The following is a 72,089-nucleotide window of genomic DNA, read 5'->3' as shown; positions in this document are numbered from 1 at the left end:
TATTTACAATATATATATATATATATATATATATATATATATATATATATATATATATGTCCTTTTTTTTTTTGTAATGTGCTATTTATACAACATTTCTGTGGTCTGAGTGTTTCTTTGGTTGCAATAATCAAATACAAAGATATCAGAGTCTCCTTAAGGGAAACCTGTCATGAGAAAAATATACATGCTGCCACTGCTGACTTCTACTAAAAAATGCTAGTTGTCTGCCTATCTTGATGATGATTTGACCTCAATACTTTGAGTCACCGACCTAGAATAAATATAGTGGTAAGCAATGCTGACTTTTCTCTGACTTTCATTTATAGTAGACATGTGCAATTCGTTTCGGTCTGAATAAAAATTCAGACAAATCTTTGGTTATTCAGATGTATCCAAATCTCAGAATGAAATAGTAACAAATTTAGTTGAAATTCAAATTTGTTTCTTTTATTCGCTTTCTAATGAATTCCAAATATTCAGACCGATTAGAATTTGGATCGGTTGAAAAATGATCGACCAATTTGTATTTTGTATGAAGAATAGCTGGTCGGGAAGCCAGCTGCCGCGTCCTTAACAACCGATGACTCATCGGCTGTCAGCTGGCTTCCCCAATGACAGCTGAAATGTAAACAAAACAATGCCAACAATAGAAAATTCCCGAAAATAAAACAGCATGGCCCCTCCCCCAATCTATCTATCTATCTGGGGGACCCCTATACCAAGGGGCCCCCCAGATCCTGCTTCCCCCACATGAATGAGTATGGCCTACCCATTCACCAAAAATGTGAAAAAAGTGACTAAAGACAGTAAATGAGTTTTTGACAATTCCTTTATTAAAAAATAAAAAATAATGCCCCTCGATGTAGATCCATCTCACGCTGACCACTACACCGCCGAACCCAAAAAAAGAAAAACCTACAGGCTTGCTAAGGGGTGGAGTCATCCCATGACGTCAGCAGGTGACCCCACCCCCTTGTGATGTCACTGACCAGGGCATGCTGGGTCGATTATGTCACAAGGGGCGGGGTCACCAGGTGACCCCGCCCCTTACCTATATAAGAAATCAGACATCGGAACAGGCAGTCCGCAGGGCGTGTTTGACAAGACAAGAAGTCGAGTTCAGTAAAAAGTTCCTAAAGTAAAGATGTCTGTGCAAAGTGTCCCAGTGGAACCATGATAAAGTATTTGTAAAGATTGGGCAATTGCCCTCTCACCAACAACCAGGCCGATATGATGTCTTCAGGACAGTAACTTGTATTTCAACACTTGTGCAGCGGATCTGCGGATCTGCCATTGCGATCTCCCTGTGTGAAGCTTGGTACACCGACTGGCAGGCGACTGGAGTGGTGCTCGATGGACGGCCGATGACAAATGGCAGAGCTAGGCCCCTCTGGTATGGGTTGATAGGCCGCGACCCATCTCTCCATGCACGGAGAGGTCCGTCTTGCGTCAGTCCCAGGAGAAAGAGAGCTCCACGCAGGCTTTTGCTTCTTTTATAGCTACTCCCAGCAATCTTCCTGATGGTAGCAAAGATCCCTGGGATATGTAGTTCAGGCACATAATCATGTGAAGCAATTATCAGTCGGGAGAACTACTCTACCCACAATCCCTTTTGTTTGGCACACAAATATGATGTCACCTGTTATACCGAGTGGCATGCGATGCATGGAAGTAACGGAAGGTACTGTACTTTGCGATTGTAGTCCATATAGCTACACTGCATTCCTCTTGAAGATGTACTTAAAAAGGACCAAAAAATGAAAATTGGCATGTAAATCCACGCATTCTGTAGAAGAGTGCCCCTTTAATCACCATTTCAGGCATTAGCTCCTTTAACTTACTTTTTCACAAGCCCTGGGTTCCCAAAATTCCATGGTTCTCCACAATCCCAAAATGCCTGCGCATGCTCAGGGAGTATATGTTTTCTTGCTTCCCACCCTCTGCAGCTCTGAGAGATCGCATCTGATGGGGCAGAGGTGGCTGGGCATGTGATCTGCAGTAAGGTGGATGGTCCTTTGTGGTTAGGCCTAGCATGCGGGCATTTGGGCAGGAGAGCAAAAGCATGCAGCTTCTTTAGAAGATCCAGCCACTGCAGGGAAGACTGCTCCAATTGCTATCAAAATACTGTACTTTACCAGCCCTGAGACTCTTCCAGCCGCCTGCTTGTAGTACCAGCCCTAGGACTCCTACAGCCACTCACCTTTGGTGAGATCTCTCCAGCTGTTTACCTATTACTAGACCTGAGGCACTTCCAGTCAATCTCCTGTATTACCAGCCCTGAGATCCTTCCAGCTGTTCACCTCTGCTATCAGACCTACATGGGACTTCACCATGTGGGATGTTGTCTGTGAGGATAAGCACAAGTAGCTGTTTGCATACTGTACTATTTAATGGAAGAGTAATTTTTCTCTTGTCTCTGTTAGAATAGAGCCTTATAGAGTCTATGAGGTTGATTTAATAAAGCTGGAGGGTGCAAAATCTGGTGCAGCTCTGCATAAAAACCAATCAGCTTCCAGGTTTTATTGTCAAAGCCTAATTAAACAAGCTGAATTTAGAAGCTGACTGGCTGCCATGCACAGCTGCACCAGATTTTGCACTCTCAAGTTTTAGTAAATCAACCCCTGTGTTGTGCTGCTTGAACTGCAGAGGCACTGCTTTGAGGAGGTGCTGTTTGCACAGTTTCATAATCTGTTTAGCATTGTTTTGTACTATATGCATACTCTTTCCATTTTGGCCCTGTTTGTTAATTCTGCTCTGCACTTATTTAGTAAACTGTAGGTTATACTTTCCCTCTAGCTGATCATTTCATGTTAGGAAAACTTGAAAGTGTTTTCAGGTAAACGTTTGGGATGGGTAATATTGGACCAGTCAGAGGTCCTTACCTTTAATACGGAGTACAGGATTGATTACTTATACCCCTCCTGCCTATGTGAAATTTCAAGTTAATATTTTTTCAATTATTACTTAATTTATTATATTTATTTATTTAGTCAGTGCAAAAAACAACAATTGTGTGCAGGGTACAATAACCTATAGCAACCAGTCATTAAATATCTTTCATTCTCTGACCACTGTTAAACTGTAATCTGGTTAGCTGCTGCTTTGTACTGTATCAGCATACTTTGCGATAACTTACTGTATAACCCTAACTGTGTGAAAAGCTGCTTTAGACAGTTTATCTAACTGCTAAAAAAAATTCTTCACTTTGAAGAATCTGACAGTGTCTTTCTTGGTGCTGAGCAAAAATCTATACATTTTATTATTGGGCTCAAAAATTATACATAAATTAAAATGTTAGCTCCACGAAAATCAGCCAAGAAACACCCAAAAAATGTTGTGAATATACATATCTATCAACACCAATAAAGTGTCCATGCAACAAGAAAGTTTGTGATCCACCACCTCCACACCAGAAAACTCATCAACTAAATATGACCATCCACTACAGGTAAGTCATATAGCGCCTGTTTTAAACAGAGGATCCACATCTGCAGCAAGCCTGGGACATCAGCCTTTCCTCTCATCAAAGTTGGAATGCAATCACAGGTAAACACATTGAAGACAAAGGAGATTGACTTTATTAAAAATATGTAAAAACCTAGGTAGTCCTTATTCACATTTAACCACTTGGCATCCAGGCCATTTCTGACACTTCGCTCCTACAAAAATCATCATTTCTTTGCTATAAAATTACATAGAACCCCCAAACATTATATATAGGTTTTTTTTAGCAGAGACCCTAGAGAATACAATGGCGGTCATTGCAACTTTTTATCTTGCACGGTATTCGCGCAGCAATTTTTCAAACACGTTTTTTTAAAAAAAAAAAAACAGTTTTATGCTTTAAAAAAAAAACAAAACAGCAAAGTTAGCCAAATTTTTTTGCATTGTGTGAAAGATGAAGTTACGCTGAGTAAATAGTTACCTAACATGTCACGCTTCAAAATTTCACACACTCGTGGAATGGCGCCAAACTTTGGTACTTAAAAATCCCCATAGGTGACACTTTAAAATTTTTTACTGGTTACATGTTTTGAGTTACAGAGGACGTCTAGGGCCAAAATTATTGCTCTCGCTCTAACGTTCGCGGCGATACCTCACATGTGTGGTTTGAACACCGTTTTCATATGTGGGCGGGACTTACGTATGCGTTCGCTTCTGCGTGTGAGCTCACGGGGACAGGGGCGCTTTTAAATTTTTTTTTTTTTTTTATTGTTAATTTTACTTAAAATTTTTTATTTTGACACTTTTAAAAAAAAATTTTTTTTTTGATCACTTTTATTCCTATTACAAGGAATGTAAACATCCCTTGTAATAGGAATATGACATGACAGGTCCTCTTTACAGTGAGATCTGGGGGGTCAATAAGACCCCACATCTCACCTCTAGGCTGAGAAGCCTAAAATAAAAAAAAAAAAAAAACGATCACCGCTTCACAGCCGAAGCGGCGCCGTTTTTTTGAAGGCAGAGGCCGGGCGTGACGTCATAACATCGCGCCCGGCCTCTGAACGATCATAGAGACTCCGGCGACCATCTGGTCGGCCGGAAATCTCTATGATGCACATCCAGCGCCAGCAGATCCGCTATCCGACTCACCGATCGCTGAGGTGAGTCGGTAGAAGCACCGGAGGGCGGCGGGAGGGGGGGGGGGACGTCCCCTCTCGCCGCCCGTAAGAACGATCAAGCGGTGGAACAGCCGCTATGATCGTTCTTATGGTGTACGGAATCGCCGGCTGAAAATGCCGGTATCTGAATGATGTCTGTAGCCTCGGGCATCATTCAGATATAACCTCCGAAAGTCGAGGCCGTCATATGACGGCCTCCGGATGTCAAGAGGTTAAAAGTGCTATGCCTTGCACCAAGGGTATATCACATGCCTAAATCACTTAGGCCCCTTTCACACTGGGGCAGGAGGTGCGTCGGTGGTAAAGCGCCGCTATTTTTAGCTGCACTTTACCGTTGTTTTAGCGGCGGTATTAGGCCGCTAGCAGGGACGGTTATACTCCCCGCTAGCGGCCGAGAAAGGGTTAAAAACTGCCAGCGGTATAGCCGCGGTGCCCCATTGATTTCAATGGCCAGGAGCGGTGAAGGAGCGGTATACACACCGCTCCAAAGATGTTGCTAGCAGGACTTTTTTTCCCATCCTGCTAGCGCACCGCTCCAATGTGAAAGCCCCGAGGGCTTTCACATTGGAGACAAAGCAGCGGCACTTTCAGGGCGCTTTGCAGGTGCTATTTTTAGCTCTGTAGCACCTGCAAAGCGTCCCAGTGTGAAAGGGGCCTAAATAACACATTGGGGTTGATTTACTCAAGGCACATAGACTGTGCAGTTGCACTCTGCAAGATCGATTTCTCCATAGCTTAGTAAGTGAGCAGAAGCTTTGCTGACTTCTATCATCCAATCACGTGCAAGAAAAAATGCTGTTTTTTTTAATTTTCCTTGCACGTGATTGGGTATTCTTTGCAAAGCTTTATCTCATTTACTAAGCTCAGAGTGCAACTGCACTTTGCAAAGTGCACAGTCTATTTGCCTTTAGTAAATTAACCCCATTGTGTTTATCGAAACACCTCCTTTATAAATACACTGGTGAGTATTCAATTCCTGCTTGTTCCTGGGTGTTCAAAAGTGTTACTTCGTGCCTGATGACGCCACTCTTGGTTTTCTTCTTGAAAATGCTAGTGTGACAAGACACGTCAGGCATAACTGAAATGGAGGTCATCATGCACAGTACACTCAGAAGTGACGCCATTGCACACCCTCAAGCAGGAAGTGAATACTCGCTAGTGTATGTATGAAGGAAGTGTTGGATATACACAATGGGGTTGATTTACTAAAGGCAAATCCACTTTGCACTACAAGTGCACTTGGAAGTACAGTCGCTGTAGATCCGAGGGGAAGATCTGAAATGAGGGGAAGCTCTGCTGATTTTATCATCCAATCATGTACAAGCAAAAATGCTGTTTTTTATTTTCCTTGTATGTCCCCCTCAGATCTACAGCGACTGCACTTCCAAGGGCACTTGTAGTACAAAGTGGATTTGTCTTTAGTAAATAAACCCCAATGTGTTTTTAAGTGATTTAAACATGGGATATACACAAGGCATAGCACTTTTAAATGTACAGTAACTAAGGACTACTTAAGTTTTTCACATATTTTTAATAAAGTCAAATGGTTTTACACTATGGCAGATCTCCCTTGTCTTCTATACTATAAGTTTACCCGTGATTGCATTCCAACTTTGGTGAGAAAAGAGGTAGATGTCCCAGGCTTGCTGCAGATGTGAATCCTCTGTTTCAAACAGGCGCTATATGACTTACCTGTAGTGGGTGGTCATATTTCATTGGCGAGTTTTTGGTGTGGCAGGGGTGGATCAGAACAGCACCTTTGAAAATGTTAATGGTTACACAGCACAATAGCACTTTATGGCACAGCGGAGAATATTTTGAAAGCATAAGAGACTTTCTTGTTGCATGGACACTTTATTGGTGTCCATAGATATGTATGCGCACAACATTTTTTTGGGTGTTTCTGGAGCTAATATTTTGATTCATGTATACTTTTTGAGCCGAATAATACATTTATGAATTTCTGCCCAGTACTAAAAATGACACTGTTGGGTTCTTCAAATATGGAATTATTTTTTTCTAGCAGTTAGATAAACTTTCTAGAGCAACTTTCTACGCAGTTAGGGTCATACAGTAAGTTATTGCAAAGTATGGGTACATATGGGTAAAGTGTTGCATGACCATGCAATTGTCAATCAAAGTGCGACAGTTGAAAAGTGGCAGAAAGGGGGTGAAATTGCCCAGTAGGCAAGTGGTTAAAGCTCATATCCAGGGTAATTGTACATTTTAAAACGTTAAAGGGGATCTACACTGTATCTGAACACAACAAAACAAAAGCACTATTTAATTAATTTTCAGTATTCAAAGCAAACTCCCCCATCCATCCATGTCTGCATGTTTTTTATTTTGCTGAGAAATCACTTTGAAAAATACTCCCTAGCATTTCTGGTCGTAGCCATCTTGTGTATTGGCAGATGATTCATGGAGCATTTACTTCCTGGAATCCAGCTGTCCTTAGCCCAGGCAGGCAGGCAGGAGAGTGTGCCTAGCTGAGAAAACCTCCTAAAGACTCTTGGGGTGTATGACATCATTTGCCCAGGCATAGAAACCAGGAAGTAACTGAAGATTGGATTTAAGAAAAGTTCAAAACAAGTAAATATAATATACCTTCTGATCTATTTACTAATGCTAGCAGCATAATGCTGGCCATACACATCACGAAAAAATGTCAGAAAGTCTAATGTTTCGAACGTTCGGATGATTTTCTAATAGTTAGTGGATGACAAACGATAATCATTTTCAAATTTCAGACCCGAAAATTTTGAAAAGTTTGAAATATTTTTATTGAATGAACAAAATTTGTAAGGTTAGTGGCTTTCTCGCATGGTAAAAATTGTTTGTTTTTTAGTGCACATGTGCAAGAAAACTTTAACCTGGAAGTAAACAAATTTGTGATAACGTAAAATACAGAAGCAGCAATCTTTTGTCCACACAAGCTCAAATACACATTCAGCTAGCAGGACACATATTACATTTGTAAGAATTGGTTGCCATTGACTACAATCATGTAAAAAATGAGCTAACACAAAGTAAAGACAAGGGAAATTGCTTTTAATAAACTTTATGAACAAAAGTTGGCATGTACGGAAGGGACGTCGAAAGGTCCATTTTTTCTAATGTGACTAAATCGAACGATTTAATTTGACGGTTAATTTATGTCCATTTAAAGATTATGTTTCAAAATTTGGTCATTACATAATGGTAGTATCTTTAGTACTTCCAAAAATTGATTTGTTTTTCGAAAACACTATCGTCTACTTTAATGGCCAGCATCAGGATTAAAAATAGTCAAAGTTGATTGAGAGAATGAAGTTTCACTTTAAAAGCAATTTACTTACCTTACCCCTTGCTCCTCTGGAAGCTGAAGCTCTCCAGGTTGTGGGTGGGCCCTCGCCTTCCTCACTTACAATGCAGGACAGCTTGTCCTGCTTTGTATGTGATGATGTCAGAGTGTGATGGGTGAACAGAGGCACAGAGAGAAGTGGCTTTGGGGGACCAGGTGCATAAAGAGAAGGAGCTTATAGGAGCGAGGGAAAAGCTAAGTAAAATTACTTTTTAAGTTCTACTTGACAATATCAAGTATTTAGCTCTTGTAGTGCAGGGGAATCTCCACTGCAAGGGTAGTTTTTACAATTTTTTCCAGCATTCAGCTTAACCGCTTCAGCCCCGGAAGATTTTACTCCCTTCCTGACCAGAGCGTTTTTTGCGATTCGGCACTGCGTCGCTTTAACTGACAATTGCGCGGTCGTGCGACGTGGCTCCCAAACAAAATTGACGTCCTTTTTTTCCCACAAATAGAGCTTTCTTTTGGTGGTATTTGATCGCCTCTGCGATTTATATTTTTTGCACTATAAACAAAATAAGAGCGACAATTTTGAAAAAAACGCATTTATTTTTTACATTTTGCTATAATAACTATCCCCCAAAAATATATAAAAAACATTTTTTTTTCCTCAGTTTAGGCCGATCGTATTCTTCTACATATTTTTGGTAAAACAAAATCGCAATAAGCGTTTATTGATTGGTTTGCGAAAAAGTTATAGCGTTTACTAAATATGGGATAGTTTTATGGCATTTTTATTAATTATTTTTTTTTTTACTAGTAATGGCGGCGATCAGCGATTTTTATTTTGACTGCGACGTTATGACGAACATGTCGGACATTTTTGACACATTTTTAGGACCATTGTCATTTATACAGCGATCAGTGCGATTAAAAATGCACTGATTACTGTGTAAATGACACTGGCAGTTAAGGGGTTAACCACTAGGGGGCGGGGAGGGGTTAAGTATGTCCTAGGGGAGTGATTACTAACTGTAGGGGGATGGGCTGTGTGTGTGACGTCACTGATCTCTGCTCCAATGACAGGGAGCAGAGATCGAATGACACTTGTCACTAGGCAGAACGGGGAGATGCTGTTTACATCAGCATCTCCTCGTTTGTCCCCTCCGTGAGGCAATCGCAGGTATCCCCGCGGCGATCGAGTCCGTGGGACCCGCGACCCGACTTGCGGAGCTCCCGGCCGGCGCGCACGCAATAGCATGGCGGGGAATTCAGATGGACGTACCTGTAAGTCCATTTGCCCAGCTGTGCCATTCTGCCGTTCATTGGCGTGCGCCGGTCGGGAACCGGTTAAAGTGGAACTATAGGCAAAACGTTTTTTTTTTTTAATTTTTATTTTGGATAGCGTATGGGAGAGTTATAGCCCCTGTATGGTTTATTTTTGCTATCTTTGTCCCATTGGGGAGATCTACTTTCACTTCCTGTCCCATAGCCAAATAGGAAGTGTGAAGAAATCCCTGCAAATTAGGGGAATCTCTTGGGAACCTCAAGGTCACCAGAACTAGTGACCCCATTCGAAGATTTGCCCTCTATTACTTTTCTGGGGACAACCCAAAATTTAGAATTTTCTTTCAATTTCACTTTCAATGATAATGGTAAACAAGACAAATAGAGGGTGATTCTCATAACGGGGGCACAGACAGCAATAAGAACCTGACAAGTGTTCTAATCAATCTCCACTCTATCTAAAAATTAAAAGAAAAAATGTTGGCTTTAGTTATACTTTGATGTAGTTATAAATGCATGTTCTACTCTTGCCATGAAGCTCCTTGTTCAGCCACTTTCAGTTGTAAAGGGACAGAGCTCTGACCCCGTCTCCTAATTGTGCTTTGCATTGTCACCCTGTCATATGGGCTTCCAATGAAGACTACAAGTGGTTGTTTCAACATATATTACACAGACATGGTTCACTGTTTTAGCATCAGGAATCCTGCCCTGAAAACTGTGATGTAACCACTAATGGAGTTCATGCTGGTGGTTTCAAGAGACTGAAGGAGATTAGCAGTACTGAGATGCGACAAAGGATTAAAGAAAAATGGAAACAATTATTTTATTTAAATGAAACATGGTGATTGTTTATGAAACATGGTACTTTAGCAAAATGTCATTCTGTTGAAGCTTACATCCAATTTAACCTTAGGACTGTGTTTGTTGACCTGACCTGGTAGAACCACTTTATGCATAAACCGCTTACATGAAATCACTGAAGCTGAAATACGAACAATGGTGACTTTAGAAACACACAACATGGTATTTAACTGAAGAGAAGGTTCTTTTGTCCCTGAATAACATGACCATAGCAAACCCCATCCAAAACAAATGAGGTGAATTGTGTTTTCAGCAGCTAGAGAAGCTTGCACTATACTCACCCTGTCTGAGTGGTTACAAGTAATACGACATGTTGTACTTCGTGAATGCTATCGAAGTGCAGTGACAATGACAGGGAAAGCAGACAAGGACAGAGCAGACAGACACATCTATCAGCCATTAAACCCTGTGCAAAGCTTTCAGTGTCCGAAAGCACGCAGTCCAGCTCCTTATTATGGGGCTGTTTGAATGGGTTAATTAAATGCGTTAAATTTGCGACAGCTATTAATGGGAAGCTAAGTGGAATCGATATGCATGCCAGGGCATTCGGAGATGTCCAACCTTTTGAACATATCAGAGCATTCCTGATGGGCTGATAAAGAGACAGATTCATGTAGCTGAGGCTACGGATGGCAAGTGATAGATTGCAGCAAAGAGAGGACATAGCGGTAGTGAAGGAGGGGATGGATTACTGTAGGCGGTAAAGCAGGGGGTGCCAGTGATGGGGTGACTGAAGGCAAGCAAAGGGACAGAGGCCCTTGAGCACTGACCTGTACTGTGTGACATTGAGACAGAGATAAAAACAAATCAGTGAGGTGTCAGCATAATCTTTGAGAGGAGGGAGTGAGGACACAGCCAGAAAAAAATTAAAAAAAGAAACCTACTGGCTAGACTGGGTTTTTATCTGATAGTTTTGGCATTTATATCTAAAATGGGAAACAGCATTGCATATAGTGATAGTTATGAATAATAACTAATTGCAATGAGCTATATTATACTAGAATAGCAACAATTCAAGTGCCAAACACAATGGGGCATAAGAAGTTTTGGTATGGCAAAAATACTAGCTTTAACCCAAAATCCTAAACTTCACCCTTACCCCTAACCTTTAAAGCGATTGTAAACCGCTATACAATTTTTTTTGTACCTACAAGGTAAAGGTATAATGTGTTAGTATGCATCGCATACTAGCACATTATGTTAAACTTACCTAAAAACGAAGCTCTTCCAGCGCCGAGATGTCAGTGCTACAGGTGCTCTCATCTTCATCCGTCTTGCTTCTAGGTTCGCAGACTCCAGCTCTGTGACTGGCTGGAGCAGCCATGATGTCACTCCTGCATGCGTGTGGGAGCTGCCGTTCGCGGCACGGGGCTCTGAAGGAACAGTACAGGTGGCCGTCCCTTCAAAAGAACATGCATGTACACTAAATATCTCCTAAACGTTGCATGTTTAGGAGATATTTACACTACCTATAGGTAAGCCTTATTATAGGCTTACCTATATGTAGCACTACCCCCAAAGGAGCTGCTTGGTAATTTTGGGTTTCTTGATCCACGCCTCGACTCCAAGAACAATCTCAGCCCCTCAATCCCAGCCCCTCTGACACACCTTCTGCAAGCACAAGTAGCACCACAGTGCCGATCCTGATCGCCCTGGGGCCCTAAGTAAAATTCTGCTAAGGGGCCCTCTACCTGACCCATGATGCCGTGATCCCCAGAGAGCCTCCTCCTACATTAGGGTCCCCAGAGAGCCTCCCCTTACATCAGGGTCCTCAGAGAGCCTCCCCTTACATCAGGGTCCTCAGAAAGCCCCTCCTTACATCAGGGTCCCCAGAGAGCCCCTCTTACATCAGTGTCCTCAGAGAGCCCCTCCTTACATCAGGGTCCCCAGAGAGCCCCCCTTACACCAGGGTCCCCAGAGAGCCTTACACCTTACACCAGGGTCCTCAGAGAGTCCCCCATACACCAGTGTCCCCAGAGAGCCCCCCCTTACACCAGGGTCCCCAGAGAGCCCCCCCTTACACTAGGTTTACCAGAGAGCTCCCCTTACACCAGGGTCCCAAGAGAGCCCCCCTCATATTAGTGTCCCCAGAGGGTCCCCTCTTACATCAGTGTCCCCAGAGGGCCCCATCCTTACATTAGTGTCCCCAGAGAGCACCCCTCTTACATTGGTGTCCCCAGAGGCCCCCCTCTTACATCAGTGTCCCCAGAGGGACCCGTCTTTACATTAGTGTCCCCAGAGGGCTCCGTCCTTACATAAGTGTCCCCAGAGGGCCCCTTCTTTACATTACAACTGCAAGTGTAAACGGCCCAGGGCTAGGTTCACACTGTTGCGGGTGGTTGCATGTGCAGGACAGCGTGTAAATGAATGGGCTACTGTAACCACACAAATGCAAGTCACATGAAACAGATTGGTGTGAACCTGACATAATAGTCAACTAAAAGGAAATACATATAGCACAGTGCCTCCAACATAATTCACCTAATAGCATAAAGTCACTTTACAAATATTTTCACTGAGTACTCTCCTATTTAGCAAACTTATCCACAGTGCTCAGCTGAAAAGTGCAAAACATAGTTGCTTTGTACCTGTAGTTCTTCTGTGTTCTTGGGTTTAGTCTCTGCATCTTCAGTCTGCTTCTGTCCCAGTCTGTCAGCCCGCCCACCACATGCATTGCTTTAGTATTCTTAGCTCTGTCAGGGATGCAGTCCCGACATTTTCTGCATCTTCTGCCGGCTTCTATCCCCACCCACTGGCCCATCCACCACCTGTAGCACTTCCCTAGACTATATTCTACAGGTGTGATGGAAGGTGGTGGGCCAGTGGGAGGGGGCAGAAGATGCCGAAAATGCCAGGACTCAAACTAGACAGAGCTAAGTATTCTAAAGCAATGCAAACGGTGGGCGGGCTGACAGGCTGGGAGGAAAGCAGAAGATGCAGAACTCAACCTGAGCAGAGCTAAGCCTTGCTGGTGGTGGGCAGGGACAGCAACCGACAGTTTCGATCATGTCAAAGATGCAGGAGGAACTGAAGCGGCCACTATGTCCGGGGATAATTTGCGGGGCCCTACGCAGCTTGCGTAGTGTACGTATAAGGCGGATTGGCTCTGACCACAAATGTAAAATACTCTTCACCTAGCTGTGAGGTATTGCCAGTAGAAAAAAACACACACATCAGGTTAGGGATAACTAGCTTAATCTTTTAATGCAGATTAGCATAAATAGCAATTTCAACAGAATTAAACAACAGATTAGGTAAATTCAGACACAGGCAGTATTAGAGCTATGGGCTCACTGGTAAAGTAGCTCCCAGTGGCTTTACTCCCTGGTAGCGGTAGCAAGTAGTGGCTGCGAGGTCTGCTCACCAATCCTGGTAACACTGTTAGTTGCCCCTCCGATCAGGCGTCCTCTCGCTTAGGTTGCCTACTACACTGTAGTAGTTTCCAATGGCATGGCCTCCCTCCGGCTCTGTACCATGCCTCATCCTCTTACCACAATGGCTCAGATAACTCGCTGCAGACTCAGGAGATTCCCCAAATAGCTGGGGGTTTCTGCTGACTCAGGCTCTCTCTTTCTCTGACTGACAATCTTGGGCACAGTTGTTCTCACTTCACCCTGTCTCTGCACTGTCCTGTCACTGTCAAAGCCCTTTTTTTTCTCTGGGCTCCTAAACTCTCTCTCTCTTCCTCTGAAATCACCTCAGCCTCCTCAGCCCTTCCTGAAACTCTCCTTTTTCTCAGTGTCCTCTCTGTCTCTCAGTTTTCTGGAAGGACAAGTCAACATCTTCCTATCTCCATCTTGTGGCCAAAAGGAGAAATTAAATGACCAATAGTCTTTCATTGCTTCATGACAAAAGAGCTTGTTACATATAGGTAAAAGCAAGTGATGGAAGTTTTCTTCCACTTTAACCGTCTTAGCGGTATTCCTGAGTGTGGCTCAGGGTGTATTTTCCATACCAAGAGCGGTAACCCCGAGCCACACTCGCGGCTGCATCGCAGTATCCAAGGAAAGTAACTTACCTTGTCCCCAGGATCCTGCGATGTCCTCCCGCAGTGTGCGGCGGCTGTGTCTTCCGCCAGATGTACTGTATGCCGGGCTCTGTTCCCTGCGAGCGGGGACACGCACGGGGATGGATCCCGGCGTGAAATTCAACAAGTGCAAAAAACAGAACACATACAGTACACTGTAATCTTAGAGATTACTTTACTGTATCAAATTATTTCCCCTCCCTATTGTCCTTAATTTGTCCAGTGCCCTGCAAGCAGTTTTATATTATATTTACTGTTCTTTCTGCCTGGAAACTGGAGATTGTCCATAACAACCAAAAAGTGTCCCTGTATGTCAAAAGTCGTTTCAGACCAGCTAGAAAACAGCGATAGTAAATTAGAACACTTGCAGAATTGTGCGATAGTGATTTGTGGAGAAATTCGTCATCAAACACTGAAAGTGACGACAGCGACAATTCTGCAACCAGGCAAATTTCAGTGTTTTTGAGTTGATTACAGTATTGAATAAATGTTGTTATTATTATTATTATTATTATATTATTATTATTATTTTGATAATTATTTAGTTATTTATTATATTATAATTTATGATTTCATGTTCCAAACTTTATCATATCCGGGATGTCTACTAGACTCTTATTTGGACAGATTTAAGTGAGTTATTCCTAAGAATTGCAAGCCTACAATATAAAACGCCAAATTTCCATGCAAAACAATGTACCGCTTTCAGCATCAAAAATCTGACATAATAATACTGCCAGGGAGGTTAAAGTATAACTAAAAAAAACTTTTTTTTTTTAAACTTTTGGATAGGGGGGAGATGGATTAGAACACCTGTCAGTTTTTATTACTCTCTGTGTTGCAGTTAGGGAGAGTCACCCTCTCAATCTGTCCTGTTTACCATTATCATTAAAAGTGAAAGTAATAGAAAATCCCAAATGTTGGGTTGTCCCCAGAAAAGTAATAATGGGGAAATCCTCCAATTGGGACACTAGTTCTTGTGACCTGCAGGGATTTCTTCTCACTTCCTGTTGTGGCTATGGGACAGAAAATTAAGGTAAATCTCCCCAATGGGACAAAGATGGCAAAAATAAACCTTACAGGGTTTACAGCCCTCCCTTACGCTATCCAAAATGAAAAAAAAAGTTTTGCCTATAGTTCTACTTTAAACTGAAAGTCTGTATTTTCTAGATCCCAGATCCTGCTGATTTAGGGCTCTTTCACACTGACGATCCGTATGCCGTTTTTCATCCTTCCGTTTTCGGATGAAAAACGGACATACATGTATTCCTATGGAGCGTCGGATGTCAGCGGTGACATGTCCGCTGACATCCGACCCGCTCCGATCCGAAAAGTGTAATGGAGGAAAACCCTACTTTTCCATCCGTTTTCAGATCGGATCGGGTGACGACGGACTCTACGGTCCGTCATCATCCGATCCCCCATAGGGGAGAGTGGCGCTCTGACAGGTCCGTCGCTGCACAGTGTGCAGCGATGGACCTGTCATCTTTCTGCTCAGCGGGGATCGGCGGAGCGATCCTCGCTGAGCAAACGGGTGTTCACGGGGCGGATCATCACTGATCCGCCCCGTGTGAAAGAGCCCTTACTTCTTATAGCAAATGATACATTGTAGGAGGAGGGGTTGCTGCAGAGGCAACATGTGATGTCGCATGAATATGGGAAGAAATTTGTTCTGCAAATACTTAAAACATATGTAGAACCCTCAACTTAGGTAGGTGCTAGCGGTAGATTTTTAGTGAGTACAGGTAAATTTAGGAAGGCCTAGCTAGAAGCTATGAAGCTCCCCTGACATTTACTTCCTTGAATTCTGTAACTCCTATTCACTATGCCCTGTGAGTAGGCCCTGCTGTGTCACACATTTCACAGAGCCTGCCTTCTGAACTACAGAGGTTCTGAGAGGAGCAGTTTCAGAAGGCGGAGTCAGTACAGGAATCACTACTTGCAGGCAGCAAGGTACCATGGGATATGTAGTCCTTAGATATTGAATGTAAACAGCATAGGAAAAGCTGCAAAGCACACAGGTAATCCAGGAAGCTGTGGGAAAAGATGGCCAGCAGACAGGCAAAACTCACATCATGAAAGGAGATTTTTAAGCAAGCTTATACTGGATTGTCAAAATACCTATTGTTTGTATTGCTGTTGTTGATCCTGAAATTATAAAGTGAAAGCATATTCTGTGACCATACAAGCTTCCTTTTAATAAGTACTGTACGATACGGGGAGGTGTGCTGTTAGTTGAGGCACCATACATGTTACAATCTTTGTACAATAAACTTTAGAGTTACCAAAATTGTGTAATACGAGGACCTACCTAAAGTATTCAATCAATTTGTATCCAATCATGGCATTACATGGTTAATGGTAAATGTAAAAGAGATTGTACAATTAGATTGTAACACGTGGTAAATTTAGATTTTTATACCTGAATTGCTTTTTTTATAGCTGTGAGTCCATAAGAAATGTCACTGAGATTAAAACTGAGATTTAATGTAAAAGGTTATGTATATTAATTACAGATATTTAAAGGTAATAAAAAAATGTTGCCTTGACTTTCACAATAACCTTACCTCTAAACTTACAGTGGTTCTACATTCTACGCATGAGGGTAAAAAAAACCTTCTCTGTGCAGCAGACCCCCTACTTACCTGGGCCTCATCACGATCCATTTGCTCCTGCTGCTGTCAATCACAGCCAGTGAGCCAATGAGGAGAGAGAGGCGGCGGAGTGGGTAAATGAACACACTGACCAACAGCTTGTGGGCGAGCTTGGGCACTTGGCAGGAGGGAGGGGCTAGGAGTGCTGGGGAGGGACCAGAGAAGAGGACGATCAGGGCTGCTTTGTGCAAAAACCACTGCACAGAGTAGGTATTGGTAAGTATGACATGTCTGACATTTTTAAAAAAAAATGCCTTTAATATCACATTATATCTAACATTTTAGCTGACTTTTTAGCTAACCAAGTTCCTAATATTGTCGAAATACAATAGCTGTAGCAGGAGACGCATCCATCCATGTTGTTTGGCATGGATGGGGGATAAACATAAAAACAAAATCATTGTCTAAAATCTTTGGCCAGGGTGGAAAAACATCTGTTAGCCAAGTGTTGGTAATTATTTTGCACAAAAACTTTAACGTCTATAAATGCAAATCTATATATCAATGCAATGATATACTATCATCAAAAAAAATAAAGCAAAAATGCAATACAGAAAATAAATGGTATTAATGACATGCTAAACTTGAAAGCCAACTTCAGCTGATCAAATGCAAAGCTGTCCTGCAGTCTATTTCTTAAGCAATGGATTAACTGACCTGGGCTGTGTTTCTGGCACATAGTGCTGTTATCGAAATACACAAGCAGGGTTACACATAAGGTTTCCACCTTTTTTGAAAAAAAATTCATGCCTTATGATGTTTTTTTCTATCAGCAGCATTGGCAACAAGTCTGATTTTTACCAGCCAGGATGGTAAAATACCAAATGTTGGCAATACCCTGCCCTGTACACTCTGATTTTTAATGCTGATCTCTTTAGTTGCCCACATAGCGGATTTATCATATCCTATTCTTGATCAAGCACAGGAACTGGAAGACTGTTATGCCCCATACACACGATCGGACTTTCTGACAACAAAACCGTGGAATTTTGTTAGAAGGTTGTTGGCTCCAACTTGTCTTGCATACACACGGTCACACAAATGTTGGCCAACAATTCTGAACGTGGTGATGTACAATACGTTCGAGGAGCCGAGAAAAAGGAAGTTCAATAGCCAGTGTGGCTCCTTCTGCTTGATTCTGAGCATGCGTGAACTTTTGTGCATTGGACTTGTGTACACACAATCGGAAATTTCGACAACAAAGTTTTGTTGGCGGAAAATTTGAGAACCTGCTAGCCAACATTTGTTGGTGTAAATTCCGACAACAAATGTTCAGTGGAGCATACACACAGTCAGACTTTCAACCAACAAGCTCACATCCAACATTTGTTGTCGGAAAATCCAATCATGTGTACAATCATAAGGCATAAGGCTTACAAAAATGTCCCCTGTTCTCAAACTGATTTACCAGATAATGTATATGACATAGTAAAAGGCACATTAAAAAAAATAACAATATACTGTATGTTAACCTCCCTGGCGGTATTCCCGAGTGTGGCTCGGGGTTAAAATTCAGTACCATTAGCGGTAACCCCGAGCCACACTCGGGATCGCATTGCAGGATCCTGGGGCGGCTTTACTTACCTTGTCCCCGGGATCCTGCGATGTCCCCCGCAGTGTCCGAGGGCTCCGTCCTCCTTGGAAGCCTCTCCGTGCCAGGCTCCGTTCCCTGCGAGCGGCGCGACGCACGGGGGCGGAGCCTGGCGGCAAATTCAAAAAAATGTCAAAATCATAACACATGCAGTACTGTAATCTTACAGATTACAGTACTGTATGAAATGATTTCACATCCCTTTTGTCCCCAGTGCTCTGGCCCATGCCCTGCATGCAGTTTTACATGATATACACTGTTCTTTCTGCCTGGAAACTGGAGATTGTCCATAGCAACCAAAAAGTGTCCCTTTACGTCAAAAGTGGCTTTAGACCAGCTAGAAAACAGCGATAGTAAATTAGAACACTTGCAGAATTGAGCGATAGTGAATTGTGGGGAAATTTATTTTATTACTATTTTTTTAAATTTTTTTTAATTATTTATTTTTATTTATTATATTATAATTTATGTTTTTGTGTTTCAAACTTTATCATACCCGGGATATCTACTAGACTCTGGTTTGGACAGATTTAAGTGTGTTATTGTTAAGATTTACAGACCTACAATATAAAACGCCAAATTTCCATGCAAAATAATTGTACCGCTTTCAGCACCTAAAATCCGAAAGAATCATACCGCCAGGGAGGTTAAAGTAGATGCAAAGCCTAACTGGATGGCATTAAAGCAGCATTTCAGTCAAATCCTAACTATATCTAAACCTGCTCCCATCCCCATTATAAGACTATTCTAACTGCTTTGATGTCTATACTTATTTAAGCTGAGTGTGCTATGGTCCGGTCACATGATCTCTCTAGCGGCTGGCTTCAGTGAAAAGGAGAAATCTCCAACAATGGCCACAGAGTCTGGGTGATGACGTCACCCATAGACATACTATGGGACATCTGTTGTCGCCTGCCCCTCTTTTACACTGAAGCTGGCACTAGGAACCAATCATGTGACCAGACCAGAGCGCTGTCAGCATAGGTAATTAATATAGACATCTTTCCTTTTACAGGGTAGTTTGAATTGGCTTAGAATGGGGGTGGGAACAGATTTTGGTATATTTAGGATTTGACTGGAATGCTACATAAAGTGATTATAAAGGTTTTTTTTTTTTTAATAACAAATATCTAAAGCGCTAATTTTAAAGGTTAATGTGCAAGTTATTCTCATAAAAAGTGTTTGGGGACTCGGGTCCTGCCCCAGGGGACATGTATCAATGTAAAAAAAAGTTTTTAAAAACAGCCGTTTTTTTGGGAGCAGTGATTTTAATAATGCTTAAAGTGAAACAATAAAAGTGAAATATTCCTTTAAATTTCATACCTGGGGGATGTCTATAGTATGCCTATAAAGTAGCACAGGTTTCCTGTGTTTATAACAGTCCGAGAGCAAAATGACATTTCTAAAGGAAAAAAAAGTCATTAAAAAAAAAGTACTAGCGCTAGTACTGGCTATTATTGAATTGTCGGCCCTGACAATACACATAAAAGTCATTGAAAGTCATTGAAAAATTTAAAAAAAATGCATGGGTGTCCCCCAAAATTCCATTACCAGGCTTTTCAGGTCTGGTGTGGATATTAAGGGGAACTCTGAGATAAATAAAAAAAAAAATGGCATGGGGTTCCCCCTAAAAATCCATACCAGACCTGAAGGTATGGATTTTAAGGGGAACTCTGCGCCAAAATTTTAAAAAAATGGCGTGGGGTTCCCCCAAAAATCCACACCAGACCCTTATCCGAGCATGCAACCTGGCAGGCCGCAGGAAAAGAGGGCAGGACAAGAGAGTGCCCCCCCTCCTGAACCGTACCAGGCCACATGCCTTAAACACATGCCTTAAACGCAGGACACAGCGCAGGATTCCCATTGCATCAGAGGGGGACGGGGTCACCCGTTCACATCACTGGGAAACCCCGGTGTTTCCCCATGTCAAAGGGGGACGGGGTCACATGAAGGGTGGCCCCGCCCTCAGCTACATAAGAGCTGTCAAGCTGGCGCCGTGTCATTGGCTGGGTGCCACCGGTGGAGGCAGGATCCTGTGCGTGTTCCTCGCTTGAGTCTCTGGAGATCATTCATTCTTGGAGATCGAGAACTGGATTACATCACTGCAGTTAGAGCATGGATTTATTGGATTACATCACTGGAATCTCTTTTTTATTTTTAATAAAGGACTTGTCCCAAGCCGTCTCCTGTGGTTTTTTAACATTTTGACACTTCACTTTCTTTTTGTGAAATGGTAGGGGTACAATATACCCCTTACCAATTCACATGGGGGGGCGGGGTCTGGGTGTCCCCTTTGTTAAAGGGGGCTTCCAGATTCCAATAAGCCCCCTGCCCGCAGACCCCCATAACCACCGTGCAAGGGTTGTGGGGATGAGGCCCTTGTCCCCATCAACATGGGGACATCCTCCCCAAGACTTGTGCATTTGCACCTAGCAAATTACATTTGTGATTTATTACTAGGGGCCACAACACATTTTCTTTTCTAAAGCGTATTAATTTCTATCTTTACATAGCGTAGTTGTTAACATAATTATTAGCAGTGTTATATTTACAGACACTGTAAATATATATATATATATATATATATATATATATTGGACTTGTTCCATTCAAATAACATTTCTTTATCATGTTGACCTGAGCTGGCCATACACTATTCAATCTGATTGTGCAATTGTTGTACAATTTCCATTAGATTTATCAAAACTATGTAAGCCTGAAGGTCTGGTATGGATTTTTGGGGGGAACCCCACGCCATTTTTTTTAAATTTTGGCGCGGAGTTCCCCTTAATATCCATACGAGACCTGAAGGGCCTGGTAATGGAATTTTGGGGGACCCCCACGCATTTTTTTTTTTTTTTCAACGACTTTCAATGACTTTTATGTGTATTGTCGGGACCGACAATTCATTAATAGCCAGAACTAGCGCTAGTACTTTTAAATGACTTTTTTTTCCTTTAGAAATGTCATTTTGCTCTCGGACTGTTATAAACACGGGAAACATGCGCTACTTTACAGGCATACTATAGACACCCCCCAGGTATGAAATTTAAAGGAATATTTCACTTTTATTGTTTCACTTTAAGCATTATTAAAATCACTGCTCCTTAAAACTTTTTTTTGCATTGATACATGTCCCCTGGGGCAAGACCCGGGTCCCCAAACACTTTTTATGACAATAACTTGCATATTAACCTTTAAAATTAGTACTTTTGATTCTTCATGTTCGTGTCCCATAGACTTTAACGGTGTTCGCGTGTTCGAACAAATTTTTTGCCTGTTCACATGTTCTGGATGCGAACCGAACAATGGGGTGTTCGGCTTATCCCTAGTCTTCATATTACATACTGTAGTTTTTGTAAATTGAAAGCTGATTGTACAGTTTGTATCATGTATTGTGAGCCTGAGGCCACCCATTAACCACTTCCCGCCCGCCCTATAGCGGATTGACGTCCGGGAAGTGGTTCTGTTATCCTAACTGGACGTCATATGACGTCCAGCAGGATAACATGCCGCAGTGCGCCCCCGGGGGCGCGCATCGTGGCGATCGGTGGAGCGGTGTGTCACTCTGACACACCGCTACACTGATCTTGGTAAAAAGCCTCCGGCGGAGGCTCTTTACCACGTGATCAGCCGTGTCCAATCACGGCTGATCACGCTGTCAATAGGAAGAGCCGTTGATCGGCTCTTCCTCACTCGCGTCTGACAGACGCAAGTAGAGGAGAGCCGATCGGGGGCTCTCCTGGCAGGGGGGGTCTGTGCTGATTGTTTATCAGCGCAGCCCCCCCTCAGATCACCACACTGGACCACCAGGGATCGCCACTAGGACCACCAGGGAAGGGGCAACATGTGGATGGCCAGGTATGTACCCCATGGCCATCCACATGTGCCCAGTGTGCCAAATCTGTGCCAATCAGTGCCCACAAATGGGCACTGATTGGCACAATTATGTTGCAGTGATGCCCAGCAATGCCACCCTTAGGGGCATCACTGCAAACAAGTAATGCCATCAGTGCCACCCATCAGTGTCCATTCATGCTACCTGTCAGTGCCCATCCGTGCCCATCAGTACCCATCTATCAGTGCCCATCCGTGCCCATCTGTTCCAACTATCAGTGCCACCCATAAGTAACCATCAATGCCACCTACGAGTGCCCATCAATGCCACCTATGAGTGCCCATCAGTGCCGCCTATAAGTGCCCATCCGTGCCAACTATGAGTGCCCATCAGTGCCGCATACCAGTGCCACCTATCAGTGCCCATCAGTGCCACTTATCAGTGCCCATCAGTGCCGCCTATCAGTGCTCATCATCAGTGCCCGTCAGTGCCACCTCATCAGTGCCACCTCATCGGTGCCACCTCATCGGTGCCCATCAGTGCCACCGTATCAGTGCCCGTCAGTGCAGCCATATCAGTGCCCATCATTGAAGAAGAAAACGTACTTATTTACAAAAAGTTTTAACAGAAACAAAGAAAAACTTGTTTTTTTTCAAAATTTTCGGTCTTTTTTTATTTGTTGCGCAAAAAATAAAAACCGCAAAGGTGATCAAATACTACCAAAAGAAAGCTCTATTTGTGGGAACAAAATGATAAAAAATTTGTTTGGGTACAGTGTAGCATGACCGCGCAATTGTCATTCAAATTGTGACAGCGCTGAAAGCTGAAAATTGGTCTGGGCGGGAAGGTGTCTAAGTGCCTGGTATTGAAGTGGAATAGGAAAATTAACCAAGACTTGTGCATTTGCCCCTAGCAAATTACGTTTACAATTTCCATTAGATTTATCAAAACTATGTAAGCCTAAACAATGCATTCAATCAGTGGCGTCATTAGGGTGGGGGGGGGGGGGGGGCAGAGGGGGCCATGGCCCAACCAACATTATACTGTACCCCCCCAGGTCCCCTCCCAATTAAAAAGCCTTTTTTTGTGTAGCGGGCGCTGATGCCAAGTGCCCACCCCCCCTCGCACATTCCATCAGCCGCTGCTGCCACAGTGCACAGGGCAGCGGCACCAAAACTGACAGGCTCTGTGATGGGACACAGGCAGAGCCACAGCTGCGAGTGGATTTCCACCCCTCCTTCTCCTCCTCGAGCCAAGCAGGTCTCATTCACCCGGCCCGGTAATGCCCCCTCCTATTGGCCACATTCAGGGCCAATGGGAAACTAACAGCCTGAGGATTATGGGACATGTAGTCCCAGATACCAGCGGGCCCAGGATGATTCCCTGGGAGTGGACTGCAGCCCCCAGCATGCTAAGTGGGAGGTGGAAAAGGAGGAGGGGAGAGAGGACTGGGAGAGGAGAAGAGGGGCCACAAGGCTGTCGGGTGTGATACTAAGAGACCGCAGGCCACAGAGGAATCTTTCCTTTTTTCCCTGCTGTGAGGACATTGCAAAGTGGTGACCCTTCCTGGAAGCAGTGACACAGTCAGCCACGGATTACTAGCCGCAGACCCCTGATCTGTGTGTGGGGCACCTGTACAGAGATCGCTGGGCCTCCCGGTTGCCAGTCAGGCATCTCTAAAGCGTCTGTTCCAGAACATCTTCTCTATTGGGCCTCGGTGTCGCTTGGATTGGGGATCAGGCAATAGCCCATCCTGCACTTACATTTAAAAGTAAAAACACTGTATGCATGCCTCCTATTTGTATCAGAGCTTTCACAGGAGACAGTTTGTTCCAGTTATATCCCTATATCCCTATATCCTATATCCCCCACATGGCTTCTTGAAAACTGCAAACGGAACTTCTTATGACTTTCTTCTTGCCACTCTTCCATAAAGCCTAGATTTGTGGAGTGCACGACTAATAGTTGTCCTGTGGACAGATTTACCCACCTGAGCTGTGGATCTTTGCAGTTAATCCAGAATTACCATGGGCCTCTTGGCTGCTTCTGATTAATGCTCTCCTTGACCAGCCTGTCAGTTTAGGTGGACGGCCATGTCTTGGTAGGTGAACAGTTGTGCCATACTCTTTCCATTTTCGGATGATGGATTGTGAGATGTTTAAAGCTTGGGATATTTTTTTATTACCTAACTATGCTTTAAAAGTCTCCACAACTTTATCCCTGACCTGTCTGGTTTGTTCCTTGGCCTTCATGATGCTGTTTGTTCACTAAAGTTCTCTGACAAACTTCTGATGGCTTCACAGAACAGCTGTATTTATGCTGAGATTAAATTACACAAAGGTGGACTCTATTTACTAATTAGGTGACTTCTGAAGGCAATTCCACTAGATTTTTGTTAGGGGTATCAGAGTAAAGGGGACTGAATACAAATACCCCTAACACTTTTCACATATTTATTTGTAAAAATATTTGAAAACCATTTATCATTTTCCTTCCACTTCACAATTATATGCCATTTTGTGTTGCTCTATCACATAAAATCCCAATAAAAAACATTTACGTTTTTGGTTGTAACATGACAAAATGTGGAAAATTTCAAGGTGAAATAAATGCTAAAATAAATATTATCTGAGGGTGGTTACAGATTCCCTCTATTTATTCCATATATGTATTAACTTGTCTATTCCTATAGTTAGCTAGTCTATTAAAACTCTGCTAATGTTACTATTGATAGCACAATGATAAAAGGTTAGCTATTAAAACAAACACACTGCTTAGTAAAACAACATCTTATTTATTTCCCAAGAAAATAGGAAAATGCTAACATAAAAACACTAAAGGAAAATATTACAGAGCATATAACAAAAGAACATCAAAGATACTTATCGCAAGGCTGTCCTCTAGATATTGTCTCGTCAGCTGGGCTCACAATAGTAACAGAGAGCCATGCAGCACGAGAGCCATCAGGCAAGCAAGCCAAGAGCAGACGATTTCCCTTCTATGTGCATTTTTTAAATTCCATCCATACACCGTCCAGACCCAATCCCATTGCCAGCCCATCTAGGTCTCTAACAAATCAAAGTAGTTGATAGGCAGCCCTTCTTAATACATTATATTTTTGTCCATCCTGCTGTTTTGGCGCTTTAGGGGCAGCATTCGTCCATTTATCAGTGCTATATGACCTGGGTCATCTTTAGTGATAGCAGCCGTTGTTCTCTTTGAAGCCTGTAGTCATGCATTACAATCTTTATAACACCAGTTGGTCAGGAGCCAAGCTTTTGTTCCACAAAGCTTTGAAGCAACTTGCTACATTCCAGTCACCTGGTTGTATCAACCAAAAAGAAAACTCCAGAAATATGATATTAAACCATGTTGCCTTCCAACATGTTTCACTTTACGCCTAAAGGGCGCATATTTCCCTTCTTCAGACATGGCTCCTATGGAACAGTCCATAATTGTCTTAACGTGTTGTGCTTCCCAACATGTCTTCAGAAACAGTTCCTATAGAACAGTCCATAACTGTCTTAACGTGTTGTGCTTCCCAACGTGTGCTTCAGAAACAGTTCCTATGGAACAGTCTATAACTGTCTTAACGTGTTGCACTTCCCAACATGTGCTTCAGAAACAATTCCTATGGAACAGTCCATAACTGTCTTAACGTGTTGTGCTTCCCATCATGTGCTTCAGAAACAGCTCCTATGGAACAGTACATAACGGTCTTGACGTGTTGTGCTTCCCAACATGTGCCGTATTGCTACTGAGTGACACACCACCATCATTCTTCAGCGACAGCTTCCATGTCACCATTCTGTGTCTTCTCTTTTCCGGTATCTACGCAACAGGGTGCAATACAGGCAAGGGGTGTCTATTCACTCACCATTCACCAGCACACACTCAGAGCAACATGTTAACCAGCTTTCAGATACAGAGTCTCAAAAAGGGCCTTACTCACCCATATTACTAACTTAAAATACACATATGTCACACTATACCATAACATAAATGAAGCCATTACCATAATATATGCAAATATATATGTGACCCATCAAATTACGCACCCCGCTCCCAACCTCCTATAACTCTTTACTGTAGATATGGATCAGGATTAGGCTGGCTTGCTCACAATGGCCTTTTCTATTGCAACTTGGCATGTCCACGGTACTTCAGGACTCTGAATTGGCAGTAAAGCCTCTAACTTGTACGAAGAGACCTTACTGTCAATTCGTCCCTCAACTTGCATAGATAAATGGGAGACCCTTCTATATAAATATCGAGTCCAGCAACACATAACAGCTTGAAACAATGACTAAAATAACAAAATTCTATCCCTGTGCCTGGATTTCAGAGACCATGCCCAGGGTATACCACGCACCTCTACCTACTGTTAGGTTCAAGGAACACCCTAGTTCCACGACTAACATTACATTGGTATCCTTTAGGACAAAGAAACAAACTCGTCTATGTCCCAAATAATACCCAGGTGCTTCCTTCCCAGCAATAATCTCTCCATCCAGAACCCAGAGTGAAATATCTTCCCAACATTTCTCGCTCACCACCATGTAATGACCTGGCATACAAAGGACATCATGGTCATGCCTCAGACAGAGGGAAATATCAACCTGCCTCCAGCTTCCATCCTCTCTGATCACATGTGGGTAATTTAGCCTGGCCACCAAATATGCAGACTGAGTCTGCACTTCTGTATATGGGATCAATGAGGAAGCATAACACCTTTCACAATCCAAACTAGCACAGCCCATCCAGGCATTTGACCACCACTTTGGATTAGTGTAAGCGACGTGTTCTAGCAAAGTCTTACTGAGCTGTGATGCTAACTCATAAGGCCACTGCCCCTCATACAGAGACTGTACAACCAGCTTGAAGTTGGTTGATACCTCTGCCTTTCCCCTGTGTGCATGCCAGAGACCATGACAGATTTCTGTCCTGTACCACTACACTCTCTACCTGTCAGGGCTGGGCTCAGCCCTTCCTTCTCTGAGCTGGCCGCTCAGCTGTCAGCTAATTGCCAGCTCCCATCTCTCTCCACAGTTACTCAGCTGTTGATGATCCTGCTCGTCAGTCCTGCCTACTTAAGCCCTCCAGTCCAGAGGAGCTCTGCCTTCGCCTTGGTCACATCACAAGAAACTATCCCCTGCATTCCTGTTTAAAGACTGGCTTTGCTGACATCCCTTCTGGCTCCAGATCCTGCTTGCTGTTCCACTATATTGATCCCTAACTTCTGGCTTGGCTGACTATCCATTCCGGTTACTGAACTTTGGCTATGTCTTCACTACATTTGTTCTTTTTACTTTTATTATTAAACAAAGTGTGATTTAACTGTACTTCTGTCGCAGCCTGATTTCACGGTTTCTGACTCTACCAACCTCTCAACATGGCGGACAAAATCCTGTGCCACTTTAACTTGGGTATTTATGTGACTTTGTTGAATGTTATTAAGGATGCCTCCAATCTCTCTGAGTAACAAAGCCCCGCTTACTGTCTGAAGCTTTGGCTGAGAGTTTGTTCCTCAGGATACCAATGTCCACACCATTAACAACACCCATCCCAGCTCCCATTCCCCCCAATATAATGCTGAATACATCCCTCCTCTTTTGGTTACTCCTCAGAAATAAGCGTCCTGAATGAATCTCATTCTGTGTCCGCACATCTCTGGGAGTAAGCCACTGGTACATTGACCTCACTTGATTCAGTGTGTACTCAGCACACATAGGGTAATAGGTTTTTATCAATCACTGTGAGATGTTGAAGCGTCATGTGGTGAAGGCATACTGTACTCTGGTAGCCAGTGTTTGTCCCCTTTGTCTAACAGAGAATGCTTCTGTGTGTAGTCACTGGCATTACCTGTGCAAGGTTCCAACCTCTCAGGTGAGACATCAACTAGGCGTATCCCCCCATATCCAGTTCTGGTGTCCCACTTGTCCAGTAACCAAGAACTTCTCTGTAGGACTGCTAAGATTGAGACACCACCCCTACAAGGACCTGGCCAACAGACATCTTACTTATGTGTAAGTGCCAGTCTCCTGGGTACCTGCACCATATTAATTCAGTTATTTCAATACATGCCCCACATTAAAAACATGATTTCCTTCTTTCAATTCCTCCCTCCAACAAAAAAAACATGTTTTACATTTCTTGTTCTGAAGGATTGGATAGGTTATATTCCTTCCCCATACTCCAACCGATTTCACTTGTATTTACAGTACATTTGCATTCATAAATGACAGGAGAGACTCCGTCAAAATGTTTCACAAGTCTTGTTGATGGGCACAGCCTTTCCGATTCAGCATTAGCGCTAAATTATCCATAAGAAAAATAAACCTTATATTACAAGTATTAATCTGAATCTTTTTGTTTGTCCGTTCTCCCCTGACTGTTTGTCAGAACAAATTTGCGGTGTGGCATGGCACAGACAAACTGCCAACCAGATGAACATCTTTTATCTCTGTTCCAGAGACCTCTCCAATCTCGCTCCACCAGAACTCTGGAAGTGAAAAACGAGCAGAATCAAATTCTTATCCACAATATCTACTCACTTGCTATGCTTACTTAGAGTTCCTTCCTTGTAACTCAGGAACCTAGTATTCCTGGCTTCTGCAACTCTAACAAGTTATCAAAACAACCATGTTTTCTTAAGGATGAACCCACTCTAAAATGGATCCCCATGGTGCGAGCAAAAAATTTAAAAAAATGAACGTGAACGTTGCTTCTCAAAAATTCTCATTTTAAATGCTAAAAAAACGCATTGCATTTATCTGTTACTTAAGTCCTATGCACTACTCCCCCCCCCCCCTTCAGGTAGACAAAGCCTAAACCTTTTCAAATATTTTCCAGCTGAATGAAAATAAAAACAAAGAAAGAAACTACAATAACTCCAGTGGCTAAAATGGCTTTCTACCAACTCTTGTCTTACACAAAATTTATTCAGCTGCTAACTGAGGACATAGCCAACGACCATCTATTTAGCTGCTACTTGAGGGTATAGCCAATGACCCCCCTTTCAGGTGGACTAAACCTAACAATTTAGAATTTTTCCACCCAAACAAAGCAAAAATAGCATTAATGAATAAACTAATAACATTTTTTTTTTTTAAATTAACAAAAAATAAAAATGTAAATAAATAAATAAATAAATAAAAATAAAAATAAGAGAAAAAATAAAAATTAAAAAAAGAATAATCATAATAGAAAAAAAATAAAATCCAGAGGGGCAGCATTCATCCATGTATCATCTCTATATGACCTGGGTCATCTTCAATGATAGCAGCTGTTGTTCTCTTTGAAATCTGTAATCACGCATTACAATCTTTATAACACCAGTTGCTCAGGAGCCAAGCTTTTATTCCACAAAGCGTTGATGTGAAACTTGTTACATTCTAGTCACCTGGTTGTATCAGACTGCATAGTGCATGATCCTAAAAGCACACAGCACTGTCTGAGCTGGATGGATTACACTGAAAATGTAATTAGTGTGTAAACCCCCCCCCCCCCCCACTCTGCCTGAGCTGAATTATAAGAACAATGACACCTGGGTCTCCGCTCACTCCCTCCCATGTGTTTGCATAAATGAGTCAGTAGGAAAATGGGCAGAAAAAAAAGGGGCAGTACAGAAATGAGGGAGGTGTGGTCCAGAGGTCCAGAGAGATAACACACAGCCTATTATGTGATGCAGTAAGGCAGTGCATGATGGGATATGAAGTTTCCTGGATGGTCACATGATTCTACAAGAAGTCGGGCCCAGAATGCTTTTTTTGGAATTTTGAACTGAGAGGTGAAGATTCAAATCTGCTATGGACTAGGTAACCGAAAGATAAGCATGTTGAGATGGCAGAAAAGACTTTAGAAAAGGCTTCTATCTATTATGAAAAGTGAAATTTTGCCTAAAAAAGGTGAAGTTAGCCTTTAAAGTGGTTGTAAAGGCTTAGGGTTTTTTACCTTAATACATTCTGTGTGTTTCCCTAGCACCACCTTATACTTACCCAAGCCCGATCCTGTTAGAGCGATGAGCACGAGCAACAGCTTTCCCGGCTCTGTCCCGCCTCACTGCACAGATTGATAGCAGCGGGCACCATTGGCTCTCGCTGCTGTCAATCAAATTCTGTGACGAGCGAGCGCAGGGCAGGGCTGAGCTGACCTGTCTTCGTCAATGGTCACAGACAAGGTGGCTCGTAAGCCAGTCCACACGAGTGCCCCCATGGGAACTGGGAAATTATCACACACAGTGGAAGCCCAGCGGCAGGTACCGATGTCCCCCAGCACCCGACGATTGTACAGTACACAGACAGAACTATGTAATCAAGGCCGATTGCTGTTCTGTCAATAGGAAAGGTATTGATCAAGTGTTCCTGCAAAGCAGGAACATGGATCAGTGCCTTCCCAGTAAGGGGAGTAAAAACATCTCCCCCACAGTGAGAAAGCACAGACTAGACACACAGTTAACCCTTTGATCACCCCTGATGTTAAACCCTTCTTAGGTAGTGTCATTAGTACAGTTAAAGTGCATTTTTTTTAGCACACATCACTGTATTAGTGTCACTGGTCCCCAGAAAGTGCCAAAAGTGTCAGTTAGTGCCCGATTTGTCCACCACAATATCGCAATCCGGCTATAAGTGGCTGATCATCACCATTACTAGTAAAAAAAGAAATAAAAAATAAATAGATAAAAATATCCCATAGTTTGTAGATGCTATAACTTTTGCGCAAACCAATCAATATACACTTATTGGGATTTTTTTACCAAAAATATGTAGCAGAATACATATTTGGCCTAAATTTATGAATAAATTAGATTTTTTAATTTTTTTTTATTGGATGTGTTTTATAGCAGAAAGTAAAAAATATTGTTTTTTTCTTTCAAAACTGTCAGTCTTTTTTTTTTGTTCATAGCTCAAAAAATAAAAACCGCAGAGGAAATCAAATACCACCAAAATAAAGCTATATTTGTGGGAAAAAGGGACATACATTTTATTTGGGTACAGTGTCGCACGACCAGGCAATTGTCAGTTTAGGTAACGCATGCCGTATTGCAAAAAATGGCCTGGTCATGCAGGAGGGTACATCTTCCAGAGATCAGAAATCTTCCAGAGAAGTGGTTAAATGGAACAAATCTGAAGGTTCAATGTCGCTTTAAGTGCATTCTTTAGTTTTACATATACTTTAAATCTCCAAATGATCCCATGGGCCAGCATAATGCATAGTAAACCAACACAGCCAGAGTGTTTTTCCAATATGATGTACAGTAAATTACTTGCGGTACACCACAGAAAAAAAAATGACAAGTCAGAAAGCAGATATTTGGAAACATTACTCTTTTGGTAAACTGTAATTTATAACTAATTTAACACCTGCGTATCATTTGAAGGATGAGCTTCATATTTCTGTATTTTCTCTCTGTTTTACAGAGCAGAATTCAAGCACACACATCTTAGTAACATTTCCAAGCCAGCACCTAATTGATGCCTAGAGCACCACATGCCATCCAAATGCAATCCCCGATGGATGTAGTTTTCCCTTCTCCCCACCTGTACGCACCCTTGTGTGAAACAGCCTTGAAAAATGCCTGAGGGATGCTGAAGGGCTGAGAACACACAGTTCCCCAAAGACCCAGAGCTGCATTGTAAATGTAGCACTGAGAACAGGCCCCAGGAGATGTCAATATATGCAGGTACACTAATAGAACTGTGCAGATATGATGAGTACAGGAGGCCTGATAAAAAGGGAAAAACAAACAGATTTTGTGTCAGATCAAACAAGAATTATCTTACCATGTCTACAACAACTGAAGAGCTGACATATTTGGAAAAGGAAGGATCGGGATTTATTTTTGCATCCTTTCTTTTGTAGTCCATCTATGTGAAAAATGACATGAATTAAAGATCTGTAGTGTTGGCTTCAAGAGGGAGGATGAATATCAAACCTACACAGCTAAAACAGGAGACTTGCATATTTCAAAATTGTAGGGTAAGCCACAGGGCAATTACACTAATAATGTATATACACCAACGCTATCACATTTACACATACAAGTAGCTTAAAGGCATGGAGAATGATAATAAAAGTTTATAAATAAGTTGGGCTTAGAGGTTGTATGTTTGGTCACCTGATTCAGAGCAATGACCCCCAGTGTTCAAAAAGGCCCCTCTGTGGGAGCATATAACAAGCAGGCAAACAGCTACAGTTCGGGTGTCACTGCAGCTCTAGAATTCTTTTCATCTATTGTGCAGCGCTATTTGTCAGACAAATAAAATCCTAATGTCCAATAATAAACAATATGTGAACTTCAAAATGTATGCAATGTGTGATTAACACAATATATGCTAAAATAATTATTTCAGAAACAACACTTGTGAATCATACATAAGTAAAATTGGGACAAAAAGTCCAAAAAGTAAGTGATATGAACCCCATTCCACATGAATCTTCACCACCATATAATCAAAGCAAAAGGCTTACCAGAAATATGACTTTCAGATTATTGAGAAGTCATATAAACCATGGCGCAACCATAACCATAAATATAAGGCAGGATCAAGCTTCCATAACCAGATCACTGGCCAAAAGGATAAAAAGATACACCAGTATTGAGCATTCCACTCCGATCATCATCCAATAAATAAACCTTGTTTGAAAGAAAGTGAGGGAGACCAAATGCTCCACATAGTGTAAAATCCAAATAGCTTATTTTTCAAGATCAAATAAATGCACAAACTTTGAGAATCAACAGTGCTGTACATGAAATTACCCCAAGTGGTGTAAGCGCACATCAGCTTGATGATGTCACTGCGCATTTCATCAAAGTTGACATCTTTTGGGGCACAGAGCTTTAGAATCCTTGCCCCACCAGCTCTGACGGTTAATCATGTGGGTGTGCATGAGTCTTTTTTTGTGGGTGGAGTGCGGGCAAAACGATATACAACAGCAGTATTGCTCCTTAGGGTTGAGCTTCGTGTTTGAGTTGAACCCATGTTCGACTTGAACATCGTCTGTTTGATCGTTCGGCGAATTGCGAACGATATGGGCCGTTCGTGGCAAATTCGAGTGGTGCGTCACGGCCCATAATTCACTGCGGCATCGCAGTGCATTGCTGGCTGATGATTGGCCAAGCATGCACTATGACCTGCATGCTTGGCCAATCACAGCGCCATCTGTACAGAGAGCTGTAATTGGCCAAAGCCAGGGTGGCTTTGGCCAATTATGGCTCAGGGGGTTTAGTACATGCCCCACACTATATAAGGCCGCCTGCATGTCAGCCCTGTGTGTTTCGGCATTGAGAGACAGAGACAGAGAAGGCGCATGCGCGGCAGCATCCAAGATGGCCGCTTAGCCCGGGAGCTCCACGCCACTCCGACCTAACGCCTGCCACAGTTGCAGCCTAAGCCCTCGTTCCGGCCCGGCACACATACCAGTCGACTGGGGACACCGCCAGCTACCGTTAGATGTCATTTAACACCACCCGGAGGAATCTCACTGCCGCACTGAACGATTCCACAGCGCGGACTGGCCATCCCAAAATGGCGACCGTCACCTCACGAAGCCTGCCCTGCCTGTCTGACTCCATAGCAGACCAGGATCAAGAGGCTCTTCCGTCCTCTCAATCCTCTGATGCCACAGTGAGTACTCTCCCTGGGATCCCCTCACCAGCATCCACTGAATTTTTTTTAAGAAGAACATTAGGAGGGGCAGCTCTCACCCCTCAGCAGGAATTGCTATATAGCCCAGATCCATGGGACACACAGACCAGGGACTCCTCTCTCTCCCCTACTGATTTCCCCTCTATGATGGCCGCATTCTCTCAGATGCTCTCAAAAGGCCTTTCCCACACAGCAGCACAGATCACTGCCTCCATACACGCTGATATGCAGCAGATTGGTGCCAGAATTGAAGTGATCGAGCAAAAATCTGACCAGGCGATCCTGAGAATTAACCAAAATACTGCTAGAATCCAGGATCTTCAGGACCAGATGGAATCTGCTACCTCTAAAATAGATGACCTCGAGAACAGGTAGAGACGGTACAACTTCCGCATCAGGTGGCTCCCCGAAACCGTCAAAGACACCCACATAGCAGTCCAGGACTTTATCAAAAGTTTAATCCCTAACATTTCAGCCCATCGTTTGGAGCTTGACAGAGCCCACAGGGCGCTTCAACCCCCTCGCTCTGATGGTCTGCCAAGAGACATCATCGTGAAACCGCATTTCTATGCGGTTAAGGAAGAAGTGATGAAACTCTCCAGGTCGGCAGAGAAGCTGATGATCCAGGGTCACCAGATTCAAATCTTTACGGATCTATCCCCATACACAGTTCAAAAACGAAGGGCCCTGAAACCGCTATTACAAGTCCTGGCGGGCAAAGAGATCACGTATAGATGGGCCTTCCCGCTGAGACTGAACTTCTCCTTTCGCAACAAACCATACAGCTTCTCTTCGTTCTGAGACGGGGAATGACTTCTCTTACACCTTGGACTGATTACTCAGGAAATTCCACAGATTTCTTCTTCTTGAGGAGCATCGTCTGTCAAGAGATCATCACCCACCAGCCCAGTATCTCCAGTATGGCAGAAACAACTTCCCAAACGATCAAAGGAATCCTTTCCCCCATGAACAGGCCTGCAATATGTTTGGACCCTACCTATGGTCTTCCCTTTAGACAGCATCGGTGACCGGTCTGCTGCCTTACTAATGGTGACTTTCCTCATATGAGTTCTCCCCAGGATTACTTTTAAGATCCTTACGGGTTCAGCTTGCCTTTGAAAATTGTTTTTTTTTGTATTATTTTTCCTTTTCTTTCTCCAACTATTCAAAGATTTTTGAACATTCCCACTATGCGATAGCAGGGCTTAGAGTGCAATATTTATCTAGGTTTACTAAGAGTGGTCATAGTGCGCCTCCCTCTGGCTCCGATAGTTGAACTCTAGTTCTTTCATCTATCGGACCCAGACTCTCTCGACCCTCGGGTCGCAGGGCACTTATTTCGGGTACAGGCCCAGGCAGGGATGGGTCCCTCTCTGGTCCGTGGGGATTGGGGTTACCACTATATGATGCACTATCTAATGATTTGTTTTTTCACTCCTCTCTCTTTCTCTTCATTCTTGCTCCTCTTTACTCCTCTATCCCCTTCCCTCTCCCCCACCTCCCCCCTCCTCTTCAGTTACAGGAACTCGCTGGATCTCCCTCCTGCCGTAGCACAGATCGAATCCACCATGCTACTGGGGTCGCCACCTATCTGCCAGGGACAGCTACGAAGTCAGGTGAGATTCACACACACTTAGTAATACACCTACGGTTTCACCATGACTGATGCCACACTGTCGATCGGGACGCTCAAGATATTCTCCCACAATGTACAGGGCTTTAATTCCCCATGAAGAGACGCAAAATACTGCAACAGCTTCACACCCTGAAGGCTGATGTAGTACTGCCCCAGGAGACTCATTTCCCTGCTACCTATCAGCCCAAATTTCTTCACAAAAACTTCATGCATTTCCAACTAGCTAATGCTGACAACAAAACGAGAGGAGTGGCGGTCTGCTTCTCAAACAGAACTCACTTCTCACACTCGAAAACCATCACAGACCCTGAGGGACGTTACATACTAGTGACAGGAACGATTAATGGTGAGGCTTACACGTTTATCTCATACTGTACACCGAACACCCATCAAGACCTTTTTTTTGACACTACGCTAAAGATCCTAAATCCGCATTTCGTTGGCACAGTGATAGTGGGGGGAGACTCCAACACCCCATTTGACTTCTCCTCAAACAAATCTAATCCCCTGCAGCCCAAAACCAAACGGCCCCCTAAACGCAGCCTTCGGGTAGCGCAGATCGTCCAATCTTTTGGCCTGATTGATATCTGGAGGGAAATTAATCCCCAAACTAGAGACTACACGCACTATTCTGTTCCCCATCACACTTTCTCCAGGATAGACCACATATTTGTTCCACCACATGTAATCCAGAGAGTAGTTGCCTCCAAAATATATGACACGCCAATATCTGATCACTCAATAATGACACTGACGCTAAAAGGTAGGACCCTTTAAATGGCGCCTCAATGAAACTCTCTTGAGCAACCCAACCCATTGCACCATACTAGAGAAAGCCTTATCTGAGTACTTTGGTGAGAACGACACGGAGTCAGTTTCACCAGGCTGTCTGTGGGCAGCGCACAAGGCGGTGATGAGGGGCAGGCTCTTACAACTCTCCTCTCAACTTAAGAGGGAGAGCAGGGCAGAAGTTTCACGACTCAGAGCAGACTTCTGCCTGTTGAGTAAAAGACTTAAACAAAATCCCACGCCGGACAGCCTGGCCAAACTTGACTCGGCTCGAGTAAAACTCAATCTCTCTCTCACTACTTCAGCAGAGAAACATTTGAGGTGGTCAGGTGCACGCTTCTATTACCAAACAGATAAGATAGGCTCCAAGTTGGCAACCAAACTTAGCCCGAGGGTCTGCACCTCGGTATTTCCTAAAATTCGTACCTCGTCAGGCAATTTAACACAAAATCCAACAAGCATTATGGAATCATTCCATAATTACTACTCACACGCATTACAAGGCCAGAGAGCTGTTCCTCCAAGACATTAATCTGCCTCACCTACAGCAAACACACCGAGAACTTCTAGATGCACCCTTCTCCTCCACCAAAATATTAGATGTCATTAAATCCTTGAAATCGAACTCTGCCCCGGGTCCGGACGGTTTTTCGGTTTGTTATTATAAGAAGTTTGGCCCACCTTTGGCCCCTTACATGGCCCAGTTCTTCAACTCCCTTCGGGATGGAGCCCCTCTCCCAAGTGATTTAAACTCAGCTTTTATATCGGTCATACCTAAACAGGGTAAAGACCCAAGCGAGGTTGGGAGCTACCATCCTATCTCATTAATCAATAACGATCTCAAAATAATGACAAAAATCCTGGCAAACAGGTTGTCTAACTTCATAGCAAGTTACATACACAGGGACCAAGTGGGCTTCATCCCGGGGAGACAAGGTCTGGACCAGGTTCACAGAGCTATTGATTTGCTTTCCCTTCTGCGGACCCAGTGGGACGGCGGCCCTGCTCAAGAGGGTTTCTTGTTGTCACTGGATCTGCAGAAGGCCTTTGACTCCGTGTCGTGGCCCTACCTTTTTGACATTCTAGAGCACTGGCTGTTCGGCGTCGGTTTTCTTACAATGCACACATTGTACTCATCACCTTCAGCTCAGGTGCGATTAATGGGTCACTACTCGGAACCCTTTGACATTCGTAGGGGAACTAGACAGGGCTGCCCTCTTTCGCCCTTGATTTTCGATATTGCGATGGAGACACTGGCTATAGCCATTAGATCAAACGAGAACATCAAAGGAGTGAATTGCGGACACGAAATACACAAGTGTGCCCTCTTCACTGACGACATGTTATTGTTCCTGACTAGGGATGAGCTTCATGTTCAAATCGAACCCATGTTCGACTCGAACATCGGCTGTTCAATCGTTCGTCGAATTGCGAACGATATGGTGCGTCACGGCCCATAATTCACTGCGGCATCGCAGTGCATTGCTGGCTGATGATTGGCCAAGCATGTACTATGACCCGCATGCTTGGCCAATCACAGCACCGTCGGTAGAGAGAGCTGTAATTGGCCAAAGCCAGGGTGGCTTTGGCCAATTATGGCTCAGGGGGTTTAGAACACGCCCCACACTATATAAGGCCGCCAGCACGGCGGCCCTGTATAGTGTGTTCCGGCGTGCTTAGAGAGAGAGACAGTTTAATTTAATTTGAGTTAGCTAGATTAGGCAGGACAGTCAGTGAGTTAGCTGCACTTACAGTGTATTGTGTATATATATGCATCCCAGGTGTTGCATATATATATATATATATATATATATATATATATATATATATATATATATATACACACTGTATTCAGTTTAGCTAGATCCGTTCCTGTTATCTTCCTACTGACAGGCAGGCTTGTCTTGTTACAGTATTTACCTATTAGTACCACAGTCAGGCAGCTAGACTATTTACAGTTAGTGTAGTGCGTCCTCCTCACAGTGTTCAGTTAAAGCTACAAGTTAGTTTCGTGTGACCTCTGCACAGTGTTCAGCTAAAACTACAAGTTATTGTAGTGCACAGTGTTCAGCTAAAGCTACAAGTAGGGTAGTGCGTCCTCCTCACAGTGTTCAGCTAAAGCTACAAGTTAGTTTAGTGTGACCTCTGCACAGTGTTCAGCTAAAGCTACAAGTTAGGGTAGTGCGTCCTCCTCACAGTGTTCAGCTAAAACTACAAGTTAGTGTAGTGTGACCTCTGCACAATGTTCAGCTAAAGCTACAAGTTAGTGTAGTGCGTCCTGCTCACAGTGTTCAGCTAAAACTACAAGTTACTGTAGTGAGACCTCTGCACAGTGTTCGGCTAAAGCTACAAGTTAGTGTAGTGCGTCCTGCTCACAGTGTTCAGCTAAAACTACAAGTTAGTGTAGTGCAACCTCTGCACAGTGTTCAGCTAAAGCTACAAGTTAGTGTAGTGCGTCCTCCTCACAGTGTTCAGCTAAAGCTACAAGTTAGTTTAGTGTGACCTCTGCACAGTGTTCAGCTAAAGCTACAAGTTAGTGTAGTACGTCCTCCTCACAGTGTTCAGCTAAAGCTACAAGTTGGTGTAGTGTGTCCTCCTCACAGTGTTAAGCTAAAGCTACAAGTTAGTTTAGTGTGACCTCTGCACAGTGTTCAACTAAAGCTACAAGTTAGGGTAGTGCATCCTCCTCACAGTGTTCAGCTAAAGCTACAAGTTGGTGTAGTGTGTCCTCCTCACAGTATTCAGCGAAAACTACAAGTTAGTGTAGTGCGACCTCTGCACAGTGTTCAGCTAAAGCTACAAGCTAGTGTAGTGCATCCTCCTCACAGTGTTCAGCTAAAACTACAAGTTAGTGTAGTGCGACCTCTGCACAGTGTTCAGCTAAAGCTACCTGTAGAAGGTTGGTGCTGTTTTCCTGATCCTATTACTACCGCAGGCAGCTAAATAAGCTACAAGTTAGTGTAGTGCGAGCTCTGCACAGTGTTCAGCTAAAGCTACCTGTAGAAGGTTGGTGGTGTTTTCCTGATCCTATCACTACCGCAGGCAGCAAAATAAGCTACAAGTTATTTTTTGGCGAGCTCTGCACAGTGTTCACCTAAAGCTACCTGTAGAAGGTTGGTGGTGTTTTCCGGATCCTATCACTACCACAGGCAGCTAAATAAGCTACAAGTTATTTTTTGGCGAGCTCTGCACAGTGTTCACCTAAAGCTACCTGTGGAAGGTTGGTGGTGTTTTCCTGATCCTATCACTACCGCAGGCAGGTAAATAAGCTACAAGTTATTTTTTGGCGAGCTCTGCACAGTGTTCACCTAAAGCTACCTGTAGAAGGTTGGTGGTGTTTTCCTGATCCTATCACTACCGCAGGCAGCTAAATAAGCTACAAGTTAGTTTTTTGCGAGCTCTGCACAGTGTTCAGCTAAAGCTACCTGTAGAAGGTTGGTGGTGTTTTCCTGATCCTATTACTACCGCAGGCAGCTAAATAAGCTACAAGTTAGTGTAGTGCGAGCTCTGCACAGTGTTCACCTAAAGCTACCTGTAGAAGGTTGGTGGTGTTTTCCTGATCCTATCACTACCGCAGGCAGCTAAATAAGCTACAAGTTATTTTTTGGCGAGCTCTGCACAGTGTTCACCTAAAGCTACCTGTAGAAGGTTGGTGGTTTTCTCATACTACAGGCAGGCAGTTGATTTTGCTAGCTGCAGTATCAGTATATATATATATATATATATATATATATATATATATATATATATATATAGATAGATATCTATATATATATATATATATAAATATATATATATCCCAGCTTAGTGCAGCTACAGACCATTAGTATGTCTGGAAGGCCAACAAGGAGAGGCAGACAGTCACAAGGCAATAAAAGAGGCTGGCTCTGTGTCTAGAGGCAACAGTGCTGGTCATGGAGACATGCGTGCATCCTGATCAGCGCGTGGCCGTGGGACACGCTTGGCCTTTTTTCGGCAGCTGGCCGTGTTGAGCCGCAACATGCGGAAGACTTGGTCGAGTTGATGACCAAGCCGTCCTCATCCTCTCTCACCCATGCTCAGGGTACTTTGTCTGGCAAAGCAGCGACCTCTTCCCTCGGCTCAATGTCATCAGTGACTCCTGCCCTAGCCCCACCATGTTCTCCTGAGGAGTCCCTCGAACTGTTTGACCACAGTGTTGTGTACATGCTCCAGGAGGATGCCCAGCGTTTGGAAGGCTCTGATGATGATACTGAGCTAGATGAAGGCAGTAACGTGAGCACGGACAGAGGGGGTGCCCAAGAAGGATAGCAATCTGGCAGTCATGCTCCCCCTGCTGCAGCATACTGCCAGGTTTGCTCCAGTGATGAGGAGGGAGGGGATGATGAGGTCACTGACTCAACGTGGGTGCCTGATAAGTGAGAGGAGGAGGAGGAGGCACATCACCTACAAGGCAGGATGCCCTCCAGGGACCAGCCTAAGGGCAGCACACTGACTGCATCACACCCCAAAGCTCCGCATGTGCAGGGCGCTGCAGTCTTTGTGCGATATTCAAAAAGTTCTTTGGTGTGGGCCTTTTTTGAGACGAGTGCATCAGATCGCACCGCTGCTATTTGCAACATATGTCTCAAGCGTATCTCGAGTGGCCAAAACATCTCCCGCTTGGGCACTACATGCTTGACCAGACATATGTTGACCTGCCATGCAGTTCGTTGGCAAGTGTATCTAAAAGACCCACACCAAAGAACAAAGAGGATCTCTCCTTGCTCCTCATCAGCTGAGATCTCCAACCCCACTATACCTTCAGTCCTCTCTGAGACCTGCACTGAGAGGAATGAAGGTGTAGAATTAGGTGTGTCACAGCCAAGTACTTGAGGGCAATCTGCTTTCGGTACACCGACGTCAGATTGTACCAGGCGAATTTCCCTGCCCCAGCTGCTGCACCGCTGAAAGAAGTTCACTCCCAGCCATCCACATGCCCAGCGGTTGAATGCTAGCTTGGCAAAATTGCTAGCACTTCAACTGCTGCCTTTTCAGTTGGTAGACTCTGCCCCCTTCCGTGAGTTTGTGGAATGTGCGGTTCCTCAGTGGCAGGTACCCAAACACCACTTTTTCTCACGGAAGGCGATTCCGGCTCTCTACCGGCCTGTAGAATGTCTTGGCCTCGCTGGACAGGGCGGTCAACGGTAGGACGTTACCTAAGTTTCACCACGCATTGGGTAACTCTGCTGGCAGCTGGGAAGGATGCAGGACAAGGTGCAGTAGTGTTGGAGGTTGTTCCGCCACCATGCCTCCAAAATGCCACTACTAATGATTGTGACACACCTCTCTCCTCCACCCCCTCCTCTTCTTCTTCCTCCATGGCCTCTTCCTGTGATTTGTCCTCGGAACCAGCGGTGCTCCATAGGCGTTCAATAGGCTAAGCAAGTACGCAGGCCAAAAGATGCCATGCGGTGCTTGAGCTGGTGTGCTTGGGGGACAGGAGCCACACTGGGGCAGAGGTTCTGTCAGCTCTGCAGGGGCAGGTTCAGAGGTGGTTGACACCACGCCAACTTAAGGCAGGAATGGTGGTTTGTGACAATGGCACCAACCTCCTCTCTGCCCTCTGACAGGGACAAATGACCCATGTGCCCTGTTTGGCTCACGTCCTTAACTTGGTGGTGCAGCGGTTCTTGGGCAGGTACCCGGGCTTACAGGATGTCCTGAGGCAGGCCAGGAAAGTATGTGTGCATTTCCGCCAGTCATATAATGCCAGTGCTCGGCTGGTAGTCCTCCAAAAGGAGTTTAACCTGCCCAAGAGCCGCCTAATCTGTGACATGCCCACCAGGTGGAACTCAACGTTGGCCATGCTGCAGCGGCTACACATGCAGCAGAGGGCCATCAATGAGTACCTGTGCAACTATGGCACCAGGACTGGGTCAGGGGAGCTTGTTTTTTTTTCCCCACGCCAGTGGGCCATGATCAGGGATGCATGCACTGTCCTGTCACCATTTGAGGAGGCCACGAGGATGGTGAGCAGTGACAGTGCATGCATCAGTGACACTGTCCCCCTTGTCCACCTGTTGGAGCACACGCTGCGTGGAATAATGGACAGGGCACATGAGGCAGAACAGAGGCAGGAAGAGGAGGACTTCCTTAGCTCTCAAGGCCCCCTTTATCCAGACAGTGTTCCTGCGTGCCTGGCGATCACACAGCAAGAGGAGGAGGAGGAGGAGGAGGATTGTGTCAGCATGGAGGTGGAGCCTGGCACTCAGCATCAGCAGCAGTCTTTAAGGGATCAGTCCCAAGAAACACATGGACTTGTACGTGGCTGGGAGGAGGTGGCTGCAGACCATGTCATCCTTAGTGACCCAGAGGACTCCGGACCAAATGCCTCAGCAAACCTACGCTGCATGGCCTCCCTGATCCTGCAAAGCCTGCGTAAGGATCCTGGTATCAAGGAGAAGGACCAATACTGGCTGGCAACCCTCCTTGATCCACGTTACAAGGGTAAGGTTGCGGACCTTATCTTACTGTCGCAGAGGGAGCAGAGGATTAAACATCTTCAGGAGGCCTTGCAGAAAGGTCTGTGCAACGCGTTCCCAGAGACTGGGAGGTTACAATCTCCTGTTTCTGGACAACGTGTTGCTGAGGCTTCGGTCAGTCAAAGAAGGAGCTGTGGAGAAGGTGGCCGCCTGACCGATGCGTTCAGACAATTTTTTAGTCCGCAGCCCCAAGGTATGATCGGTTCCAGCAACCATCGCCAGCGTCTGTTTTACATGGTGCAGGAATACCTAGGGGCAAGATCTGACTTGGACACCTTTCCCACCGAAAATCCTCTGGGTTACTGGGTCTTGAGGATGGATCACTGGCCAGAGCTTGCACAGTATGCAATTGAGCTACTGGCCTGTCCTGGATCCAGCGTTCTTTCGGAACGCACATTCAGTGCTGCTAGAGGCTTTGTAACTGATCACAGGGTGCATCTGTCCACCGACTCGGTCGATCGACTGACCTTCATAAAGATGAATCAGTCTTGGATCACCACCAGCTACCAAGCACCTGATGCTGATGTAACCGAATACTTTTTTTTGAAATCTCAGATCCCTTCAAAGACTGCCTATGCTGATTCTGAGTGACTATCCTGAGTAATTATCCTCTTCCTCCTCAATGATCACGCTGATAGCTTGTAAGAACATTTTTGGTTCTGGGCACTGCCACCAGTGCTTAAGGCCTAATTTTTCAGCCCCTGTTTAACAGGGGCATGTAATTACAATTTTTGATGCAATACTTTGCAGCAGGGCTCGTTCCTGCGTTCCAACTAGAGTATCTGTGAGGGGTTGCAGTGTTGTGGCACCAGCACCAGTGCCTAGGGCCCAATTTTTCAGCCCCTGTTAAACAGGGGCCTGTAATTACAATTTTTGATGCAATACTTTGCAGCAGGGCTCATTCCTGGGTTCCAACTAGAGTATCTGTGAGGGGTTGCAGTGTTGTGGCACCAGTGCCTAAGGCCTAATTTTTCAGCCCCTGTTTAACAGGGGCATGTAATTACAATTTTTGATGCAATACTTTGCAGCAGGGCTCGTTCCTGCGTTCCAACTAGAGTATCTGTGAGGGGTTGCAGTGTTGTGGCACCAGCATCAGTGCCTAAGGCCCAATTTTTCAGCCCCTGTTAAACAGGGGCATGTAATTACAATTTTTGATCTAATATTTCACAGCAGGGCCCGTTTCTGTGCTCCCCAAGAGCGAGTGAGGACTTACAGTGTTGTGGCACCAGCACCACCACCACCACCAAAGGCCCAATTCTTCAGCCCCTGTTCAACAGGGGCATGTAATTACAATTCTTGATCTAATATTTCACAGCAGGGCCCATTTCTGCGCCCACCAAGAGCGAGTGAGGACTTACAGTGTTGTGGCACCACCACCACCACCACCAAAGGCCCAATTTTTCTGCCCCTGTTCAACAGGGGCATGTAATTACAATTCTTGATCTAATATTTCACAGCAGGGCCCTTTGAGGGCTTACAGTGTTGTGGCCACAACAACACCTAAGGAAGGAGACAACAGGAAGTGACATGAAATCTACCCCATGGAAGGGAAATTCTCTCCTGTAAGAGTTAATATGGGAAAAACATTTCTCCTTTCCACTGATGCTTTATCACCAATCCTTGTTTCACAAAAAAACCCAAGTTTTCAAAAAACATTTGTCATTGGGACAAAAAAGTGTGGTTCAATCTTCTGAAGAGGAGCACAGACAGCAAAACAAATGCCACAGGGGTGATGTTTTCCAAAAAGCTTAAAAAAGATTTTTTGGCTGGAGCTACAGTAAACACGTTAAAAATGTACCCGTTCAAAATTACAAACAACAAACCTACAGTCCCTGTCTTGTTTGCACCGCCTGTATACTGCTGTTCAGAGTATATAGGGCCTGGTGGCCCCACACCTTTCCTTTTTTTAATTTGGGTGCGGGGTTCCCCTTAATATCCATACAAGACCCAAAGGGCCTGGTAATGGACTGGGGGGTACCCATGCCGTTTGTCTCACTGATTTTCATCCATATTGCCAGGACCCGACATTACATTAAAGCCGCAAGCAGTTTTAAATGACTTTTTTTCCTTTAAAAAATACATTTTGTGCAGGGACTGTTCTAAGCACGGGAAACACGCGCCACTTTACAGGCATACTATAGACACCCCCCAGGTACGATATTTAAAGGAATATTTCACTTTTTTTTTTTTTTTTACTTTAAGCATCATTAAAATCACTGCTCCCGAAAAAACAGCCGTTTTTACAACTTTTTTTTGCATTGATACTTAAGCATCATTAAAATCACTGCTCCCGAAAAAACGGCCATTTTTACAACTTTTTTTTGCATTGAAACATGTCCCCTGGGGCAGGACCCGGGTCCCCAAACCCTTTTTAGGACAATACCATGAAAATTAGCCTTTAAAATGAGCACTTTTGATTTTGAATGTTCGAGTCCCATAGACGTCAATGGAGTTCTAACGTTCGTGCGAATTTTCGGTCCGTTCGCAGATTCTGGTGCGAACCAAACAGGGGGGAGTTCGGCTCATCCCTATTGCTGACAGCCCCTCTCATATCCACACCAAATGTCTTCAAACTTCTTAGGGACTTCGGCGTCGTCTCAGGTCTTCAGGTGAACGTAACTAAATCCGTGGCCCTCAATGTTTCGGTCCAGGTTCCCCTAATCGATCAACTCAAACAACACTTTCCCTTCACGTGGGCAGGAAACTCAATCCCCTGTCTAGGTATCAAGCTGACTAAAACCATTGAAGACTTATATGCCGCCAACTAACCCCCATGTTCCGTTCTCTGGAGCTGAATCTACAGAAATGGTCGAGGGAGGGCCTGTCATGGCTGGGTAGACTTAACGCAGTCAAAATGAATCTCTTGCCCCGTCTTTTATACCTGTTCCGCTCACTTCCTATTCCAATTAAAAAAATCTATCCTGTCCAAATTTCAATCCAGGGTGATTAGATTTGTCTGGGGAGACCGGGGTCACCGCTTTGCTAAGGATATTCTGTTCAGACTTAAGACACAAGGTGGCCTAGGTCTACCGAATTTATGGACCTACTTTCAGGCAGCACAGCTGGCACAGTTTTCAGCCATATATACAAAAAACCGCAGGCCTGATTGGATCTCCCTTGAGAGGCAAGCTGTACCACATTTCACACTCGACTTTTTAGCATGGAGACCTCCTAAACATAGACCGGCTATTTTAGCCCCTACCTTATTTCACTCCTTAGCCCTCTGTGATCAATTACATAAAAATGTCAACTTGATATCACCCTTAAGGCCTCTCACGCACCTGTTTCACAACCCCGACTTCCCCCCCTGGGATGAATATATATGAATTTCATTGGTGGCTGAACAAAGGCCTCTTCCGGATAGGCCATTTCTTTACACCTAATGGCCCTATTTCATTGGGCCATTGCCTGAGTACACTGGAAATGCCAGCCTCAGAAACGTTCAGACTGTCGCAAATACGGCACTTCCTTCACTCACTTTGGACTGACAAATTGAACACTCCTAAGGCCACGGTGTATGAGCTATGGTGCTCCTCGATAGGCCCCCAAAAAGGCGGGATCTCCATTATTTACGCTTCCCTGGCAGATAGGACAGACGTCCCGGCATACGCTCGATCCTGGGAGTTGTCCCAGCCAGGCTCTCCAGGATATTCCCAGACTCCTCTCCTCTAGGTTGTGGTCATATGGGCACAATGCATCATATCTGGTGGACGTGCCCCCGCAAACGGAGCAACTGGAATAAATTTCTTCATCTTCTACGGAGAGTCTCTGGGATAGATGTACCACAGGACCCCACATACATCCTGCTAAATCGCAAAGTACACAACACAGCTAAAACCACACAACTTATCTTCTTTATGTGTTTGGGAGCCAAAGTCACACTAGCGAAAGCCTGGAAATCCCCCTCAGTGTTCATTTTGGCCACCAAACGGAAGATTTCGTGGATAATGTCACAGGAACAAATAGTGGCGAAACTGCGTGACACTGTCCAATGCTTTGAAGGGATCTGGGAACCTTGGGCCAAGTATGTCAGAGTCCCACTTTACCCGGGCCATCTAATAATGTAGGGAGGAGTTCAACGAGGCTACACTCCTTCTCCACATACCCCACCCTACCTCCCTCCCTCTTCCCTCTTCTTGCTTCCTCCTTCTTGCTCCTCTTCCACTCTTTTTCCCCTCTGCTTTTCACACTCTCTAACATCAGCTAATGGTTTTACAAGGATTAGACCTTTCTATAAGCTCTACATAGATTATCCTCAAATGTTAGTTTGGTAACCCAGCATAGGGGACAGTCAGTCACTTTTATTTATCTAACCCAGGCAATGGGACCGTTGGTTCCTTCCCAGGGGTTGCGACACCTGGGCCATAAGGGGGTGCCTCACCCGGGAGGGGTCCTGGAGCTCTCTCACTCCACAGTGTGTTTCCATTGGGGTGGGGTGATGATCTCGGGGGCCTGCTCGGGGGGGCCTCCCTGTTGAAATTCCTCTCAGGCTGTCCATCTTCTATGGTAGAAAACTTGGGTTGCCAGCCAAACTGAGCGGCAGGCGCGGGGGGTTGAAGCGTTACGCCCCCTCCTGCCCGGTGACTCATTAAATCTGGGGGAACCCTCTACAGGTGAATTAACACACAGCATACATTATAATGCATGTACTGAGGGTCACGCTATACTCTTAGATTAAAGGTTCCACATAATGTGAATTTTTATCTTTTCTAGGGCTCCTGGTATTACTATCTCTTCTTCTTCTTAGTTAGATCTTCCCAATTTCATAAGAGGAAGGCGCATAGTTTGACCTATAGCGTTACGTCAGTAAATGTACCAGAGCCATATTGTTATAATACCCTTGTAAGAGATATTTTGTTCATCCAATGTATCTGCCTCCTTTGGCTGCCTTAGTCATTGAGGAGTTTTGTATTGTATGTTATGTCATTGTTACATTTACATTGCAAAAATTCAATAAAAATATTGAACCAGAGAGACAGAGACAGAGAGACAGTGTCATTTGATTTAAGTTAGATAGATTAGGCAGGACAGTCAGTCAGTTAGCTGCACTTACAGTGTATTGTGTATATATATGCATCCCAGGTGTTGTATATATATATATATATATATATATATATATATATATATACACTGTATTCAGTTTAGCTAGATCCGTTCCTGTTATTATCTTCCTACTGACAGGCAGGTAGGTGTTGTTACAGTATTTAAAGAAAATTGCTGGTGTTCTTCTGATCCTATTAGCCCTATTAGCTAGAGTATTTACAGTTAGTGTAGTGCGTCCTTTGCACAGTGTGCACCTAAAGCTACCTGTAGAAGATTGGTGGTGTTTTTCTGATCGTATCACTACCACAGGCAGCTACATTATTTTTTAGTGTAGTGTGACCTCTGCACAGTGTTCAGCTAAAGCTACAAGTTAGTATAGTGTGACCTCTGCACAGTGTTCAGCTAAAGCTACAAGTTAGTGTAGCGTGACCTCTGCACAGTGTTCAGCTAAAGCTACAAGTTAGTGTAGTGCGACCTCTGCAAAGTGTTCAGCTAAAGCTATAAGTTAGTGTAGTGCGACTTCTGCACAGTGTTCAGCTAAAGCTACAAGTCAATGTAGTGCGACCTCTGCACAGTGTTCAGTTAAAGCTACAAGTTAGTGTAGTGCGACCTCTGCAAAGTGTTCAGCTAAAGCTACAAGTTAGTGTAGTGCGACCTCTGCACAGTGTTCACCTAAAGCTACCTGTAGAAGGTTGGTGTTGTTTTCCTGATCCTATCACTACCACAGGCAGCTACATTATTTACACGTTAGTGTAGTGCGACCTCTGCACAGTGTTCAGCTAAAGCTACCTGTAGAAGGTTGGTGGTGTTTTCCTGATCCTATCACTACCGCAGGCAGCTACATTATATAAACGTTAGTGTAGTGCATCCTCTGCACAGTGTCCAGCTAAAGCTACAAGTTTGTGTAGTGCGACCTCTGCACAGTGTTCAGCTAAAGCTACAAGTTAGTGTAGTGCGACCTCTGCACAGTGTTCAGCTAAAGTTACCTGTAGAAGGTTGGTGTTGTTTTCCTGATCCTATCACTACCACAGGCAGCTACATTATTTACACGTTAGTGTAGTGCGACCTCTGCACAGTGTTCAGCTAAAGCTACCTGTAGAAGGTTGGTGGTGTTTTCCTGATCATATCACTACCACAGGCAGCTACATTATTTAAACGTTAGTGTAGTGCATCCTCTGCACAGTGTCCAGCTAAAGCTACAAGTTTGTGTAGTGCGACCTCTGCACAGTGTTCAGCTAAAGCTACAAGTTAGTGTAGTGCGACCTCTGCACAGTGTTCAGCTAAAGTTACCTGTAGAAGGTTGGTGTTGTTTTCCTGATCCTATCACTACCGCAGGCAGCTACATTATTTACACGTTAGTGTAGTGCAACCTCTGCACAGTGTTCAGCTAAAGCTACCTGTAGAAGGTTGGTGGTGTTTTCCTGATCATATCACTACCACAGGCAGCTACATTATTTAAACGTTAGTGTAGTGCATCCTCTGCACAGTGTTCAGCTAAAGCTACAAGTTAGTATAGTGCGACCTCTGCACAGTGTTCAGCTAAAGCTACAAGTTAGTGTAGTGTGACCTCTGCACAGTGTTCAGCTAAAGCTACCTGTAGAAGGTTGGTGGTGTTTTCCTGATCCTATCACTACCGCAGGCAGCTATATTATTTAAACGTTAGTGTAGTGCGTCCTCTGCACAGTGTTCAGCTAAAGCTACAAGTTAGTGTAGTGCGACCTCTGCACAGTGTTCAGCTAAAGCTACAAGTTAGTGTAGTGCGACCTCTGCACAGTGTTCAGCTAAAGCTACAAGTTAGTGTAGTGCGACCTCTGCACAGTGTTCAGCTAAAGCTACCTGTAGAAGGTTGGTGGTGTTTTTCTGATCCTATCACTACCGCAGGCAGCTACATTATTGACACGTTAGTATAGTGCGACCTCAGCACAGTGTTCATCTAAAGCTACCTGTAGAAGATTGGTGGTGTTTTCCTGATCCTATCACTACCGCAGGCAGCTACATTATTGGCACGTTAGTGTATTGCGACCTCTGTACAGTGTTCAACTAAAGCTACATGTAGAAGGTTGGTGGTGTTTTCCTGATCCTATCACTACCACAGGCAGTTACATTATTTAAACGTTAGTGTAGTGCGTGCTCTGCACAGTGTTCAGCTAAAGCTACAAGTTGGTGTAGTGTGACCTCTGCACAGTGTTCAGCTAAAGCTACCTGTAGAAGATTGGTGGTGTTCTCATACTAATAATACTACAGGCAGGCAGTTGATTTTGCTAGCTGCAGTATCAGTATATATATATATATATATATATATATATATATATATATATATATCCCAGCTTAGTGCAGCTACATCTCACTGCAGGCCATTAGTATGTCTGGAAGGCCAACAAGGAGAGGCAGACAGTCACAAGGCAATAAAAGAGGGCAAGCAGGCTCTGTGTCTAGAGGCAACAGTGCTGGCTGTGGACACGGTGCATCCTCATCAGCACGTGGCCGTGGGACATGCTTGGCCTTTTTTTGGCAGCTGGCCGTGTTGAGCCGCAACATGCGGAAGACTTGGTCGAGTGGATGACCAAGCCGTCATCATCCTCCTCATCCTCTCTCACCCATGCGCAGGGTACTTTGTCTGACAAAGCAGCTCCCAACACGGCCTCTTCCCTCGGCTCAATGGCATCAGTGACTCCTGCCCTAGCCTCACCATGTCCTCCTGAGGAGTCCCTCGAACTGTTTGACCACAGTGTTGGGTACATGCTCCAGGAGGATGCCCAGCGTTTAGAAGGCTCTGATGATGATACTGAGCTAGATGAAGGCAGTAACGTGAGCACGGACAGAGGGGGTGCCCAAGAAGGACAGCAATCTGGCAGTCATGTTCCCCCTGCTGCAGCATACTGCCAGGTTTGCTACAGTGATCAGGAGGGAGGGGATGATGAGGTCACTGACTCAACGTGGGTGCCTGATAGGAGGGAGGAGGAGGAGGCACATCACCGATGAGACAGGATGCCCTCCAGGGGCCAACCTAAGGGCAGCACACTGACTGCATCACACCTCAGAGCTCCGCATGTGCAAGGCACTGCTGTCTCTGCGCGTTATTCCAAAAGTTCTTTGGTGTGGGCCTTTTTTGAGATGAGTGCATCAGATGGCACCGCTGCTATTTGCAACATATGTCTCAAGCGTATCTCGCGTGGCCAAAACATCTCCCACTTGGGCACCACATGCTTGACCAGACATATGTTTAATTTAAATCTTTTTATTTGAAAAACGTTTTTCCATTACAAAAAGGAGAGAACACCACCAGCAAAAGAGATAAAAAATAACATCCTCTATCCATACATTATTATACTTCCTCTACACGCCAGTTCAAGACACCCATAAACAGTGATCTCAAGAAAATGTCTTCTTTCTTCCCATTTACTCCCCTACCCCTCCTCCCAGCCCCCCCAGGACCCCCACCACCCCCGAAGACCCCCTACCAAACAACTCACCATACTTCCTTAACAACCAGTCCCTAACCATCCTCCCACCCCCCTACCCCCCCCCCCCCTCCATTTCATCCTTATCCCGATCCAGCCATAATTTCCATATTTTTTCAAATTTCTTATGGTTGCCCCTCTTATATATGTATTTTTCTCTGCTAATCACCTCCCTTACTGCTTTCACCCACTCTGAAACCGTCAATGGGTCCTTTCTCTGCCAATGCCGTGCAATAAGCTTTTTACCCTGGAACAAACATCTAACCCTTGCGGTCTGTATATCCTTCGAGGCCTCTTTATCCTCCATCAGACCCAGCAAACACTCCCTGGCCTCCAACCTCAGCGACGTCCCAAACACAGAGTTTATCTTTTCCACAATCCCTTCCCAATATCTATGGAGCTTGGGGCATCGCCAGAACATATGAATCAAGTCTCCATACACCCCTCCACATCTTTGGCACTTCGCATCAGGCTTCTTACCGAACCTAAATAATTTCAGTGGTGTATAATATGCCCTATAAGAAAAATAAAAATGAGAGACCACCTGTGAGGGGGAAAGAGTGATCCTGTGCCCTAAAGACAGAACATACTCCCATTGGTTGTTAGACAGTGGTCCGATATCTCCTTCCCATTTGATCCTATTTTTTTTTTCCACCACGCCCTCCTGAGCTGATACATTCAGGCATCCATAAATATCAGAAATTAGGCCTTTCGTAGAGCTGGCATTGATCAGCTTTCTCAAAGAGGTCATTTCACACCACACTGGTACTTCCCCACCGAATTGTGCCTCTAAGGCATGCCTAATTTGCAGGTACCTATAAAATGACCTGTTAGAGATCACATATTCTTCCACCAGCTCTTGGAATTATTTTAACCTCCCTGCCTTATATAACTGTACCAAACAATGAATACCCTGACGATCCCATTCTTCAAAGCATCCCATTTTTTTAAGCTCACTAAGATTGCTATTGTCCCATAATGGGGAGAACTCCGCAAAGCCAGTATAGCCCAGTATTTTTTTAACATGCACCCAAGCTTTGACCATCATCTGGGTGGTAGGACATTTGGTGCCAAATGAGTCTGCCTCCAGCGCCTCTACGATTGTATCATGTCTGGTATCATTCAGCAAAATATTACCGCCTACTCCTTTACCCCCTGGCCTATTACTGCCTCCCATATACTGCAAATGGGATGCTAATAAATAGCCTCGCGGGTCCGGCACAGCCAGGCCACCCTTCACTCCCGGTCGTCGCAGCGTCTGCAGACCAATCCTTGCCGCCCCATTTTTCCAAATTAACTCTCTGAACACATTGTCCATTTTTTTTAAACCAGTGCTTAGGAATCCACACAGGGGAATTCTGCAAAATATATAAAATTTGGGGCAACCAAACCATCTTGATCAAGTTGCAGCGTCCGGCGACCGAGAGAGGCAAACGGCCCCATACCCGACATTTCTGCTTCAACTTTTTCATGAGTGGAACCAGATTTCCAGTTATATATTGTCCTGGATCTCTAGTTATATTAATGCCCAGATATTTCATTTGACTGACTATTTTAATTTGGGATATTTGGTATGGGAGGGGTTCAATCAGAGGGTCTATTGGCAGAATCACTGATTTCTCCCAATTAATTAATAGCCCAGAAAAAAACCAAATTCCTCAATTATCCCCATAGCTGTCTTCAGGGAGTCCTGTGTATCCGCTAAAAACAACAGAATGTCATCTGCATACATAGCAACTTTGTCCTCCCCTCTCCTTCTTTTAAACCCCTGTACCCCCTGTGCCATCCTCAGTGCGATAGCCAGGAGCTCCAATGCCAGGGCAAAGAGCAAGGGGGACAAAGGACACCCCTGTCTCGTACCCGTGCTCAGGTGGAACCACTCTGAGCACTGACCGTTGACTTTGACCTTGGCCCTCGGGCTATTATACAATAGGCTCAGCCAATGAACAAACCCAGGACCGAACTGGAATTCAGCCAGCACCTTCCACATATAGTGCCACTCCAGAGAGTCAAATGCTTTGGCTGCGTCTAACGAAAGGACCGCTCTCTTGCCACTATTTTCTATAGGTAGTTGCATGTTTAAATACACCCATCTTATGTTTGTACTTGTAGATCTATCCGGGATAAACCTGGTCTGGTCTATATGTATTAATTTAGAAATTATCTTATTCAGCCTTGCGGCCAACGCTTTTGCCAAGATCTTCACGTCCGAACATAATAACGAAATAGGCCTATACGAGGTCATATCTAACGGATTTTTCCCTTCTTTCAGCAAGATTATTATAATGGCTTCTGTCATAGAGATGGGTAATGTCTTGTCCTCCCTGGCTCCATTAAACACCTCCAAAAGTAGGGGCAGTAATACCTCCCCGTATTTTTAAAATATTTCTGTGGGCAGACCGTCAGGACCCGGTGACTTCTGATTTGCCATATCTCCTACTACCCTTTGCAGTTCTTTAAGAGTCAGTGGGGCATCTAACATTTCCCGATCTTCATTTGATAATAGAGTTATTTTCAGTTTCTCAAAGAAACTCCACATTTCCCCCTCCACATTTGTTTGCGAAGAGCTGTATAAATTCTTGAAATATGTTCTAAATTCACCAAATATTTCAGAGGTGGCTTTTTTAATTAATCCTTCCCTACCCTCAATTGCTGGTACAATACTCGAGGGGCCATTTGCCTTGATAATCAGAGACAGAGCTTTCCCAACTCGCTCTCCTTCTTCAAAAAAACTCTGTCTCTGAAATAATCTGTTCTTTTCCATCTTCTCCAGGAGTACCCTACTATACTCATCTTGCCTCCTCACCCAGGTTTCATAACTGGCTGGGGATGGTGTCTCCACATACCGCACTTCCGCCCTTCTTACCCTCTCTTTGGCCTCTAGTTCTTCTACTTGTGATTGTTTTTTGGTATGAGAGATTTTCTGAATTAGGACTCCCCAGAGATACGCCTTCAGGGAGTCCCATACTACCCCTAATGGAGCCGATCCTAGATTCATGTTAATAAACTCCGTCAGCCCCTCCATCATATTCTCCACACTGCCAATAAGCTCGAGCCAAAAGGGATTTACTTTCCAGTCACCCCTGCTACAATACTCCCCCACCTTTATACTAGTAATCACTGGCGTGTGGTTCGAAATCCCTCTTGTCTTGGGAAATGAGGAGGCGTCAAAACCACTCAAGGCAAGAAAACCGTGCAGCCAACCCTAATAAGAGGGGAACTATCCCCAAAAATGTGCACATAACTCTGTAATTGTATTTATATAATCCCCCCCCTCCCCCGCCCCCTATTCCACATCTAAATATCCCATCAAAAAAAAGAGACAAAACAAAAAGAAAAATCCTGAGGAGGGGAGGAGGAGAGAAGAGAGAGGGAAGGAAAAAAAAAGGGGAAAAAAAAAGGGGAAAAAAAAAGGAATCATCTCTCCTCTCCCCCCCCCCACTCCCTTAAGTGTCCAGGGCCCCAAAAAAAAAGAAAGTCCTGAGTTGCTTAGATTTCTTCTCCCCGCTTTATTCTTCCTTCATTCTTCTGAGTTGAGATCCGTAAACGTGCCGGATACAAAAGCGCGTAGTTAACTCTTAACTGTTGAAGCTTCCATTTACACTCTCCAAATTTAGCTCTTTGTCTCTGCAGCTCAGTCCGGATATATTGATATCCTTACTCCATGTTGAACATTTTTTAACTCTCTTGCCTTCTGAAGGATGGTAACTTTGTCCCTAAAACATAAAAGCTTAAAAATAAGGGGCCTGGGATACCCCCCTGAAGATGGGGCCCTAGAGGCTACTCTATGTGCGCGTTCAATAGAAAAAGTATCTGAAAATGAGTCCTTGCCAAATTTCTCCCTCAGCCAATCTTCCATAAATTTAATAGGATTATTTGCTACGCATCCCTCTGGGAGACCCAGTACCCTCAGATTTTCTCTACGCAGCCTGTTTTCCATACTGTCCATTTTCTGCATACAATCATTTAATTGATTTTTCATATTTGATACTTCTTGTCTCCTTGGGTACACATCGTCCTCCACCTGGCTGAGCCTCTCCTCAAGGGCCGTTGTCCGGGTGCAAACTACTTGCACTTCCTTTTTAACAGCAAGTAATTCATCCCTAATACTTTTAAATTGTTCAGATAGGTCATTAATTGATAACTTACAGTTGTTGACTGCCAGGAGAATATCTTTCAAGGATGGCTCTTTCTCATCTGCTGGTGCTGACTGACCACCTCCTACTGCCGCCTCCGCGCACAGAGCAGGCTCCTCTTCCAGGACCCCGCTTGCTACCGGGCCCGCTGATGATGTAACTGCCATAGTCCCGTTATCAAGGGTCTGACTTCTCCTCCCGGGGTGGCTAGCTTGGTGTTGTCCTCCCCCTGTACTGCCGGTCTTTTTCGGAGTTTGATTTGGCGTATGCGCAAAACGTTCCAATTTTGCAGCCACTTGATTCGCTTTCTCTTTAATGCCACGATGTACAGGGGCCCCTGTCCCGTCCTGAGCTGTCCCATCTTCCATCCCCTTCTTCCTAGTCATGGTGGCAAGATCCCACGGCTCTCTCAGCTTAAAACAGGGACACTAGGGATACTAGTTGCCACTCTATCCCGGATCTGAACGCCTCCCTCTCACATAGGGATGGCAGCTGTAATTGGCTTTTCCGAGAGAGCTTCACTCTATGGCGTGCTTCGGGTGAATATGCGGTGAATGTGCAGTTTACTCACCCCTCCAGTACCAGAGTGTGCAGTTTACTCACCCCTCCAGTACTGAGCACGGTATCTCTTCTGTCCTGCCTAGGCTCTCCTGCAGCTCTGCTCAATCCCGGGTGTCTGCGCCTCCCTCTCTCACTGGGATAGGCGCCGCTGAAACCACTCCTGGGAGAGCTTCGAGCAAATCACCCAGCTCTGCTCCTTGTGAGGCAGTGCGCCACAGCAGGGTCGGCAAGCGCTTCAGGTATTCCCCTTCTCCGGCGTCCCTCTCGGACCACGCTATGTCTCCATATCAGGCATGGGAGCGGAGGCTAGGTCCGGCCGCAGCACCTTCCCTCACCACAACATCCGGTCATGCCCCGACCAGACATATGTTGACCTGCCATGCAGTTCGTTGGCAAGCGTACCTAAAAGACCCACACCAAAAAGCAAAGAGGACCTCTCCTTACTCCTCATCAGCTGGGATCTCCAACCCCACTATTCCTTCAGTCCTCTCTGAGACCTGCACTGAGAGGAATGAAAGTGTAGAATTAGGTGTGTCACAGCCAAGTACTTGCGGGCAATCTGCTATCGGTACACCGACATCAGATTGTACCAGGCAAATTTCCCTGCCCCAGCTGCTGCACCGCAAAAAGAAGTTCGCTCCCAGCCATCCACATGCCCAGTGGTTGAATGCTAGCTTGGCAAAATTGCTAGCACTTCAACTGCTACCTTTTCAGTTGGTAGAATCTGCCCCCTTCCGTGAGTTTGTGGAATGTGCGGTTCCTCAGTGGCAGGTTCCCAAACGCCACTTTTTCTCACGGAAGGCTCTCTACCGGCATGTGGAAGGCAATGTCTTGGCCTCGCTTGGCAGGGCGGTCAGCGGTAAGGTGCATATTACTGCTGACTCATGGTCCAGCAGGCATGGACAGGGACGTTACCTAAGTTACACGGCGCATTGGGTGACTCTTCTGGCAGCTGGGAAGGATGCAGGACAAGGTGCAGTAGTGTTGAAGGTTGTTCCGCCACCACGCCTCCAAAATGCCACTACTAGTGATTCTCACACACCTCTCTCCTCCACCCCCCCTCTTCTTCTTCCTCCATGGCCTCTTCCTGTGCTTTGTCCTCAGAACCAGCGGTGCTCCGTAGGCATTCAAGGCGCTACGCAAGTACGCAGGCCAAAAGATGCCATGCGGTGCTTGAGCTGGTGTGCTTGGGGGACAGGAGCACCGGGGCAGAGGTTCTGTCAGCTCTGCAGGGGCAGGTTCAGAGGTGGTTGAGGCCACACCAAATTAAGGCAGGAATGGTGGTTTGTGACAATGGCACCAACCTCCTCTCCACCTCCTGACAGGGACAAATGACCCATGTGCCCTGTTTGGCTCACGTCCTTAACTTGGTGGTGCAGCGGTTCTTGGGCAGGTACCCGGGCTTACAGGATGTCCTGAGGCAGGCCAGAAAAGTCTGTGTGCATTTCCGCCGGTCATATAATGCCAGTGCTCGGCTGGCAGACCTCCAAAAGGAATTTAACCTGCCCAAGAACCGCCTAATCTGTGACATGCCCACCAGGTGGAACTCAACGTTGGCCATGCTGCAGTGCCTGCACACGCAGCAGAGGGCCATCAATGAGTACCTGTGCGACTATGGCACCAGGACAGGGTCAGGGGAGCTTGTTTTTTTTCCCACGCCAGTGGGCCATGATCAGGGATGCATGCACTGTCCTGTCACTATTTGAGGAGGCCACGAGGATGGTGAGCAGTGACAGTGCATGCATCAGTGACACTGTCCCCCTTGTCCACCTGTTGGAGCACACGCTGCATGGAATAATGGACAGGGCACTTGAGGCAGAACAGAGGCAGGAAGAGGAGGACTTCCTTAGCTCTCAAGGCCCCCTTTATCCAGACAGTGTTCCTGCGTGCCCGCCGATCACACAGGAAGAGGGCGAGGAGGAGGAGGATTGTGTCGGTATGGAGGTGGAGCCTGGCAGTCAGCATCAGCAGCAGTCTTTAAGGGATCATTTACAGTCCCAAAAAACACATGGACTTTTACGTGGCTGGGAGGAGGTGGCTGCGGATCATGTCGTCCTTAGTGACCCAGAGGACTCCGGACCAAATGCCTCAGCAAACCTACGCTGCATGGCCTCCTTGATCCTGCAAAGCCTGCGGAATTAAGGAGAAGGAACAATACTGGCTGGCAACCCTCCTTGATCCATGTTACAAGGGTAAGGTTGCGGACCTTATCTTGCCGTCGCAGAGGGAGCAGAGGATGAAACATCTTCGGGAGGCCTTGCAGAAAGGTCTGTGCAACGCGTTCCCAGAGACTGGGAGGTTACAAACTGCTGTTTCTGGACAACGTGTTGCTGAGGCTTCGGTTAGTCAAAGAAGGAGCGGTGGAGAAGGTGGCTGACTGATGCGTTCAGATAATTTTTTAATCCGCAGCCCCAAGGTATGATCGGTTCCAGCAACCATCGCCAGCGTCTGTTTTACATGGTGCAGGAATACCTAGGGGCAAGATCTGACTTGTACACCTTTCCCACCGAAAATCCTCTGGGTTACTGGGTCTTGAGGATGGATCATTGGCCAGAGTTTGCACAGTATGCAATTGAGCTACTGGCCTGTCCTGCATCCAGCGTTCTTTCGGAACGCACATTCAGTGCTGCAGGAGGGTTTGTAACTGATCACAGGGTGCGTCTGTCCACCGACTTAGTCGATCGACTGACCTTCATAAAAATAAATCAGTCTTGGATCACCACCAGCTACCAAGCACCTGATGCTGATGTAACCGAATAATTTTTTTTGAAATGTCAGATCCCTTCAAAGACTGCCTATGCTGATGCTGAGTGACTATCCTGTTATGCTGAGTAATTATCCTCTTCCTCCTCAATGATCATGCTGATAGCTTGTAAGACAATTTTTGGTTCTGGGCGCTGCCACCAGTGCCTAAGGCCCAACTTCAACTTTAAATATAGGCACACCTTCTTATAACATAGACACTGCACATATATTCCTTGTTCCTTTTTCTCTAAATAAAATAAATGGAAAGCCAGCTCTTATTTTTAGGCAAATATTTAAATACCTAAATCAAAACCCACTAGATAACACAATTTAATTTGTGAAAGCGAAACTTCACCCTAAAGGAGAGGTTCCACTTTTTGCCCTCCTTCTCCCCTCCTTTTCCTCTTTTGGAACTTTTTTTTAAAGGGGGGGAGCAGCTACCTAGTTTTGACAGGTACTTGCTCCCACTTTGGGCTGGATCACCTTGGCAATTCCACCGTAAGTTCTCTTTCTCCCCCTCCACTTGAAACCTTCTGGGACATGTCATAGGTCCCAGAAGGCTGCGGGACCATTCACAGCGTGGCTTACGCATGTGCAGGGGAATCCAGGTGTGAAGCCGTAAGGAGTCACAGAAGGGCTTACCCAAAGTTAACTTGCCGGCTGGCTGGTACTGGATCCTTGGACAGGTAAGTGTCCTTTTATTAAAAGTCAGCAGTTACAGTATTTTCAGCTGCTGACTTTTATATTTTTTTTCAAACAGGGTGGAGAACATCTTTAACATTGAAACATAATTAGGCTTATTCAGGAAAATGTAACAAGGTGTTACAATGGTGTTAACAGAGAAATGACATTTTATGATCTAAGGGGATACAAGCACACAGTAGGTTTTCACTCCATGTGATTGCTACATCTGGCAAGTTAAGTCTAACTTGTGCAATGGCTTACCAACAGCTTAATCACTTGTCAGGTAAGACTTAGTGAATCTGCTTCCTCAGAGGATGTGTTCCTTATGCCAAGGTTATTACACTTCTTGCAAACTAACCCCTACACCCTAACCTAAACCTTTAAAATAAACATGGACAGCTAAACTTTAGGAAAATAAATCAACATACAGTAAAACATATATACACATACATAAATTGCTTTACCTACCAATGGGATCATAGACAGTATTTAAATGATCCATATAATACCCTTTAATAATATACTTAATAAAAAACACTAGACATACTTTTAATGGATTGAAATTGGCCATGGCCCTTTATTATTGGCAATAAATTATTTGATCTTTAAACCAATATCATAACACACCTGACATTCATGTCTTTTTCACCACATATTTTCACACCAAACCAAAATTTATTATATAATGTACACACATCTTAAAAACCATATATGATAACAGCCATTACAGCTCCAGTTATAACCATTTTAACCACACAACGGATGCCACACAACAAGGACCACGACAAGGGAGGGAGGGTGGGAAGCTTCTTCTACTCCTGCTGAGCGCCAACTGAAACTGTTGCGCAGATTATTTTAAATTTAAATAACTACTATTAGCTCATGCCCTGGTAGTTCTAACCATGTGACCTCATGAACCAATTATATTGCAACAATTACAAAACTACTTGTTGCTATGGGCTTTAAAATATATTTTCTAACTGTCACGCTCCCATTGGTGTGTGAGGGAAATTCTTTTCCAGAGATTCCAGAGATTAAAAGATTCTTTTACAGAGCTCTGCCAGAGAGCAGAGCTCCATTGATGACTCTATATGTGTCTACTGCCAAAAAAAAACCAACTGTTTGGTCACTGCTCTACCACCAACCTGTGATTGGACAAGGAAGGAACAGCAGAAGACAGCTAAAGTTATCTCTCTGCTTACTCTCCTGTAGTCCAGTTTATGTCAATGATTGTGCACAGCAGCACATCTGATTGAATTATCTGCAAATAACTGATTATTTTTACCTTCCTGGAGTTCAGCATTAACTTAAATCTAATAGTTAAAGAAATCTATGGTCACAGCAGACATTTTTATTTTATACTGTCAGTATTGTAATAGCAAAACAAACAATGGTTATTTTTAGCAATTCGAAATACGTTTTCTTGAAAACATCTCAACTTCCTGGATTCCCTGCCTGCGTTGCAGCTTTACCTCTGCTGTTTATTTTCAGTGTCTATGACCTACATGTTCCATGGTACCTTGTTGTCTGCAAGCAATGATTCCTGTGCTGAATCCACCTTCTGGAACTCCTCCTCTCAGCACCTCCATAGTTCAGAGGGAAGACTCTGAATTCTGTGACACAGCAGCAATAGTACTCACAGGACATAGTGAATATGTGTTACATAATTCAGGGAAGTAAATGTGTAGGAAGTTTCACAGAATAATTTTACAAACTTTAAGATCATTCAGAATAATAGGAGTAAGCTGGAAATAACCGAAATACAATGTAGAAATAAATGTATGATTTAAAATTTTGACCATAGATACACTTAAACTCTATTGATTCTTAACCTATTTCTTAAAATGAAAAGGATTAAAAATGTTTGGGAGTTTATATGAGGTGTAGGACAAGATAGTTCATAACCTCCGTCCCTAAATTGCAAGACTAACTAAAAAAAGGAAATTTTGGGACTTTATATGAAGGATGCGATAACTTGGATAGCAAGTATGTTTGACAAGTAGCTTATAAATAGTATAACCGCTATATATCAAGGTAAACAAATGATGATTTGTATATAAAACAAATTGATTTATTCCATACATGTACTACATAAAAGCATCATAGCATAATAAATAATAACACATGATAATAACAGACTCATTTGATCCATGTGAGTAAAAAGAAAAGCCATACATCATATTATCAGCATAATACAATATGTTTGTAAGATGTTCATGCTGTGTAAACGCGTAATTAGCATTCAATTCCTCTACGCGTTTCGTGGAATAGCTTCACTCATCAGGAGCAGATGCATTGTAAGAATCGAAAGAAGGTAATAAATAATGGTAGTTATCAATGGGTCTCAGCATGGGAGAGGGGGTACAAAGAAAAGAAAGTAGTGGAAAGAAACCCACCCTGCTATGGATCAAGTCAGAGTCTGGATAAGTAGTGACGAGGGCCGAAGGCCAGCCAGGGTACTCATCAGTCTCGGGAGCTGAGGTCGTATATCCCAAGGCACATGATGACAGACCATCAGCGAACAATAAATCAAGAAAGATGGTGTCTTGTATGTGAGTATGGACGAATAATGGTTCCAATCAATGGTGAAGAGTTCGAGCAACAGAGTGTGTGAGATAAGCCTACATGTAAATAGAAAATAAGAAATTGCAAGAAGTGATACAATAGATCCATAAAACAAGGAAGAGAAATGAAAGCAGAAGCAGACCCACAGGGTGAAAAGACAGTGAAGGGGACAAGAAAAGTCAAAATTATTACCATAAAGTCTAGATCGCTGTACTAGACTAAAATTGCATAGTGTCCACACAACCAGCCACAAGGAGTGAATAAACACACTGAGGGGAGTATAAATACTCAAAGACAGCCAATGGGTAACCACCAACGTCACACAGGTGCATGAGGGGAGAAGAGACGCCAGCACCCGAGCTGAAACGGCCGCCAGGCACTTTGCACCAATACTCCTAGTGGATAACGCAGATGGGAGTACTCAGCACCGGCACACTGACGTCAGCAGAGCCGTCGTCATGCGCAAGACGCTGCGGGCGTATCGTTAACGCACAGCGGAACAGTGGCCCGAACTCCCAAGAAAGGCGCAAGGGGAAGGGGAAAGCATACAGTGTGCGTTGCAGTTCCTGAGACTGTGGATAACCAGACGAACCAACCACCTACATCACTGCCAGACAACCATAGCAGGACCATACGTAAAAAAGGGGGTGGGACTCAATATATTAACACAGACTACAATCTAATAAACCTAACCCATGCTGACACACCAAAGGGGAAAGTTTGATGAAAAAAAAAAGGGATCTACTACTGTATTAATGTGGTATGAAATTAGAAAAATAATGGACTGTAAATATATATATTGCATACTTCCATCCCTGTATTTAGAGGGCGCCGTTCTGTTTTCCTTTTGTCGAGCAACAGCGTGTGCATACTTCCATTCCTGTTCATTTGAAAAGGATTAAAAACGTTTGGGACTTTATATGATGGTTCATAACCTCCATCCCTAAATTGCAAGACTAGCTCAAAAAAGGAAATTTTGGGACTTTATAAGAAGCATGCGATAACATGGATAGCAAGTATGTCTGACAAGTAGCTTATAAATAGTATAACCACTATATGTCAAGGTAAACAAAGCATGGTTTGTGTATAAAACAAATTGATTAATTCCATACATGTAATACATAAAAGCATCATAGCATAATAAATAGTAACACATGATAATAACAGACTCATTTGATCCATGTTAGTAAAAAGTAAAGCCATACATCATATTATCAGCAAAATACAATATGAGTTTGTAAGATGTTCATGCGGTGTAAACACGTATTTAGCATCCAATTGCTCTACGTGTTTTGTGGAATAGCTGCACTCATCAGTAGCAGGTGCATTATAAGAATCTAAAGAAGGTAATAAATAATGGTAGTTATCAATGGGTCTCAGCATGGGAGAGGGTGTACCAAGAAAAGAAAGTAGTGGAAAGAAACCCACCCTGCTATAGATTAATTGGGAGTCTGGGTTAGTAGTGACGAGGGCCGAAGGCCAGCCAGGGTACTCATCAGTCTCAAAGCTGAGTTTGTATATCCCAAGGCATATGATGACAGACCATCAGGGAACAATAAATGAACAAAGATGGTGTCCCGTAGAAGAGGGCTGATATAACATCACCATAAACCTATGTAGATAAATAAATTAATATATGTAATATATAATTGAATAAAGCACATTATAATGTACCAAGTAGGTATATGAGTATGGAACAATAATGGGGTTCTAATCAATGGTGAAGAGTTCGAGCAACAGAGTGTGCATACTTCCATCTCTGTTCAATTGAAAAGGATTAAAAATGTTTGGGATTTTATATGAGGTGTAGGACAAGATAGTTCATAACTTCTATCCCTAAATTGCAAGACTAGCTCAAAAAAGGAAATTTTGGGACTTTATATGAAGCATACAATAACACGGATAGCAAGTATGTCTGACAAGTAGCTTATAAATAGTATAACCACTATATATCAAGGTAAACAAAGCATGATTTGTGTATAAAACAAATTGATTAATTCCATACATGTAATACATAAAAGCATCATAGCATAATAAATAGTAACATATGATAATAACAGACTAATTTGATCCATGTTAGTAAAAAGTAAAGCCATACATCATATTATCAGCATAATACAATATGTGTTTGTAAGATGTTCATGCGGTGTAAACATGTATTTAGCATCCAATTGCTCTACGTGTTTCGTGGAATAGCTCCACTCATCAGGAGAAGATGCACTGTAAGAATCTAAAGAAGGTAATAAATAATGGTAGTTATCAATGGGTCTCAGCATGGGAGAGGGTGTACAAAGAAAAGAAAGTAGTGGAAAAAAACCCACCCTGCTATGGATTAAGTCGGAGTCTGGGTAAGTAGTGACGAGGGTGGAAGGCCAGCCAGGGTACTCATCAGTCTTGAAGCTGAGGTGGTATATCCCAAGTCATATGATGACAGACCATCAGGGAACAATAGATCAAGAAAAATGGTGTCCCGTAGAAGAGGGGTGATATAACATCACCATAAACCTATGTAGATAAATAAATTAATATATGTAATATATAATTGAATAAAGCAGATTATAATGTACCAAGTAGGTATGTGAGTATGGAACAATAATGGGGTTCCAATCAATGGTGAAGAGTTTGAGCAACAGAGTGTAACAAACAAAACACAAGGGGTTAATATGGCTCACTCTGGATGTGGCTGTATACAAATAGCTTAAAAAAAGGGGGGGGGGACATGAACAGGGAAAGGGACCTGGTAGTAGTTATGGGTATTTCAGAACAATTCCATATAAATATGTTCATGTAAGGATGATGAGTTGCTGAATGTATAGAAGGCAGCCCTCTAAATGCAGCGTGTTTTACAATAAGTTTAATATAAATGGATTAAAAGCACTCACATGGGAGCAGTAAAATTCCAGCGTGTAAAATTACAATAGTTTATCCGCATGGTCCCTGAATGGTATAAGGTTCACGGGCTTATAGAAGTGATCCTCAGTTTTATTAATATATGTGTATATATTGCGTCTATAATTTTTATTGATCCCTACATTTTCTTGACCCCTAATTCTATATATCCCGGATATATAATGTCACCAACCTCCCCCTCAAACCCCCCCTCCCTTTTCTTCCCCTAAAACCAATCTATTTAATTATTCAATCATCTAATTCCCATTCTACTTTTAGTCCATATATGTCTAATATACGTCTATTAACCACTTCACCACTGGGCACTTAAACCCCCTACCTAACCAGACTAATTTTCAGCTTTCGGTGCTCTCACATTTTGAATGACAATTACAACACTGTACCCATATGACATTTTTTTTTTTTTTTTCACACAAATAGAGCTTTCTTTTGTTGGTATTTAATCACCGTTGAGTTTTTTATTTTTTGCGCTATAAAAGAAAAAAGACTGAAAATTCTGTAAAAAAATGAATTTTTCTTTGTTTCTGTTATAAAATTTAGCAAATTAGTAATTTTTCTTCATAAATTTCAAAATAAATTTCCAAAATCTATACTGCTACACATCTTTGGTAAAAATAATTACAAATTGGTGTATATTATTTGGTCTTTGTGAAAGTTATAGAGTCCACAAGCTATGGTGCCAATATCTGAAAATTGACGGCCTATCTAATTTCTTGAGACCCTAACATGCCAGAAAAGTACAAATAGCCCCCAAATGACCCCTTTTTGGAAAGAAGACATTCCAAGGTATTTAGAAAGATGCATGGTGAGTTTTTTAAAGTTTTAATTTTTTTCCACAATTCTTTGCAAAATCAAGATTTTTTTTTCCTTTTTTTGTTTTCACAAAATTGTCATATTAGCAGGTTATTTCTCACACACAGCATATGCATACCACAAATTACACCCCAAAACACATTCTGCTATTACTCCCGAGTATGGCGAAACCACATGTGTGAGACTTTTACAGAGCGTGGCCACATACAGAGGCCCAACATCCAGGGAGCACCTTTCAGGCGTTCTGGAGCACCCAGGCCAATTCTGACATTTCTCTCCTACATGTAAAAATCATCATTTATTTGCTAGAAAATTACATAGAACCCCAAAACATTATATTTGTTTTTTTAGCAAGGACCCTAGAGAATACAATGGTGGTCGTTGCAACTTTTTATCTCGCACGGTATTAGAGCAGTAATTTTTCAAACGTGTTTTTTTGAAAAAAAAAAACAGTAGAAAAACAGTAAAGTTAGCCCAATGTTTTTGCATAATGTGAAAGATGAAGTTACGCCGAGTTGCAAATTGCACACACTCATGGAATGGCGCCAAACTTCGCTACTTAAAAATCCCCATAGGCGACGCTTTAAAATGTTTTACTGATTACATGTTTTGAGTTACAGAGGAGGTCCAGGGCCAAAACTATTGCTCTCGCTCTAACGATCGCAGCAATACCTCACATGTGTGGTTTGAACATCGTTTTCAGATGTGGGCGGGACTTACATATGCGTTCGCACATACAGAGGCCGAGTACAGCCGAGTATGGCTGAGCATGGCTGAGCATGGCTAGGTATGGCTGGATATGGCTGAGTAGGCAGGGTATTGCAGGGTATCGCCGAGTATGACTGGGTATGGCTGGGTATGGCAGAGTATGGCTGGGTATCACAGAGTATTGCAGAGTATGTTTGGGTATTGCAGAGTATGGCAGGGTATGGCAGAGTATTGCAGGGTATAGGAAGGGTATTGCAGAGTATTGCAGGGTATTGCAGGGTATGGCAGGGTATTGCAGAGTATGGCAGGGTATAGCAGGGCATGGCAGGGTATTGCAGGGTATGGCAGGGTATTGCAGGGTATGGCAGGGTATTGCAGAGTATGGCAGGGTATTGAAGAGTATAGCAGAGTATTGCAGGGTATTGCAGGGTATTGCGGGGTATTGCAGGGTATTGCAGAGTATTGTAGAGTATTGCAGGGAATTGCAGAGTATGGCAGGGTATTGAAGAGTATTGCAGAGTATTGCAGGGTATTGCAGGGTATTGCAGGGTATTGCTGGGTATTTCAGAGTATTGTAGAGTATTGCAGGGTATTGCAGAGTATTGCAGGGTATTGTTGCTGGGTATTGCAGAGTATTGCAGAGTATTGCAGGGTATTGCTGAGCATGGAGGGATGGCTGAGTATGGATGGATGGATGTCTGGCTCTGGATGTGACTGCAATTTTCACAGAGCAGCGTTGTGGGCACTACAGATCCAGCCCACAGCGCTGCTGCCATCCGATCTCTCCCCCTCTGCTCCCACACTGTACCGATCGGTACACAGAGGGGAGAGAGGATCAGCGGCTGTTTACCGTGATCTGTGATGCGGACCCGGCGGTCACGGATGTTCTCGGGTGCGCGCCCCAGGGGGCGTGCGAGAGCGGGATCCTGGGAGGACGTCGCTGTACGCCCTCCCAGAGTTATCCAACCGTCCTGCAGCCGTCGTTCGGCTATGGACCACTTGGTTAATATACTTCCTGAATCTGTATGAAATATCATTTAAATTTTAACATACATAAGCTTGTTTATATAAGCATTCCCTGATAATTACTACTGCCATCACTACTTTTAAACTTTGATCAACATCAATTCCTAATTAATCTTCCCATATACATACAATACTTGTATTAATATTCATTTTAATACTTAGCTATATTTTAGACAACACAGCCTTGTTTCCCCTCCCCCTCTCCGCGATACAGACGGCATAGCCTTATCACTAGGCTCTGTTTTTGTTATCACTGTCACCATGGTTACCAGGGCGGGTTCACTAAATCATAGTCTGGTCCTCCCCCAATCACAGTCGAATCCTCCCCCTTGCCCTAAGGTATAAGTTCCCTTAACCAAGATGGCCACCAGTAAAGCCTGAGGAAGGAGCATGCATGCTCCGAACGCGAAGCACCGCCCGCTGACCCCATTCCCGGATGTGATGACATCACGGAGCACCCACGATCTACGTCCCAGCCTCCCAGAAGCGCTGTGTGCATGCAGTATGACCGGACAGCTACAGGACTGAGGATCGCTTCTATCAGCCCGTGAACCTTACACCATTCGGGGACCATGCAGATGAACTATTGTAATTTTACACGCTGGAATTTTACTGCCCCCATGTGAGTGTTTTTAATCCATTTATATTAAACTTATTGTAAAACACGCTGCATTTATAGGGCGCCATTCTTTTTTCCTTTTGTCTTGTTCCAGAGCCTCTTCTAGCTTTTATGGACTGGCTGCCTTCTATATATTCAACAACTCATCATCCTTACATGTACATATTTATATGGAATTGTTCTGAAATACCCATGTATGTATGTTATATATATATGTATGTATATCTCCAAATTTTTTTATGTTTCTGCTATAACTCCCTTATAACTGTGATATATCAGTAATAATTCGGTCGGGTAACCATGGAAATTATACAGAAAATAGAATCAGTAAAGTATACTATACTGGAAGAATTGTACGCATATTTCCCAGATGGCTATTTTCTCCCATCAGTATCCGTCCCCCGACAGACCTATAGATATACGTGTGTGGAATTTCGCACAATAGAAGACACTATTAATACAATAAACCAGCAATGGTGGGACAAATTCTTTTTGGATCTATATTTGATCTATAAAATCTCTCCCAGAAAGCAAAAGACCTGCTCATTTCTGGGTGCAGACTTAGCCTCAGAGTGGTCCACCATCTCTGAGTTCTGCACCCAAAAATGGATGGAAATAATTATTAAGCAAAGGGACATCCAGTATAATGTATAGTTGTCTAAGGTGATAGAGTTGATACACAATCTTAAATCACATATCACATTCTTATCCACTTCATGGTACAGAAAATTAAAACTCAATACCAAGTACCAAGAGGACTGTCTCATCAAAGTAAACTACAGAAGATATGCAGGGACTTTGATGACTACAATTCCAATAAGATTTACTGTTGGAAAAAACCCAGACATAATACACAGCGACCTGGTTCATATGAAGAATCCACCAATCGCCCCAACCATCACATTCCATCTAGGTATGAGGGCTCTACCCCTATCCCTTTGATGACTTGTGAACCTAGGCCCACTATCCCCCCACCCATTCCACCATCCATCTTCCTATCCCTCCAATAAGTCATTGAATGACCATAAGCGGCCATTACCCTCTGGACGTCCACGGTCTACTCCTGTGCCAGATGATAGCAATCATCATCCCTGTTCTATTCAGGGTACTTCCACTACCAAACCTAATACTCCAGCTAAAAAGATGGTAAAAAAGACAATAAATTATATTACCCCTCTATCCCATATCCATACCAGCTTTTACATCGATCACACACCCTGACAAGGTCACATCAGCAAAAAAAACGATCAAATTTCTCCACTGCCCATCTTAGATTTAGATATATTAGATATATTACTTAGATTAGATATATTGCCCACAATTACAGATGTATCTAGGCACAACATTAACCATTCCAACATTAACTTCAGTACCTGTGAATGAATCAACACCTCCCATGACTACTCACTCTTTTTTAGTGATCACCCCCCAACCCTGCCCAAAAAGAAAACTCACCGACGAGGCAGGAGAGGGGGGAGACGTAGACACAAAAAGGAAAGAGAAGTTGCGCAGACTGTAAAAATCTTCAATCTCTCCGACCATACCCTATCCACGCCCGAACTATCATTGTTAGCTCGTGGCCTCACGTTTGCTCCAACAGCATCCCCTAATCCTCACTCTTTTTCTAGACCTAAACAGATTTATTAGAAATATCACCATTAAACGTTACTTTAATATTCAAGCAACTAAAAAGGTAGTATTGATCTTGATAGTGCAATTGGTTCATCAGAATGTAGTACTATAACTGAAGACCCTTCTATTCTAGGATCATCAGGACTGAGGGCCCTAGATCAGTTGGAGGAGCTATACACTGGCGACCTTGTTGAATCATTAACTCAACATTTATCTACCTCTCCACCTATTCAACATACCAAATTTAGACCTAACTCAGTTTTCTACCCCACTTTCGTAAAATGTCCATATGTTCAAAGCTTTTACCAGGTTGTCTATGCTGACATTCTACGTATGTGTCAACAGTCTACCACACATACACATCCACCATCCAATTTGATCTCTGCAGAACGGACAGCCCTCAAATCACTCACCAACAATAGACAACTGGTCATTAGGCCAGCGGACAAAGGGGGAGGGATTGTAGTCCAAAAACGTACAGATTACATGTTAGAAACCACCAGGCTCCTATCAGACAGCTCTACATATAAAAAACTCCCCAGAGATCCTTTACCCAATTTCACTATTGAAGCACATGAAATAATAAATAGAGCAGCAGCAGAGGGCATAGTTACAGGATCTGAGGCCGCATTTCTTAAACATGACTTTTACAAAAGGCCCTATTTTTACCATCTACCAAAGGTGCATAAAGACCCCATACATCCTCCTGGCAGATCCATAGTTGCCGCCATGGAAAGCATAACCAGCTACTTCTCCATCTGTATTGATCATTTTTTGCAATGCATAGTACAAAACCTACCGTCCTACATTAAAGATAGTATTCATCTCTTGAATACATTGCAGCACTACTCCTGGGAACCTACGTGCCGCTGGCTCTCATTAGATGTTGTCTCTCTATACACATCTGTCCCTCACAATATTGGACTTCAAGCTGTACAATACTACCTAAACAATGAACCACTACTTAACCCACGTCAGATCCAATTTTTGCTCGAAACTTTAGAATATTGTCTAACACATAACTATTTTGAATCTAATGGGGACTTTTATATTCAAACACAAGGCACAGCTATGGGGGCCAATTTTGCCCCCAGCTACTCAAACCTAACTATGCGCTTTTGGGAGTTACAACACATACAACACAATAACCCATACGCATCTCACATAGTCTTTTATGGATGCTACATAGATGATGTAGTTATCATTTGGGATGGTCCTGAAACCTCCATCCCCTCATTTGTCCAACACTGCAACAAAAACACCATGGGTTTATCATTCACCTCGGTCTCTTATGGCGATAAACTGGCATTCCTAGATTTAGAATTATTCCATCAGGAGAATACCATTTGTGCTCAGAACTATATAAAACCTACCTCAGGGAATTCTTACTTGCACTTTAATAGTTGTCACCATCCACAATGGGTTAAAAATATCCCTAAAAGCTCATTTTGCCGCCTTAAGCACAATTGTACATGTGCACAGGATTATCAAACCCATGGTCTAATACTAAAAACTAAATTTAAGGATAAGGGGTACCCAGATTGCATTGTCTAGGAAGCCTTTCAACATTGCCTCCATGAAAACGTGAGGAACGTGAGAGAAGGTACAATATTACCTAAACAATGAACCACTACTTAACCCACGTCAGATCCAATTTTTGCTATAAATTTTAGAATATTTTCTAACACATAACTATTTTGAATCTAATGGGGACTTTTATATTCAAACACAAGGCACAGCTATGGGGGCCAATTTGGCCCCCAGCTACGCAAACCTAACTATGGGCTTTTGGGAGCTACAACACATAAAACACAATAACCCATATGCATCCCACATAGTCTTTTATGGATGCTACATAGATGATGTAGTTATCATTTGGGATGGTCCTGAAACCTCCATCCCCTCATTTGTCCAACACTGCAACAACAACACCATGGGTTTATTATTCACCTCGGTCTCCGATGGCGATAAATTGGCATTCCTAGATTTAGAATTATTCCATCAGAAGAATATCATTTGTGCTCAGGACTATATAAAACCTACCTCAGGGAATTCTTACTTGCACTTTAATAGTTGTCACCACCCACAATGGGTTAAAAATATCCCTAAAAGCCAATTTTGCCACCTAAAGCACAATTGTACGCATGCACAGGATTATCAAACCCATGGTCTAATACTAAAAACTAAATTTATCATTAATCATGTCACGCATAGGCAAAAAGACTTCCACCATAAAGGAAAACAGTACATAAATCCTGATTTTTTTAACTGCGGTTCGGAATACGTAGTTTATTGCCTTACATGCCCCTGCGGCCTACTTTATATAGGCCACACTATATGTACACTCCGCAAACGGTTTGGAGAGCACTGCAATTTTGTTGAAGAAGGGCATTGACAAGCACAGTGTACCAAGACATTTTAAAGAATGTCACAAACAAATA

This window comes from Aquarana catesbeiana, linkage group LG03, assembly GCF_042186555.1.
Source record: "Aquarana catesbeiana isolate 2022-GZ linkage group LG03, ASM4218655v1, whole genome shotgun sequence".
NCBI classification, from domain to species: domain Eukaryota; kingdom Metazoa; phylum Chordata; class Amphibia; order Anura; family Ranidae; genus Aquarana; species Aquarana catesbeiana.
Note: the sequence above shows the minus strand (reverse complement) of the source record.